Raw genomic sequence first — 71,445 nt, forward strand, 5'->3', positions numbered from 1 at the left:
GCACAGAGGAGCTGGTTTAATTTTGTAGCATTTGTGTTGCCTGGGCTGTCTGTGGAATCTCTTCTTTGAGTCTGTCTATCCTTTTGCTTTCATCTAGAACTACTTTTTTTCTTGTAACTTGTTGCTAAATGATCACAATGTTCTACTTGACACATTATATATTTTTACACATTATATAGTATTACACATTTACGCATTTGCGTTTTTTGTAATTGCAAACTGCAGCTCTCAGAATATTAGTTCCTAATATTTCCGTGAAAACTCACATATCAAGAGCATGACAGCATCACAGCATGGACTGTCAGCCTTCATTACAGCTGAGTGATACTGCTGATTCTCAGCCATTGTAAGTGTGCTTTAATTCAAAGTTAAACTCCTTTTTTATGTGATGTTTCCTTAATTTTTCCAAGGTAAACATAGTCTACCTGCATAATATTGCATTGGCTGTAGTGCATTCACTGACCAGCACTGCTTTTCATAAAATCAGGTGTGCCTGTACCTTCAAGTTTGGTTTATTCGTCACATACATAGTCATACACAGTATAACTCGCAGTGAAATGGTGGAGAGTGCTCTGTCCAAACTGAGGAAAAGAAAACAGGGGTGCATAGAGAAATATAGATATTCTCTATATGTGAAATATATATATGCAAGATAAATATATATATTCTATGTATGTACAAAATATATTAACAATGTATGTACAATATATGTATATTATGATTATATACACAATGTACAATGTATATGGTTGGGTATATATGTACACAATCTACAGAATGTACAGATCCATTTCGTATAATAACATATCTACAGTTGTTGTGTAACAAGGTAATTGAATATAAATATATACAGATATACAGTTATGTTACATGGTGGTAGTGGTCCCCACAGTTTATCAGTTTCCCTGATTCAGGGCCCGAATGGCCTGTGGGAAGAAGCTCCTTTTCAGGCTCTCTGTCTTGGTCTTCAGGGAGCGAAAGCGCCTCCCTGACCTCAACAGAGAGAAGAGTCTATTGTTGGGATGGGTGGGGTCCTTCACAATTCTCCTGGCCTTGGTCTGGCACCGCTTGTAGTAGATGATCTGCAGGTCAGGAAGTTCCGTGTGAGTGATGCGCTCTGCTGAACGCACTACCCTTTGGAGTGCTTGTCTGTCCTGCTTGGTGCTATTCCCAAACCAGACTGTGATGTTCCCCGTGAGGATGCTCTCGATAGTGCAGGTGTAGAAGTTCCGCAGTACTTTGGAGGGCAGTCTGAAGTCTCTTAGGCGTCTGAGGTGGTAAAGACGCTGACGAGCCTTCTTTGCCAGGGAGTTGGTATGGCGGGACCAGGACAGGTCCTGCAAGATCTGAACATCAAGGTACCTGAAACTATCTACTCTCTCCACCGTGGTTCCAATGATCCTCACAGGTTGGTAGTGCCGCTCCTGCTTCTTGCTGCAATCCACGATCAGCTCCTTTGTCTTACTGACGTTTAGGAGGAGATTATTTACCTTAGCTGTATTATTAAATATTCCCTTATATTCATACATATGTATGGAAATGTGTGTATACATTTGTGTGTAAACTCTATGTACATGTAAGACAGATGTGACAATTCTGAAACCTCTCAAAATATAACCACCCATAATATGATAAATAGGAATTTATGATACATGAATGAAAGCACAGAAAGTGCTTTGAAAGTTAAGAGTCAGATTATGGAATGCAATGTACAGCTTCACTTGCACTAAAACGTAACCTCAAAGGTTTATAGGAATCGAGGGTTCAGTGAGTTGATGGTGCCCAATTAGCTAGGAAGGCCAAGCTTTATTGTCATGACTTCTGACCTAAATGATCCCTCTGCTTGTCTGTAAGACGTATTGGCTCCAAAATACCCATTGAGTTTTGCCTCATCTCATTATCTAGAGTGGTAGCAGAATGGCAGTGTTTTAGCAGGAGCTACCCACACTCACAAGCACAACTCTGTTAAGCTGGATCATTGACAGGACCTGTATTAGTATGAGGTCATGTGTGATGCTGGGGTACGGTTAAGCATTGGTTGGGATTTTGCCAAAACACTTTATCACAGGTTCGTAATTAGGCAAAACATGGCAGAAGCTGTTATCTTCCCTGTTAGGGGAAATAATAGGCTTTTCACCAGCTAGTGTTGTTAACATTACAGTAATTTTTATATACTGCCAAAATTCTCCACTTAGTTACAGTGTAAGATCTTATTTTAGGATCTTTTGATTTTAAAATCTAACGCATACATTCTAGAAAACACTGAGTTTAATTAGTTAAGGGTTTACAATTGTGTTATTAAGGTAACGACTTTGAATCGTGGCATGCCATCTTGTCATTTCGCCATGCGATTCTACTTTTATCCAGGGATATTTATGTGATCCTGGCATGTTTGTGACTAATATGCACACCGTATCTGTAACCCAAAGGGTATTTCCCTTCAAACATGTCATATATTTATTTCCTTCACAGGAGTGACTGTGATGGAGTCACGTCCAGGTGCATTCCTGTTTAGCGAACATCACGGGACATGGATGCTCACATATGCCATATATACCTCGCAGACACAGGCCTGACACCTCGAGGTGCTGACTAAAAGAAGGAAGCAAGACAGCAGTCATTTTTATTAAGCGCATAAGATCATGCATTACTTAAAATGTGAAATGAATTAGTACAGTATAATAATGGAATTTGAGAGAGAATGTATTTGGCAACGGACATTTTATTGTAGCGCCAACACAGAAGATGAACCAGAGGATGGCATGTGTGTGTGTGATGGGGGTCTGTGTCTGGGTGTGTTTCTTAGATTTTGCAAAATGACCTTGAGTATGTGAAACGTGGTATATGCATCTAAGACATATAACAAGCAGAAAAGAAAAGAATTCTAATGGAGAAAAGGGGGGTTGGGGGGGTGAATACATTTACATTTACATTTACAGCATTTAGCAGACGCTCTTATCCAGAGCGACTTACAAAAGTGCTTTGTCATTTACTCATAGAATATATCCAAGTACAGTACAGTAGGTTAGAATTAAACATACCAATGAACTAGAATACTGTAGAATACAGGGATGAATGCTGATACCTAGAAGAGCAAAATACATAAGGTCTATCTTAAACAATAATAAGTGCTATAAACAATAAGTGCTAGAGTTTGAATAAAACACATCACAATGAAGTAAAATATCCATAACACTAAAAATTAGAAAAGAGGCAAAACCAACTGAACAGATCCAAAGTTGACTGCTGAACAACTACATTTCAAGTAAATAAATCTGTGGAGAGGCCCATGGCATTATGGAAGTCCTTGAGATGCTAATCTTTGCTCCCATATGGGCCACTGGACAACACAATATAATGAAAAGTATAATATAAAAAGTATAACAAGTTACACACATGTATTTGCATAGACTTACAATTAGATATAGGCAATAACAAAATTCAAGACCTCCAGTTTCAAAATAATTTTCAGTAATTTAAAAGTATATAACTATACATACTGTATAATACCATAATATAAAGTTGCAGGCCACTGTGGGACTTTTGTTGGTTTGAGAGAGGAATGCTACAGTGTTCTTGATGCACAGTTATTTGATTTTGCATTTTCTGTGCAAACAATGAGTTTTGGGTGTATTAAAGAAGCCTGTTATGAAAGAATGTCAGCAGTGCATTATTTTAACAGTTGTAATACACATACTACCTGGTGCTTAGTAGCCTATACAGCTACATGGGCCTTATAAATTTAATATAACGAGATAATTCGGGAAACTATGCAAAGTTTTTATTATACAAACTCAGACGTATTACATAAACAATTGTTTTTCCTACATTTACTGGTAGGTTTGGTAGAGTTGTGCTGGAGATTCCCGACAACAAATCGACGTTCCTGTAACTTGATACGTGACATCATAGCTTGGGGTTGGACAAGCTGAAACGTTCCGCAGTAAACTCGTGAAAAGCAGCCTACCTTTTTTAAGTTTGAAAACTGGGAGGCTTCCTCAAAACGTTACTACATAAAGCAGCTGTGTAGTAATCCAGTTTCAAGTCGACATCGAACATTTCCAGTGTGCGTATTTTAGGATTTCCCGAATCTCAGTGTAAGGTGGACCTACCTCTTAACAATTTTACAGTTCGTGGCTTTCGTTTTGGAGTTTCCACTAACTCGAAGATTATGTGTTTAGTTCGTGTTTATGTTTCAGGTTTAGGACACATTAGCATTTTTATTCTTAACGCTTGAAAACTTCCATTCGACGTTGCTCACTTTCACTTTCTTTTGATACAGGCTTAAGGGTGAACTTTTCTTTTTGAGAAGTAAAGACGAACAGTCTGTTTGCTCGTGTTGAAACTTAGTGCTTTTTTCACACATTCGGAGTTTTTTGTTTGTTTGTTTGTTTGTTTAGACGTGCTGTTTAGACCTGCTGCTTTCATCGACTCACCGTCTTTTGCCCAGATGTGATTCACTAACCTCGTGACTGTATTCGCAGGATGCATGTGTGTGGGGGAGTGTTCTTGCTTATGTTGGGCTCTGCAGTAACCCACACCCTGGATTCTGCGTCTCTGGACTCGGCATGGGAAAGCTGGAAAACCACTCACATGAGAGAATACAATGGCCAGGTAACTGACTCCTTATTGTGCACCTTATTACCCACAGGGGAAACTCAAGATTACAAACGTGTGCATAGCAGAAGTATGTGATAATCATGGGACAGTTAATTTATTATCATATGCATTTATTTAATACAAAATATCAGTCAGTCCAATACTAATGTGAAATGCGAGTCTTAATGTGAGTCCAGTCCCAATGGCAGTGATTGTGGTTGAAGAATTCAAGTGCTTATGTGCCAAAGTCTTCTTAACTAGTATTGTGCTTCCTCAATTTATTGTTATTATTAGCATTCGACAAAAGAGTCTGTAAGCAAGCACATCGTGCTTGTATGAGTTGAGTAATAGTCAAGTTGTTAAGAGCACTGTCTAGGCCATGGGAAATGTTGGTGACCGTTCTAAATGCAATCAAATAAAGAGCTGAAGAGCTGATACCTCAGCTATTGCATAATCTCTTATTTTCTGTAACTGGAGATCCTTCTTCACTGTATTCAAAGTAATTTAAATTAAGAATATTAGCTGAGTCAGTTACTTGAGGTCAAAGTCTTTACTTCTTTTTTTGTTTGTTTGTTTGTTTGTTAAATTAGCCAACTTTAATAATAATGTATTGCTGGTAATCAGAATGATGACTGTGTCCAACCATTGGAAAATGGAAAGAACATTTAAATTTTTTTCATCAAAGCAAAAGCAACTGATAATGTGAAGGCTTACAAAGCTCACTACGTTGCTAAGGGGTTTTGTTTTGGAGAAAGTGATTTATTAAAAATGAACAATATTCAAATGTAAACGGTGGTCATTTTCAGAAGCCCCTTCTCCATGGTGTGTAAACTTGCAGTTGCAGAGATTTGCAGTCTCTGCTTTTCTTACCATAACATTAGTTTGAAGGTAGCAGTGCCAAGGTGTCTTGTAACACCACCACTGTGCCAGCATGTAATAAAGTTGTCTGGTCAGAAATGCTAGAGTGGCTAATGAGACCCAATAGTTAGCATAGAGTATTAAGTACATGAAATCCACAGAATGTTTGATATGTACTGTATGTATAATGTATTTAGTAAATGTAACATTTATAGAAATAAAATTTATTATATAATCTAAATATATAATATAAAATGTATAATATAAAATTTGCTCTAACACATTTCACATCTCTGTATATGCAAATGGCAGGGTGAGGATGCCGTTCGCCGCACTATCTGGGAGAAGAATATGCAGATCATTGAGAGCCATAATCAGGAATATGAGCTAGGCATTCACACTTATGAGTTAGGCATGAATCAATTTGGAGACATGGTAAGTATTTCTTAGCACAGCCAATCTCACCAAGTCAAAGTTAAGTAAAATAGACTTCTAATATGCCAGCTGGTGGAGAACTCTGCTGAAAGTTGGATTTTATTTTCCTATTGAAGGTAAAGATAGGACTGTAATGAGATCTGCAGGTGTGCTTGGTCTAATGGTGCCAGAATTCATGAACTGATCCTCTGGATGGTCTGATTAATCTTGACCAAGTTTATTTTCATGTACTATATAGTTGTTGGTTATCAGTTCACTCATTGCTTCATTGTTCTCTGTTTGTTCTTTTTCTGTTTTCCAGTCAACCAGAAATTGAAAGTATTTTGTTTGTTTGCCTATGCACTGCTAAAAGTGCACATGGAAATTTTAGATTTAAGTCATATAGCAAATTATAAATTCCCCACTTTAACTACATGTTACACAGTAACAAAAACAAGATCATATGAAAAATCTGAAAAACTAATCAGTTGATGTAAACCTGTTGCTTTTTTAGCTGATGCTGTTTGCTTACACACATGAATGCCATTATAAAGGAAGCTAAATTTCAGCTAAAAGCTGTACACATTTTGAAAATGTATGACTTTAGTCAAACTATTATTCATGTAAAGAGCAGAAAAATCTTTAAATAGAGTTGACAAAAGGGTAACTTCAACAACAGCCAATATAAATAAGACAATATAAACAAATGCTTTATGTATTTAAAGACAGTGGCTTTAGAGAAAGGTTTACCATTACAATAAGGTTAAGTGTGGAGTTACAGCTAGGATTAGTGTAAAAATTTGTCTATACTCTGGATGGTCTTTAGTCCTGCATCTCTCGCTGGTAGACCGTGGAGGAGATGGCTGAGAAATTGATGGGACTACAGATGCCTATGGAAAATGATCCCATGAACACTTATGTTCCTGGCTCACTGGAGAAGCTACCTAAATCTATTGATTACCGCAAACTTGGCTATGTTACCCCTGTAAGGAACCAGGTGAGAATTTACATTCATCTCTAATGTTCAATAAGAAATGCTTTGTGCAAATATTCAGACAGTTTTAATAATTTTGGCTTTTAGCAGTGAAATCTTACTTTTTACAGAAAGCAGTAAACACAGAAATAATCTGGCATAGGCAGCAGTTTGACAAGGACTCGCTTGTGCTTTTGAGAGGCTGAGACCTTCTGTCTTGTGTTTAAGGGCTCATGTGGTTCCTGCTGGGCCTTCAGCTCTGTTGGTGCTTTAGAGGGTCAGCTGATGAAGACCACAGGTCAACTGGTAGAGCTCAGTCCTCAGAACCTGGTGGACTGTGTGACTGAAAACGACGGCTGTGGTGGTGGATACATGACAAACGCTTTTAACTACGTCAGGAACAACAGAGGCATTGACTCTGAGGAATCTTATCCATATGTGGGAATGGTAAGCCTCTTCACTGCATGTGATAATAACTTCAATATAACTTCTTTTGTGTGGCATTATCAGTAGTGAGGTTCTGTCACTTACTACTACCCTTTATATTATTTTGTAATTATTTTTATAAAATATGTTTGGAAAACCCCCAAAAAACTTGTAATTTAGCTTGGTATGCTGTGATTTCATTTTCCTGATGTCCATCAAATGAATGTTAGGTGCTGTTTTATGTTTTCTATTGGCCAGTCCGTCATGTATTTTTTACATCCTTCTAAACACTGCCCCCTGTAGGACCAACAGTGTGCTTACAATAAATCTGGGAAAGCAGCAGAGTGCCGGGGTTTTAAGGAAGTACAAAAAGGCAGCGAGAAAGCGCTAATGTCTGCCATAGCTAAAGTCGGCCCAGTTTCTGTAGGCATTGATGCCATGCAGTCAACTTTCCAGTTTTACAAGAGTGGTGAGTTGCAATGATGGGATTTAGCAATCCTCCTGTAAGTCTAATTAAATTTGAAAAAACCTCACTTCGCTCTGAGCTGTGTATAATTAGATTTCTGCTCATTTTACCAGGTGTTTACTATGACCCCAACTGCGACAAGGAAAACATCAACCATGCAGTGCTTGCAGTGGGCTATGGTGTCACACCTAAGGGAAAAAAGTACTGGATTGTCAAAAACAGGTACGTTACTTAAAATGGGTGCTAAAATGGGGGTACTTGCTTTATTTTTGTTGTGCTATTTTGTAGATACTGTGATTTGCTGTTAATACTCCTCTTCTGTTCTGTTCTAATATACCTCCCATCGCCCTTTCACATCTCATGAAGCTGGGGTGAGGAGTGGGGAAAGAAGGGTTACGTCTTGATGGCTCGTAACCGTAACAACGCATGTGGTATTGCCAACCTTGCCAGTTTCCCAGTCATGTGAGACTCATGTGAGACTTTATGATAACATCATTCTTGTTAAAAGGAACATGAGAAACACAAGAACCAAAACCACACTAACACTAAAACTTGAGGGATAGGATAACCTTTCTTGCTTTACAACAGTTTCTGGTTATGAGTACATAAGATTACATTCAATTAAAATAATATTTGTTAAATTCCCTGATCAATTAATAAAAGTAAAAATATAAACTCTGTGTCTGGCGTGGACTGTGTACCTATTTACATTTAAATGCTTACTGCAATATGTAAATGTTGACATTGTTTTACTCTTGGCTGTATAATTATGTACACTTCTCTGTGCATAAATACATTCCTCTGGTAGGAATTTAACATGTAAGATTTTGTCATGTTAAGGAAATAAAACGTTTTGACAAAATAAAGCTAAATATGTGCATTTTTAGTACTTTGCCAGCACAGTATGTTAAACATGTTCCACATACATTTACTTATCATAGCTGGAAAACAGCTTAACCTTTTGGAAATCTGAGATGACAAAAAACATACTTTATTTTCTCATACATATAGTTATGCTGAAAGACCAAACTCACCAATTCACTCTTAATATTCTTGGATCTGCAGTGTGATGCTAACCTTTATCACAAGTTAACCTTTTGATAACTGAAGTAATTAAATTTATAAATTGAACATATAAAATAATTACTATATTGTCTTTAACTAGTAAAAGTGGTAATCTAGTAAAAGGTCTTTACAACCTATATGTCCATTCTGGGCCCATTATTTGGCAATAAAATTATACAGCTATTAAACACATGTTAGGAGCAAGTCAATTTAACTTAAAGCCATTAAAATATTAAAAAAAAATATTATATAATACATCAGGATATCACTTTTCGATAAATAACCAAAATGAATTATACTCTCTCAAGTTCATAAATTCACTGAACTAATTTAAATTCACTGGCCAGTTTAAATTTGCTTAGTTAACTGCAATGCTTATACACTAAGAATGGCTGCTCCACACAGCATGATACATTTTGTAGTATAATAGGAAATAATAGATAGACTCTGTTTTCCATAATGAGTATTAGAATGTATTCCGTGTAATTTCCAGACTACACTGTGAACAGCATTTTGATGTATTTTATTATCAGCATTTGATGAGAATTCAATTCTCAGTATCTACAGTGAAATGACTGGAGTGAACACATCACTAAAATGCTCTTGCCAAATGTATTTAAGGAACTTGTGATAATTAAAATGTGCTTGGCTTACAAAATTTGACAAAAAGAGAAGAAAACTGGAAAAGATGTAGCAGGATAGCATTTAATAGAACAAACAGTCCAAAAAAGACTCTATGCCCAGTCTTGAAAATAAATAAATATTATTTACCATGATGTTCTCTGTCTTGCAATTTCAGTGGTTGCATTGCATTTGCCTTGTCTTACTCATTTGTTTGCCTTATTTTCTCTTTGTCTTGGTAGTCCCATTGTTTCCCACTGTGGACTCTACCAACTGTTCTTAGAGAACTGGTCAGTGTTCTCAAGACCTTTTCTATTTTTGGGCAAAGCCATACATGCTTACTGGAGGACTGTCTACGTTTTCTTGGCCTACTTTTTACATTAACATATATTTCTCAGTGGCACATGTAGGCCATCATATCTTGTACTTTTAAACATCATTCTAAACAAGACAACAATGTCTTGACCTTAGGTCTAGATATTGACCTGTAAGATCAACCTTATTTCCCAACATATGATCCAAGGCCAATATTTAAAGTAGTTTTGTAGAGAGATGGATAATAACAGATTCTCAAACTGATTTGTGTTTATATATACACAACACAAAGATATAAACATGGCCTTTACTGTTGATACACAGATCAGGCCACAATAGATTACAGAGTTAAGGAGGCAGGTTACAATCACATAATCTCATCCTAGCAATCAATTCACACATAATTCTTTTCATACATTAGAAAAGGTCATGAAAACCTTTTCCATACTAATATCTAAAAGACATAGCCAAAATGATTACACTGAAATTTAGAAATAATCTCTCATTATTCTCCAATCATTTACAAAAATAATAAATTCCAGGCATTTTACTTCATGGTGAAAGTGTGGTAATCTATCCTTTTAAAATTAAACTTCTATAGAGTAGACATTAGATGGTGTCATCTTTGTTAAATTAAAGTGAAACAACTATTTAAGGAACAAACACACATTCACACATAATTCTAAACATATATTCACACATAAGTATGCATGCATGGTAGCACAAACACACTACAGTCATATGGAACATTATCAATGCCAAATAAAAAGCAATGCATAACATACATGATTGTTTTGCTTTTTTCACACATTAAAATACAACAGTGAAGACATTGTTTTTTGTAAATGTATTTATTAAAAATATATAAATATAACTTCATTCATTCATCTGTAAATCTTTTGACAGATACTGTGTTGGTGACACTGTAATAATCTGTAGCAAAAATACAGTCCTCTGTAGGGCTAAGGCCCTTCCCTATTTTATATGACTGCAAGTGTGGACATGCTTTAAAGAACCAAAGAATGACCATCTAGCTCAACATTAAAAAGAACATGTTGCAGAACAATGGTATGAAAAAAGCTGAATAAACCAAAGTTAAACTGTATTACCCTGAAGAAAACTAGACCCATATCAAGAGGAATACTGCGACATTCTTATAAGTAATATTAATAAAATGTGTTTAACATTGTGATGATTTCAATGTTTTGATTGTTTAGCTGTAATTGACAGTGGATTTAAGAGTACGAATCAATTTTGTGAAGTTAACAGAGAACAGAGTCTCCACATCAACACCACCATAAAAAGTGCTCATTCCAGGCATAGGACCTCATTTAAAAAATATAAGGTTTAAATTTTAGTTTAGATTGAAATGTGCTTTTCAGTTCATTATTAACCAGATCACAATTACAAAGTACACTGCAACATGTTGATAAATAATGCTGGGAAAATGTTGCTGCAGCCACTCTAGAGTGGAAAAACTCCAGAATGTTTCCCTGAACCACATTCCATAAACAGTGAGACTTCGTCGTACAGGTTACAGTATAAAACAGAATACTCTCATTTCACTCTCATCAACAGCTGAACATTTTCCCAAGAAAATGATGAATCAGCCTATTCCAAAATGACCGCTGTCATGCTCACTCAAAATGACAACATTTTGACAATATTTTCATCATTATGAAAACAGTCAAAATGACTGTTTAGTATAAAACAGTTAGTGCATTAGTTAAAAAATCTCATGCTCAGTTTGCAACACTTGCCAAGATTTTTACAAAAGATTTGTTTGATATTAATTACTGAATTGGTTCCTCTTTTTTATTAGGCATGTGATTCATCATCCAGAGTTTAGATGACTCGAGTTTTAATCAAGCGCATGATCTGTAGACTATATCTTACACAATGATCGCGTGATCTGTATTTCCTACACGGAAATGCAATGGTTCATTTAATGTGTCATGTATGTACTAGAAGACAGATATACAAAATATACTACAAATAAATGGTCTGGCTAGAAATCAGAAAAATCATGTTAGTAACAAGTAAGACTATCACTGTGAAATAATGGATTCTTCATAAATCTTTTTTAAATGTTGCAAATGTTACAGGAAAGTAACTGATCTTTAACATACCTTTCATCAAGGTTTCTTTTTCAGACCTAAGAATATCCCTTTGCCTTTCCTTTATCCCTTTATGAGAGTTTTATTGATTAAAAGCTTGTCATAATGGTTTTAGGGTGCATTAGAGAGAAGATGTAAAGGAGTTATATAGATACTTCGTTATGAAATATTTTGTCTATATGGAACGAAAAACCTCCAACCAATTCCTTTCCTCCATTATCGGTTTTTTTTTTGTTTTTTTTTTTGTTTTTTTCATTTTGTTATAGTAATGCATTCCGTGTTTTGCAGTGGATTCTCAGACTCCTGAAGGATGAGCTTTAGGATGGTGTTCGCATTCACACTGGACTGGACTAGGCACCTCCAACTGTCTACACTTCACAGGGTGAAATAAGAATCGAAAGTGAATAAGGTGCGGCACTGTGCTACACCAAAAAGCCGATAGTCTCTGGCTAAGAACGGATGACGCGTGTCTATGCCCGTAATTAAAAGTCACTTCCCTGAGAATCCTGAGGCCGCAGTCTTACACAAATTGAAACGTACAGATTATTATTAATAATTCTTATTTGACTGATCATATCTGAATATATAGATATGGGACTACAATGCCAAATACATTAGCCCGCATAAAAACAGGAACTGGAAAGACTAATTTGACACGTGATAAAGCGCCTTTAAAACCCGAGAACACTATTCCGTTGTCAGTCTACTACCCACCGTTTTGAAGCGTTTTCCAGTCCTTTAGGGTAAGCAGAGCGAATTTAAACAAACAAAAACGTCGTTGTAACTGAAATATAGTATATGTTTTCCTGTTTAGCCACGTTACATTATTTAGCTAGTGAATGTTTACTTTTGGTCCAGGTTAACCCAGTTTTAGGCGGTGTAATTTCTCAGTATTTAAAGCATTCCCTTTTTAACCGCCTCTTTAGGTAGGCGACAATTGGTGCGAACTGTTTGTTTTATGACGGACTGAATGGTTTAAAAGATAACTGTCTGTTATGTTAGAAGAGTATGTTTATGAGTCAAACTGTAATGGCACGTATCGTTGTCTACAGCAGACTTGTTTCGCTATGTATAGCCTATCCTTTACTACAACAAAAGAATCCAAAATGCGTAGTCAATCATTCCCGATAATTGACATTTTATATAGACCTAACTTATGCTGTAGTCTGTTCAAGAAGTCACGATTCACCTGGCCTCAAAATGACAACATTTTGACAATATTTTCATCATTATGAAAACAGTCAAAATGACTGTTTAGTATAAAACAGTTAGTGCATTAGTTAAAAAATCTCATGCTCAGTTTGCAACACTTGCCAAGATTTTTACAAAAGATTTGTTTGATATTAATTACTGAATTGGTTCCTCTTTTTTATTAGGCATGTGATTCATCATCCAGAGTTTAGATGACTCGAGTTTTAATCAAGCGCATGATCTGTAGACTATATCTTACACAATGATCGCGTGATCTGTATTTCCTACACGGAAATGCAATGGTTCATTTAATGTGTCATGTATGTACTAGAAGACAGATATACAAAATATACTACAAATAAATGGTCTGGCTAGAAATCAGAAAAATCATGTTAGTAACAAGTAAGACTATCACTGTGAAATAATGGATTCTTCATAAATCTTTTTTAAATGTTGCAAATGTTACAGGAAAGTAACTGATCTTTAACATACCTTTCATCAAGGTTTCTTTTTCAGACCTAAGAATATCCCTTTGCCTTTCCTTTATCCCTTTATGAGAGTTTTATTGATTAAAAGCTTGTCATAATGGTTTTAGGGTGCATTAGAGAGAAGATGTAAAGGAGTTATATAGATACTTCGTTATGAAATATTTTGTCTATATGGAACGAAAAACCTCCAACCAATTCCTTTCCTCCATTATCGGTTTTTTTTTGTTTTTTTTTTTGTTTTTTTCATTTTGTTATAGTAATGCATTCCGTGTTTTGCAGTGGATTCTCAGACTCCTGAAGGATGAGCTTTAGGATGGTGTTCGCATTCACACTGGACTGGACTAGGCACCTCCAACTGTCTACACTTCACAGGGTGAAATAAGAATCGAAAGTGAATAAGGTGCGGCACTGTGCTACACCAAAAAGCCGATAGTCTCTGGCTAAGAACGGATGACGCGTGTCTATGCCCGTAATTAAAAGTCACTTCCCTGAGAATCCTGAGGCCGCAGTCTTACACAAATTGAAACGTACAGATTATTATTAATAATTCTTATTTGACTGATCATATCTGAATATATAGATATGGGACTACAATGCCAAATACATTAGCCCGCATAAAAACAGGAACTGGAAAGACTAATTTGACACGTGATAAAGCGCCTTTAAAACCCGAGAACACTATTCCGTTGTCAGTCTACTACCCACCGTTTTGAAGCGTTTTCCAGTCCTTTAGGGTAAGCAGAGCGAATTTAAACAAACAAAAACGTCGTTGTAACTGAAATATAGTATATGTTTTCCTGTTTAGCCACGTTACATTATTTAGCTAGTGAATGTTTACTTTTGGTCCAGGTTAACCCAGTTTTAGGCGGTGTAATTTCTCAGTATTTAAAGCATTCCCTTTTTAACCGCCTCTTTAGGTAGGCGACAATTGGTGCGAACTGTTTGTTTTATGACGGACTGAATGGTTTAAAAGATAACTGTCTGTTATGTTAGAAGAGTATGTTTATGAGTCAAACTGTAATGGCACGTATCGTTGTCTACAGCAGACTTGTTTCGCTATGTATAGCCTATCCTTTACTACAACAAAAGAATCCAAAATGCGTAGTCAATCATTCCCGATAATTGACATTTTATATAGACCTAACTTATGCTGTAGTCTGTTCAAGAAGTCACGATTCACCTATATATGTCTTGGGTTTTCCAACATACATCATGGTTTACATCTTTAGTATTTGGCTCATACAGCATTGTCTTGACTTCCATCCTTGAAGTCTTCTGAGAACTGGTCATGTGACATTACTGGCTTGGTTAGGTTAATTTCGCTATGTGTTTGAATTCTGTTGTGCTTGTACATGGCTTGTTGTAGGCAAAACAGGTTGGCATTCTACCCACCATAACTGAGCTGCACATGTAACCTGAGACATCTTTCAAGTAAATATAGGCATAAAGCTCAGTTTTCTACTTAGTAGATGTTTTTCATTTCTTTGGGTGGATTGTGCTTAATGACTAGTAATATGAGCAGGTATTGATTAATGTCTTCTTTGATTTTGAGTAGGTAAAGATGCTGAGCAGTTTGCTTTTCACAGTGCTGTTTGGCTCAGTAGTGGCCCTTTATGACCCAAACCTGGACATGCACTGGGAGTTATGGAAGAAGAAACATCATAAGATTTACATGAGTGAGGTGAGAGCTAAAATTGTTTAGTACTTCTTCTGTAAATATTTTTTCAAACAAATTATTTTTGTGTATATTCATTATTTGTAGGTAAAATGTTTGGGAATTTTTTTTTTTTTAGGAAAGTCATACATGCTGTATATCTACATTTACATGCTATCCAAAGGCTGGCTTCTGTTCTTTATGATGAATCTGGACTATGTGCTGATCTAGGAGAACCTCCCTTCCTACCCCAGCTTCATATATGGTTCCTAATTCTATCCTGTATAATATGAAGCCTCTAGGGGTATTGGTTGGGTATTTATTGATTGGGTATTGATTGGCCCAGCGCTAAAAGAAAAAAAAGGGTTCCTAATCCCAGAAAAGAAAATCTCCAGAATTAGAAATGGCATTTTACTTGCATGGTGTTGCCTGCCTGCTTTGTTTCCCTGTGCAGAGCATCCCCAGACATAGGAGTAGGTAGGAAAGGGACAATTAGTCAAGACGTGCTGGTGTTACACCATGGCAGGTGTAATAGTTAGAGCTGGCCAATAGAATGACATTTTCTTAAACCAACTTCTCCATTTGGAATTTCGGAAATATCGCAAAGGTTATACAGTTGCAGCCTGTATTTGTGGCTTGCTAGAAGTATGGAGGGAAGTGAAGTTAGCAAGAACCACTAGCCTGTTAATAATAGGTACCCTGTCAATAATGGGTGTAATTATGCTAAACAATCATTTCTGAATGTGCAGAAAGTGTCAGTGACTTGTTAATATGTGCTGGCAGCTAGAGGAGTCAGGCCGGCGGCAGATTTGGGAGGGGAACCTACGGCGGATTACTGTTCACAACCTGGAGACCTCTATGGGCATGCACACCTTTGACATTGGTATGAACCATATGGGAGATATGGTAAGATTTTCTCAGTTGTAAACGCTATGACAACTTAGATAAGCCAACTGAGCCTACAAGCAAATGTGCAATATGAAATGAAGGCAATATGAAAATGAAATAAAGGCTGTGGGTTTTTCTCACCATAAAATGTACATTTGCTTCCACTGAATGTCAGACCCCAGAGGAGATCCTGCAGAAGCTTGCTGGGACTCGGGTTCCCGCTGAACTGAAGAGACCATCCACATTTGTGGCCTCTGCTGGTGTCACAGTACCAGATTCAGTAGACTGGAGGTCAAGTGGCTATGTGACTGATGTGAAAAACCAGGTAATGGCTCATCTAGCAATGGGCTAATATCCAGGCCGCACACATTCTAGATGAGCACAAGGACCTTTGGTCATAATTATTTGGTGACTGACTAATAACAGGACTACTTGGAAATATCTGTATTAGTGTTTCTCACTAATTAAAGAACAGAACTACTTAATGTACGGGTATATATCTTACTGGGAGAAAACAGTAATCAAAGTTAACCAAAGTTAAACTATATCAAGGTAGTGCAACACATATGAAACATTTTGTGTTTAGGCCAGGTGGGGGTGCTATAGCATCATTAGTGCCTATGTTTCTGAATTAAATCTTCCATATTTCACTCAGTATTGGAATTCAAACGTACTCTGCAAAATCTGTTTGCATTCTGTGTGCAGATTCCAACTCTTGTCTCATAAACTAACAACTAGATTGTTGGATTTATGTAACAAAAGTACAATAATCTATGTGTAACATTGGAACATTTTGTGGATGAAATTTAAGACTGAAACTCCCTCTTCCTTTAAAACTCATCAGTTTCAGTTCGTTATGTTGTTTCTTCATCTCTTGTGCTGGGCTCTTTGGCTGTGTGTTTCCCTTATTACTTCACTAGCTTCCTCTTCCTTTACAATTAACCAGCATGGCTCTGAACTGTTAAATCAGATGTTAAATGTACATGAGAAATGACAGAAGTGGGTTGAGAAATTCCAGTTACACTGTTCCTTTCTCTCAAATGGGCATGGATATGCGTGTATGTGGATGGGGTTTTTTGTTGTTTTTTAAAATAATAATAATAATAAATAGCTCCTAAACCATAGTAATAAGAGCATAGTTAATATCAGTGTGTTGATATGAAGTTTGTTAATTTCATTTGGACACAATATTTTTCTTTTCAGAACTTGGTGTAATTCATGATTGGACTGCAACATGCTATCTTGTGCCATGCTGGTTTACTGGAAAACAAGAACTTGGGCTTGTGCATTTACGGTAGTTGGTTTTCCTTCTCACAGGGCTCATGTGGTTCATGCTGGGCATTTAGTGCTGCTGGGGCCCTGGAGGGCCAGCTGAAGAAGACCACAGGGCAGCTGTTGTCCCTCAGCCCCCAGAATCTTGTGGACTGCTCTTCCAAGTATGGAAACAAAGGTTGCAATGGAGGTTTCATGTCTGAAGCCTTTCAGTACATTATTGACAATGGCGGTATAGATTCTGATGCAGCCTACCCTTATACTGCAGTGGTGAGTTGACTGACGCTGCACTTCTAATTTTATTTTCATAACAAGATTAAAAAATTGTCTGGTAACTGCTGCTTGCTCCCTGCATACGTCTGAAAATGGAATGTCTGATTTTTCAGAAATGGTCAAAACCATTATATGATGCTGGTTTTGCTCTAATTTGCCCTTTTGTGCTGATATGGTGCTGTGTCCTCAATTGCATTCCAGCAAGGAGATTGCAAATATGACCCGACCAAGCAAGCTGCCAACTGCTCCAGTTACACATTTCTCCCCTATGGGGATGAAGAGGCCTTAAAGCAAGCAGTAGCCACCATTGGCCCCATTGCTGTGGCTATTGATGCCACTCATCCACTATTTATCATGTATCGCAGTGGTAAGTGTTTACTTCTAAGAAGGCTACAAATAGATTGTCTGAAAACAATGTGTAACTGATGTGTTTGTTTTTTAAATTATCTATATATGCATTAATAACCTTAAATCAAATTGAAGTCCAGATTACATTAGAATGAACATTTATAGTTATATTACTGCTGAGGGTAGTATATGCAGAATATATATGTTCTTTCATGACTTGGGCAGTATATTTGACAAATGTATAGATTTTGAAGTGTTTATTTTGACATTGACTATATGTATCCTACAGGAGTGTATAATGACCGAAGTTGCAGCCAGCACGTAAACCATGCAGTGCTGGTTGTAGGATATGGCACACTGAATGGACAGGACTACTGGCTAGTGAAAAACAGGTAGGAGCCCCACTCTCTTCATGACAAAGTAAAACTCATGGGCCAAAATAATAAAACCCAAATTACACCAGCTAATCTTTTCAAAGCTATTCTTAATGTTGGTTTGAGCTCTATACCAACTACAACCCTTGAACTGAAGATGCTTTTCAGTGCTGGAAAATCTTTTAATGTTTGGCCTAAATTAATAAAAGTATTTATTTCAAAGAACATTTCATGATGCACCTCAAAAGTGTAAACATAATGGGGCAGTTTGCCAGATGCAGAATAAGCCTAAAGGTAGATAAAGAATTTCCAGTGGAGATTTTCAATATGTACTGCAGTTTAGTCTAGGACTAGGCTTAATCCATGTTTAGGAAACAATCCCTTAGTTTCTGCAATAATGTGTACATTTTGTGTGTTATACTGTTTGAATGTTGTTCCTTGACTCTCACAGCTGGGGCACTACGTTTGGAGATGGAGGCTACATCCGCATAGCCCGCAATCAAGGAAATATGTGTGGTATTGCATCTTATGGCTGCTACCCCATCATGTAAACAGTGAAGTTAAATGCTTGCCTTAAAAATTGTGTGTGCGTGCGTGCGTGCGTGCGTGCGTGCGTGCGTGCGTGTGTGTGTGTGTGTGTGTGTATATATATATATATATATATATATATATATATAGAGAGAGAGAGAGAGAGAGAGAGAGAGAGAGTTTGTTAGGTTTTTTTTACTTGTTTTAAATCATATATAAGGTAATTGTTTAAACATGATTATTTTTTAGAAAAAATAAATAAAAGCTTTTTGTTTTTAGATTGTATCTTTATTACTAAAGGTTTTCATTACAAAAGTACAGAGAATGAAAATGGTGTGAAAAAATGACTGAGTCAAATAAATTTACAAGTGACTTTTTATTCAGTGCAACATCACAACAGACAATTTCACATGAGGTATCAAAGGATTTTCAAAATTGGTACACAACATCCAGTTATGATTGACATGTAGACTGTCGTGATTCAAAACCTTTGGTTGGTTAGCCACATTCATAGGTTAACATGAGGAGAGAATGGCACAATAACATGTCCAACATAAAAAAAAAAGACACAAACAGTATGTTTGGTAATGGTTTTAAAGCTTTTTGCTACCTGTGACTTTTACGAGTTTCAGTGATAACAATACTAAACACCATTTTTACCATGTAATAACAGGCCAATTTTAAAAATTTTTCTAAAGTGTCTTGATTTTTTGCTCTACTATCTGTTTATATTTTAAAGATTCTCAATCAATGTAACTTGTAAAAATTAGTTCTATTCTCTATTGTAAATGAACTGTGAACACCCAGGAGGCATTTTACTGTTGTTTAATTGAATAAAGCTGAGCTTGGCTCTTAAAAGCCAAATGTCCACTCCTGCTTTGTGATTGGTTACACGTTCATTTGTGGGAAGAATATGTAGTCTGAAGTTCAGCATGACCACCCTCTCTTGCTCCGATTGTCCCATTTGGTGTCTGCACTGATGTTGGGGGGCGTCCCCTTTTTAAATTTCCCTGTTCATTAGCACACATACAATCTAATACTCTTTCCTCCTGTAGGCATGTTTTCTCTGTCTGTAGGTAAAAATGTGATTAGTGGTTACAGATTGATTCCAGCACGTTTGGTTAGAAAAGATGAGACACAGACTCTCCCTGAATGCATGGGATCTTTGGTAAAATTACATATCAGCTACACCACACACAATTGAGGTAGATGAATTCTTCATAGTAGTGAAAGGGTAGAATTGTTGCTTGGTGGGATGGAAATTTTCAGCAGTTCTCCGCATTTACACACTGACAGCAGTGGCTAGAAGAGATGGATAAACCACTGTTCAAGAGGTAAATGATGCTTATTTTCCATCCAGTGGTGTATGCACATATTGGTAAAAAGACGATTGAGAGACATTAACAATAGTACTATGTATACATGTACATGCCTCACACAAAGCTGTCCAGCTTTACAGGCCATTTCCTAGAACTCCTAGCCATCACTCAGTGTGGAGTTGTGCTTGGCCTATCCCCAGCCTTCAGAAACTCAAGGACAACAACATCTTCACCCACTAGGGGGTCCCAAAGACTAACATACTCTTAAAACACACCTTACAGTTTTAAGGCTGTTTTAGCATAGAGATGCAAAATGCAAAACTTTACCCAACATTGTAATCTGAAAGAACTCCGAAATCTGAAAGCTAATCACTCCCTATTTCAAACATGAGGAGTCCCTCTCTTACAAACAATGAATATTAACCCATGCCCTGATGCAGACACCCTTTCCCCTGGTCACAGCATGCTTACAGTTGTTATTTATTAAAGTTTAATTCTCACTCTCCGACACTCCCTCCCCACTCACCTCCCTTGGTTTGGTAATGCAGCCCTTCTCTGATCTGCCCTCCTCTTTGAATGCCCTAAGCCCATGGGTCCGGCTGAGTGAGCGGTGGGCTCCGGCCCCAACCTCCAACAGGACGCAGATAAAAAGGGCCTCTTTCATGTCAGCAAAAGTCGATGGCCTCTTTCATGGTCCCTCTTTCAAGTGCGTGCTGTGAAGGGGCCTCTCACTTCACGCCTGCCGAAGGTTAAAGACGGGATGACATATGCAAGTGCGGCCTGAACGACACGGCCGCTGGCTCTCCGGCCTGCACTGCGCAGCGCAGCTTGACAAACACACAGCTGCTGCATGTGTGTAAAACACAGTCCACCACCACAGAAAAAAAGGGGATCAAATAGGACCTGTGTGACAGTTTGAATAAGGAGAAAGCGCTAAAATTGTTTGGTATTTCAGCAGTGCATTTGCACATAGGCAAAAACCTTCCTAGCTAGAATGAGCAACCCGTTGTACATAATACTGTTCTGGAATTCTAGACCTCTAGCCAGATTTGTTCTGTGTGGCTGAGGAGCTCTGGCTTTAGGCATGCACTGCATGTGAATCTTTTCAAGTCGATGGCTAGAACACCAGCCTGGTTATGAATGATGAATGACAGGTGCTGTTACATTCAGGGAGGAAAAAACTTCATCTTTGGCATCATGATGGGACTCCCATCAGAGACAAACAACACATAATGAAATAAATACTCACAATACTTAGCAAATAAATAACTATAAGTGAGGAAATAAATACATAAATAATAGTAAAAACATATAAGAGTTCATGTCAGATTTAAGCTCAAGTCACAAACAAGATCCAAAGTCTTTTTTCTTTGGAGACTGATAAATGTGAAACTTCTCAAGGTTGAACAACCAACAGCCTGTGATCCAACAGGATTTGTGTGCTTGAATTTTGTACAAAACCACGATCTAGGGGCAAGCTTTCTTCCAGCTTGACCAAGTAACATCTTGCAATAGTTCTACAAGAGTTTTTTTCTACTGGTCATTTTCAAATCAGTGAAGGGAAGTACTTATAAGTGGCATTCGCTGCACGTCTGCAGAGGATTCATCATCTTTGTACTTTGCCTGTATTTCTCTTCAGCAGCTCCCAGGAGGTGCACCAATCAATCAATCAGTTCTTTTGAGGGTTCTCTTTAAAAAGCATCCTCTGCCTTTCCTCCCCCTGCAGATCTGTTTCCGTCCCCATAGGACTTGGCTGCATTGTTTGGTTTTGGAGGATGCTGCTCCATTTTGCTCATGGGCTCTGGCTCCAAACAGAACCCTGGGTAGTGAGATCCGAGGGCAAGCCACAGCTTTTGTTCGAATGGGCAGGACGTTCATTTATCCATGATGAAATACACCCTTAAAGGTTAAATTTCATATGCCTTTTTTGTTCAATTATTTCTCAAAAAAGAGAGAAAATCATTATTAATCATTCTTCTGTTATTTCTCTTTGGTCATAACGGTCTTTATATGTTTCAAAGGGAACTAAAAACTGCTCAAACAATTTGGGAAAAAGTTGTAAATCAAATGTGTGAGTCATTTATGCCTTGATTTGTGAAATACTGATCATTTTTATTTCTGCAATAAACAGAAGTGGTGAAACCAAGTAGGAATACTTAATCAACCACTGCAGCATGGTCAGTTCAGCACTTTCACTGAAATAAAGTCTGAAATGATTTTTACCACTAAGAAACTCATTGGCCACTACTCCAAATTAAAACTAAAACATCAGTTAAACACCAAGAACTACATTAAAATGCTATCTGTAGTGTTTTATCTTTGGTTTAAGTTATTCTTTGACTCCTGTGTTAAATCACCTCACATAAAAAAATTCCTCCATTGGCAACAGATAGCCTATAGCTTGCCCATGCTGCACCTTTTGCCGTCATGCTGTGGTGCAGGAGACAGCAGGGGAGGAGGTGCTGGACCCTGAGGAGCCGGTGGAGGATGGGCGTCCCTCTTCGCTCCAGCGATTGAGGTTCCTGCGGCGGGCGTTCATGAAGAAGTTGCTGACGGTGGAGAGCTCGAGCCCCAGCTGCTGTGCGATGGTGACCTGCAGCTCTTTGGCTGGTCGCTGGTTCTCCCGGAAGATGGCCATGAGCGTGCGCCGCTGCAGGTCGGTGAAGACGAGGCGAGTGCGCTTCGGTCCCTGGTTTCTCTCCTGCTTTGACTGCTCTTGCTCTTTGCGCTTACATGCTGAGGAGAGAGCGTCGGTCACAACAGACATGGAGAAGCCTCTTAGTCAACACTGTTAACTGCATGTCTTCACCACCCAATGCGTGCGGCACAGGCAGAATCAGACTTCTAACATTAATTTTAGTTCAAGAAAAAAATTAATAAACAGAAGAATTGTTGGAATTGTGTAAGATTGTTACTGGCCTAATTTTTACATTATTAGGGGAATATCTTAATTCTGCAAACATCTGTTTAAGTGGTAAAATATTATACTGGGGTACAATACTGTATTAATGTACTTAGCAAATTGCCAAAATAATTTTCCACAATAATATCTAACTGTAAGGTGCAGTAGAACAAAGCATCCCCAACAGAAGTAATTATGCTGCAGAAATACTGCAGCCAAACTATGCATCTGCTGCAACAGAAACACACTTCAACTGTAAAATGGTTAAATGTAATTATGCATGTTCTCATTCTGTGTATTTCATGTCTTTTGGCTAGAGCTGTGACATCTGTTTACAGTAATACTTTGTAAATGTGTAATGTGAACATTATCTTTTTGTCTTTATTCCTGTATCAAGTTAACATTTTTATGTTCATAATATTAACCAAACGTAAAAATAATGCTCTCTAGGTTATCATAAACTAAGACATAAACTATCGTAAACTAATTATAATAAAATTGATTGTCATAAAGTTGTGTTGTTAAATTATTATAAAAATATATATGCAATCTACATATATACAAACTATATATATATATATATATATATATATATATATATATATATATATATATATATATATATATATATATATATATATATATATGTGTGTGTGTGTGTGTGTATATGTGTGTGTGTGTGTGTGCTTGCGCGTGTTTGTGTGTGTGTGTGTGTGCTTGGGCGTGTTTGTGTGTGTGTGTGTGTGTGTGTGTACTCATACAGACTCAACAAATTTTTAATAAATGTACTGGTGCTAATATACATGCAGCAGTGTGTTTTACATGTCCATAAGTTCAGGAGCACCACCAGGTATTTCATTCCCATCCTCCCCACCTAAACTTGCACCTGCATTCGTAATGCCAACCATTAACTGAATGCTTCCTTATGCTGTAATTATGTTTAAAAGGAGGGGAATTACCATGCTATAAATCCAACACTTCACTCCTCTTTCACAGACATAAACATCCCCCATAGAGCTCCTATGATCATGTGAGCCTACCTTAATCATGATGTATGCCTCTTGTCTCATGTTGCTAAAACGTGATCGAAAGCACCCCCATTCCTCATCAACTCCCCCAACCCTCACTTCACTACCCCCTCTCAGCATCCCCCACTCCTGACCTGCCCCCTGCTGATTTCTTGGGCCACGGGCTGATAGAAATTATTGATTAAATCTGTGCTGCTCAGACTCCTCGACCTACGGAGGCTGGTTAACCCCTTCAGCGCTGGGCCAGGCCCCGGCTTCAATTGAACAAATACACATTTTTATTTTAGGGCTAAAAAAAAATCATGCTTCTGACTCTTGTGTGTTTAGATTGCAGGCAGGCCTCTGCACATGCTTGCTTGTTTCACCTTTCAGCATTATGGCTAAATGGCTCTCAAACTTGCTGGTGGTGCAGGCAGAAACACTGAGAAAGCCACTTAAGCCTATTTTATCTCACTTATTCATTTAGACTTTAAGACAAGGGCTTCAGGCTCCAGTGCTTGTGTGTGAAATCTCTGCACTGCCAGAGAGCTGAGGGATAGAGTAATGATCTCCATCCTGCTCTGTGAATCTTTCTCTCTCCCCTTCACTTTCTGCCATAGCCAGAGTGCATCCTGCACACACCCTCACTTAGAAGCAACTCACATAATAAGATCATACAAAAGATAGATAAAGAGATTGGCTGACAGTAATACTGCATTTTTACCAAATAACTAAATATAAAGATAACTGATTAATGAAATAGGTTGATATAGTATTAATATACAAAAAGCATAGAACTTTTTTTTTTATCATAATTTTTACATTGCAGCTAAATCAATACCAATACTGCAGCTGCTCTATGAAATGCATCATGCATCATATGTCTGTAAGACAAAATAAACCCAAGTGCATCAAAACACTTAATTTAAAACACCTAATAACAACTAATAAAACAACATATAATATTAGGAAGACTCTGAGACTATAATATCAATATTTGAAAGATTTAAAAAGCTTTTTAATCAAACAGTTATTGTAAGAGTTAAAGAATGTAGACAATAGTATGTGAATGTTGCATTTCAAATTTGAAAAGGAGTAATCTGGAGTATACCTGTTGGAGTACATCAGTGCAGAGGTAATGCACAAGTAATGTTACTTCTAGACCTCAGTTTAGAAACCAGGCTGGGATTTTTGTCTGCCAGTTAAAGTATTTGACAAACAAAGTCTAAATATTCATATTGAAAATATGTAGAGGACTGTGTTACCTAATGCTCAACACTAGAATGCTTTTCAGTTAGATTTTGCTGCATTAAGCTGAATCATGGTTCTGCTGGTCCATGTGCAACATGAACTCCTGCTATGTGAAAGGAGGCGTGGGGCTTTGTGCATTCTAATTCTAGCCTGCGCTTGCTTGCTCGAAGGAGCTGTGAGCTGGAGGTCTGCACTCGGCTTTCCCAAGGAAATCAATACCAGCTGATAATTAAACAAAAGGCTTGGCAAGAAAAGCCAAACCTCATGGAAAGTAGGTTACACAGGGAGGCACAGAGGTGTCCAACCTGTGCCTTTGCCAGGGCTAAAGACAGTATCTGCGTGGCTGTGTGTGCATGTTGGACGGACAGACTGAGGGAATGCATGATTCATCAGACGATGTTATGAAGGAAAGTTAATGTGATTGGTGTATTAATCCAAAACTGCTGGATATGACAATACAGCATTATTTGAAGAGGAGATATGAATGATGCATGTCATAAATCTAAAATGAAAAAACTGAATGAAAAATGAAAATGAAATCCAACTGAGACATTGTTTGGATGGTTGGGGGGGCAGTGTTTGTGCTCAACTTTAAATAATCATATGCCTCTCTAGGCTAGACCATAAACTAAGCCATAGCGATAGCTACCAAGCTACATCACATTAGTCGATTCAGGAACTGGCACAAAAACAGCAAGATTCGGTACCATGCTGACAAACAGGGCATTGATTGATTTTGTGTATTTCGGGCTTGGAACACTCCTATGACTGAGAGCACAATGGTCACCAATCAATATCTGTGGTGGTAATGCAAGCAGAATAATTCATTCTGAAGCACATTTCAAGCTTTGGTGATTGATCGCTGGGGATTCGGGCAGGCTTTGGCAAGGCGGCAATCGCGCTCGCTTCCAAGCCCAGTCTTCTATGGCTAGCTACTGTAGAGTGGCGTCCGACATTTTGAGAGCCCCCCCCCCCCCAATGCGACCTTCACCCATGCTCATGTTACGGTTTTTCTGTGAAGCTCTTTGTGTGCCATGGGCATCAGCTGGATGTTTCAGCTCTGGCCATGTCACAACATTGCAACACTACAACAAGCACCAGCTTTCCAAGCAAATCTCTGATGAATATTAGATGGCAGCCAACAAAGGGTATCATTGCTCAGTATCTTCTGCAAACTGAGCTCAGTACAATCAAAATGACCCCAGACTGGAGGGTTTCTGTTTCTTTCTTTTTCTTTTTTCTTTTGAGTATATTTGAAATGTAAGATTCAAATGTTTTTTTGCTGGGATGTGACATAGCAAGATGGTTAGCTATTACTGATAGCTATTGAAATTTAAAACAGAGTACTAGATAGAGATTCACTTGTTTATTCACAATAGAGATTCACTTGTTTATGCTTAAACAGTTGTATCTATTTAGAGCCACTGGATTTCCAGTGACAGATGATACAAAAAATGCATAAAGAATGAACAAAACTAAAGTCATCGTTGAGTTTTACAATACACAGATGCTTGGTGTATTGTTGCACGATATAGGCATTAGTCTGCTCTGTCTGGCTGAGAGGCATAGGCATAAAGCAAATAAGCACGCTTAGGTGTTCTACCTTCAAGTCGCAGTGAAGCCATCCTCTGAAATTCCGGCTCTTGTAACCAGCGGGACATCCTCTTGAAGGTCTCACGGCCAGACTTGAGCTTGCCCCAGGGCTTAGGGTTTCTAAGCAGGTCTGACAGGGTGCCCTGAGACCTGCACAGCACCCTTTCAGCGAAGATGGCCTGCGGGATGCTGTACCTCTTCAGCTCAGTGATGATCCGTTGGGCCACATCTTTGGTGTTGATCTCCTCACCAGCGCTGCCACTCTGGGAGCCAGCTAGCATGCCCTCCCTGGTCAGACTGGAACTGGAGGAGGAGGATGAGGAGGGGGAAGAGCCAGGAAGTTCCCCCAGCTTTGAGGCCTGTTGGCTGGGGTGGTGGTGCTGATAGGTCTGGGTGTAAATGTGGGGGTGGTAGGTGGACGCATGCTGGTGGGTGTCCATCTTGTTTAGCTGGTGAGTGACCCCATGGTCACCCCCCAGAGAGGGCGGTGACATTTCCCTTCCAAAGTCTGTTGCTGTTCGGCAGAATATGTTACCCCCATTGCTGCCCATATGGACCTCATGGCTGCCTGCTAGCATCTGGCCACTGTGTCCATTCTGGCTCCCCAAAGAGCCATAGCCATGCATGGCTGTCTCCAGGCCTGAGCTGGCCAGCGGTGGTGACAGACTCTGTGCCATACCCAAGTCTTTGCCATAGGGATTATAGAAGTTTCCTCCAAGGCCCCTATCCTCACGCATGAGCGTAAAGCTACCGATAACATTGCTGACTGGTAAACAGGGATGGTGGTGGTGATGATGATGAAACTTGTCATCAAATGGCTGGAGGGGTGTCAGAGTGGTGTAGGTGCTGCCACAGCTCGTCGGTGTGTCCCTGCCGTACCCCAGCGGGGGCATGCCGTGGTCGTATCCAGGACTCCTGTGCTCATGTTCCAGGCCCATGGGTGGGCTTCCCAGAGGGGGACGTGGGAAAGCAGCAGAGAGGTCTCGGGAGTGCAACATCGCTCGACTATCCTGACTGTGTGCAAGCTCCACATGGCTGTGAACTGACATCTCTCCCATATTTCCATCCATTTTTAAAATAAATATATGTGAAGGAGCTCCCTTATATAGTCAGCAATTTTATCGTTAAATGTTTCTTTAATATCTTCAATAATGAAACGTGAATGTAAAACAGACTTAGTGGGTCTCTAATAGTCTGTTAGTATTTCAGTGTTGATTTCAGTCCAGTTTCAAGCGGAAATATAATAAGTCTTTCCCTATCATTTTATGCGTTCCATAAATGCACCTGCTTTTTGTGCTTGCCCGTCTTGCCCTTGACCGTGAGAAACCTGTATAAGAGACATAGTAGGCTATGATCACTTGGATTGGTTATTGATCATTTATTCATGAAAACTCGTCGCATATTGATCAGCTCTAGATTTCAAAAATCTCTGGCAAGCACCGAGAAGTTTCACATGGTTGCCCAACAATTTGTATAATTTGCAATGGCTAGTCAGAGCTAATAATTCTAAACGGCTTTTCAAGAGGCTGTTCATTAAACTGCCACAAGCATTCTTTTCGGAAGTTCTAAATATTAACTGAATGTAATTTCCAATTTACAGACATTTAACATGCTTACCTCAGCGCAGCGCAGGCGAGTCTGAACAAGATGACGGACGTACAACCACCGCGGAACGAAAATAACAAATAAGATCCTGAAAATATGAAAGTAAATATTTTCCAAGATGCAGAGATTACGATTCCATAATCCAAAATCACAGAGCAAGCGATTAGGTTTAAGAGACACTTTTGTGTATTATCAGCATATTTCTCTGTTCGAAAATTGTGATGTCTCCTCTCTTCGCGGCGATTCCGAGCAGGTTACTTTCACAGAATCGTTGAGGATGCAGCATAAACGAGACGTAAGGAGACTACTATTCTTCTGACTCTTTTCGGTTCTTCGCTCTGTTATTCGCAGTGAAAACGTTAGCTTCAGTCTAACGCCTAACTACCCAGCTTCCTTTCTGTCATTATCTCCGTGGTTCCCCGTGCCTTTTCCTCCGTCTCTCCATCGATCTCAGCCTAGATTTTTTTCTCCCTCTCCCCTCCCCGCGCGCTCCCACTCATCCCCTCTCAGAGCGTCACGCACTTAAAAATCTGACAGATGTGGGATGAATTTCTAACTCGAATTAACCCTTTCGACACTGTAACTACAGTCAACGTATTTTTGGTGAAGCACTGAGATGTGGCTTAAAGTGTTCCATCTAACAAACTCTATTGCGTAGAGGCCACGTTCTTTTTAAACTAACATTATCCATTTACCTCTAGAAATGAAATCACTTTAACGCGAAGACAAACGTCTTCTTATACCATTAATTCAAAGTAGCCTAACATTAAAATCATTCTATAATGCATATGCCTCCTCGTCATTTATTTCTTCCTGTTCCGCCTCCTCATCTTTTATCTTTCTTCTTCTTCTTCTTCTTCAAATTGTGTTCCTGGTAGTACACTACAAACAATAATAAACACTAGATAATTTATGTGGGTGCCGTAGTTTATCTATTTTAAAGTGTAACAGTTAATCCACATGTTTATGTGGCCACATTATAAAACACATATTTTAATTATTTATTTACATGTATTAAAACCTATTTTATGAACTGCAATAATAAAGACTGTTAGCCTGCAATTTTCGTGTGACAGCAGCAGTTTTCTGTGGAACATATAGGCTAGAATTCCAAGTGTGATGGTTCTATGTTAAATAATTTCTGCATGACCTCGAATCTCAGTAAAGTTACAATACTCAAATAAATAATTTATATATCTTCGTTGCGTAATGTTATAAAGTCATTGTTAGCTGTCGCATCACGGGCCAGTGGGATCACTAACATCAGATAACGTTCATCAGTCTCAGAGCTGAACAAGAACGAGAGCTCTTTCATTTAAATGCGCGTTCGAGACCTTCTGTCTTAAACAACGCAATCTAACAAACAACAAAATTACACCTCTGCCATTTCTCCATTAACACTCGTCGTCTTGTGTGCGTATGTGAATTGGGAATTGGCATGGAGAGGAGGTGGTAGATACGTGGAATACTAATCATGCCTAACTGTCCGTTTAATTTTCAGAGATGAGCAATTCTGGAGCTTGAAAAATTCCAAGTGCGATGTGGGACCGCTGCCCTCCCTCAGCAGATGCTACGCTATCGATCTGCACGCCGCGCAGGGCTGTAAAGAGGGAGGCTGCACGGAAAGCGAGTAGCTGGAGGTAAAATGGTCAGTGCTTACTGCAAAAAAAGGTCTTGCAGAGAGGTCGAGGTGAAAGTTCACCCACTATGGCTAAAGAGCTGGAGAGCAGACAAAACACTCAAATGAGAATACCCTGACTAACATTAGATGATAACCCTTATGATTGTTCAAAATATCCGACTCTGCAAATACTACAATGGTTTTTGAAAAAAAATCGGTTACATCTCAAATATGTCTAGAGTGCTTAAGAAAACACTCGTTTACCGGCACATACTGCCTTTGCTGTTTTGTTATTAAAGTCAATTGATCACTCTGTTATAGGACTAACTGCACCCTTATAAAAAACAAATGTGAACAGATAACAACTGTTTGAAATGTAGTATTGCAACACTTCTATCAGCATTTAAAATTTAAATAAAACATATTTTATTTAAAATATTTTGTAATTCTGCAGAATGTTGCTTATACATTCAATTTAGTATCGTGACAAAAATATATTGTGCCTATATTTCAGAAGTAACATCCATCTGTCAGTATCATGTCAGTATGTCACAGCAAAAACGACAATAATACTACTACTACTACTACTACTAATAATAATAATAATGTTTGTTTTTTTTAAATAACAATTTTTGTCTGTAATGCAATTATAGGGTACAGAATCAGATTTAATTCAACAATTGGAAAAAAATACAGCAGCTGTTGACTTCAAATCAAATGTAATCATCATTGCATATTTCACGATCTTTATGCGTATTTAATCGTGCAACCAATGCAAAAAACATAACGCCAAGACAAGAAATGTCTTCGTGTAAGCCCAGGTAATATTTCACACACTTTCAAATGTCCTATGCTTCAATAATTGCGCTGAATGTACATCACTGATCGAATACTGTTCACAGCCAAACCGATTAAATCAAAGCAATGGAGTTGTTAAATTATTTAAAATAGTCAGTCTAAAAATCAGAGCATATAACATGGTCCCCCATGTTTCTGTGTAAAGTTATAAATCGCTTGTGCTATAATTCTTTAGATTAATATTTTCGTGTAAACCTTGATCCAAATGAAGCGTACCAGTCAACGAGGCATCCATATTTATGTCTCTGCTTTATTACTGCGACCTGTAGCTTGTTGTATGCGTTGATACCCCTCGCCAGCTTCCTTCGAAGCTCTGGGCAACTGAGGTACATCTGTGTTTCTGTGAGGGAGCCTACCGCATAAAATATCCGATATCATTATATAACCAATGCATTTCTGTCGTGAAATCGAACAAGAGTTTAAAATTTAACTTTGTGTAAAACCTAAATACCCTCCTGGAATATTGAAAACAGCACTCATATGCACTCATATATAATAATAAATAATTGCACAGACGTATACTAAAGGGATATTTCTGATATCCAACGAATTGCTGATTAATTGCGAATCATAAAATTAGCAATAACCTTTAAAAAAAGGTTCCTGGCAGAAGAATCATTGAAAACAAAACTGTATTGGTTTATCACGATTCGTAGGTCTATTTAATAAACAAACAAATAAATGCTCAATTTATTATTCTCAAACTTCGGCTATATTTGCATAACTCATCTCTAAGTTAAAAAATCTAAGATACAGAATGACAGAGTATTTTTCATCGGTATAAGCTTATCCACACCAAACATTTATGACAGGTGTAGCTTTCACGTCAAAGAAAGCAAAACTGAGCTAACAGCTTCAGTGGACTCATTAGGGATAGTCTATTACAATGTAGACTATACAGAAGATAACCTAAAATATGTGTGCGCCAATTTTCCTTTTTTATGTTCTGTTTACAGAAGTTACAAACAGTTTTCAGAACAGGGCCTTATTTCACGAAAAAGCCTAAGTACAAATACCAATATATGGTTTTACATATAATAGTTGATATACCCGAACGTCTTGATAAGCGCAAATACAGATGCCTTTTGTTCGTCGTATTCTAAATTAGTTTGGCCTTATTTTTTCATAGCTACAGCGAATTTATTGAATTCACGAAATTGCAAGGCTATCATTAAATGAACCACTCTTTGTACTTAGAAAATATTAATGCAAATTAGCCTGATCCCTTTAAATGCAGTACTGCTTTTGCAGTCTTTTGTAGATGTGCTACTGAAATGTAGACAGAGATTCCACTTGAAATGTTTGCTATAATCCATTGTTGTTTTATCAGTTTAATAACGCTTTAAGTTCAAACTAAAATTTACTAAGTTGAATAGCCTCAGTGTGATTTGGTTTCGTACATTTAAGAAAGGCTTATGACCCCTTTTTGGTCAGTGGTTTGGCAAAGATTAAATAATGATACAGATTATAACAGATTATAATAGTCTATAACATATTCCATTTAAAGGAGGTTGTTAATAAATAAGTATCAGAGTAAATATAAAACAGGCTAAATTTATTTTTACTTGTGCACATAGCTTTTACGTAGCCTGAAATTGTAAAAAAGAAATCGATCCAGGTCTGAAGTCAATAATTCAATTAACATGATCTAGCCTTTCAAACAACAGGACTATTAAAAATATATTGTAAATATGTCAGGTCAGGCACACTATGAAAATGAAACCGGTTTTGATAAGGAAATTTTTACTAGCTATCCAGTAAAATTAAAAATGTTTAAAGGCGTGTGCTGTAACCTGTAATACACATGTGTGAAATACTCTGAAGTTTCATTTCCGGAGCACGGGACTGAGTTTTCATCATAATTTTTATTTCGGACAGGCCTACTCTTGTTCCTGTAGCTAATATTATGTTAATTTGACAGTCCTACTCTTGTTCCTGTTGCTAATATTATGCTAATTCGTCAGAAGTTTGTATAATAGGCTACACTTGACATGGACGTATATGGCTAATCAGTTTCAGAGGTTTAAAAAGCATCGTGTTGTTTTTTCCTTCCTTATTCCTTCTTTGTTTTCGCGATCTGTATTTTGATAGGCAAATTACAGTCTCATCAAATTTCAAGACAGTTTGTTTTTTTCATCTATTTTTCCTTACGAAATGTAAGTTAATAAGCCAAATGTCTCATTTGTTTAGGGGTCGCTAAGGAGAAAGTAATTAAAAGAAAATCTCTTCGACTATTGAATATTAATGTAAAATAGGCTAAAGATGAAGTTTATTGCGCAGAAGGCTGAGGAGGTCTTTGGACCCTAATTATGTTCCCTTTAAACGTGCATAACTGTGATATATTTTAGTGTTTATTAACTGGGGCCGTTTTACGCCTTCCCCGCGAACAGGATCGTGATATTTGACATGCTTGGTATGAATTTATTTTAGACAAATTCCTACTGCTCTAGAATAGAATGAGAACCCAAAGTAAGCCATCACCTTCCAAATCTGGCCCTTCTGATATTCATGTCCATGGCTAAGATATTTTGCAAGAATACATTGTCATAATATGAAATAGTGCACTATCATAAGAACAGCGTGCTATGTTAGAGTGTAAAAGTAAGCATTAAACGTTGTGTAGGGCTACATTACTGGACTTACTTAAGGCCTCAGCGCAGGTCCAAGCTTAGAATTTTTCAGTTACGAACATCCACTCTAGCCCCCATCTTCACTTCGACGTTAAGAGAAATGAATAGCCTATTCTATAATTTTACATTCCTGGACTAAATTAGGTTTTCAGATAAACTTAACATCTAACGCTCACACATCTGCGAGACCGTAGATTACATTAATTAAAGGAAATAATGTAGGCGTACGCTACACATTATTAACACACGGGATGCTATTGCAAATCTATCGAACCTTGAATTACGTATTCCGTGACCTGCTATATATTAGCAAACGTTGTTACATAAAATGTAGCATGTTAATTTATCAGTGCCATGTATTTGTATTGCCATGCAAACTATCTATAAAATGCTTGTAAGGCCAAATCAGGCCTATACCAGAAGGAAAGATAAGATGGATGCTTCTAATGAAAATGTTTCAAGCCTGTACATCTTAATAATAACAATAATAGATTACTGTTCATCCAAGAAACCTAACTTTTCTGCATATGGAGCACATAGGTGGCAACATTGAGATTTTGGATCTAGTTTTTGTATCTCCAAGGTCAGTATTTAAAATCAACCACATGCGTCTGATCAATATGAGTCCTTTCACAGTCGAGAAACAATAGCAACCATAGGCTGAAGTCTTTAATAGCTTTTACAGTCGCATAGATAGTCCCTAATCCTACCCTGACAACAGTGACACCACTTTCTCATGTATACCCACACTGTACTGCCCAACACACCAATAAGATATATAAGAGCAATGAGAAAGCATTATCTATTATATTATTCCAATGATAAAATCTCCCACACTGTAACATTACAAATACACATTGATTACTGACATGCAATATCGGAAAACAAATGTTAATTCTTAGGTCTGCCTGTATATGGATACATACTATTTTTTCATGCAAGATGTGTGCATGTATGTGTATGTGTGCATGTGTGTGCATATGTGTCTGTTCCGCAGGAATGGATGCAGTATGACAGCGGCTCCTTGGCTGGGTGGGAGAGGAAGTCGCAGTGCAGTCAGATTGCATCTCCCTTTTTGCTCCACTCCTGTCCAGGGTTCAGGGCAGGATTTGAATCCATTTCCTGCAATGCTCTCCCTTTTCCTTTCTCCACCGGTTAGTGTGCTCCAAATCCCTGGTATTCTTCTCTTCATCTTGGTCCTGTACCCAGAGCTTCTTCTTTGCCATGGTGCAGTCCTCTCCCTGCCTTGCTGCTGTGTGTGTGTCTCCACTCTCTTTTTCTCCTCTGCTCTTTTTAATCAGCATGTTAATAAGAAAGGTAACTAATCAATACATTCAATGGCCTGGCCCTGCGATTGATACCATCTCTCCCTCCCATCACACTCTCTCTCTCTCTCTCTCTCTCTCTCTCTCTCTCTCTCTCTCTCTCTCTCTCTCTCACACACACACACACACACACACACACACACACACACACACACACACACACACACACACACACACCAGCATAATCTTGAGGAGGAACATCAAGTAATTGAAACAAATGATTGTACCCTAACCATTTTTCATCAGGCCAGTCCTACATAAGACTCTAATTTCCTCATCACTTCACCTGTTTTTCAGCCCACATATCTGACAGACTGTTTCCTTCCATATGGTATTTCTCCACATGAACTGATGTATCAAATTTTGTGATAATCCTCCAAGTACGGAAATGTTCTTAATAAAATAAAAACATTATTTAAGAGGGCAGAAATTCTGTCTTCACTATTTCAAAAAAGCTGAGGGCTCAATGCACAAAGCTAACTTTTTTTTTTAACCTAAAAGACTGAACGATCCAACTCCTTTATACCCCCATGATAAAAATATCTCTGAGAGCTGAAAGAGTGTGTGTGTGTTCTCCACCCCAGGGTAAGGTCTCCCACAACAAATGGCCTTGCATCAAGCAGGTTGGCTAGAGAGTTATGGCAAAGGATGAAGAGAATTCCCTCAGAAGAAAGTGTCAAGAAAAAAAAACCTAAAAAAACTCCAAAAACAACAAAAAACAAACAAACAAAAATCCACACAGACAAACACAAAGTGGCCCTTATCGCTGACATCAGAAAGCTACTGTTCAGAGGCCAGCCTTGTCTGTGCCTTGGGGTAGGATCTTTGCTGTGCAAGGATGGCACAGGTTGTGATCCTAGCCACATCTTCCACCTTCACTGGCTGAAGAAACATTATTTTGTTTTTGCTGGCACTGACATACCACAGAAAACAATGTTCTCCCTCTCTTTTGTACTGTCTAAAATTGCTAGGTTCTCATTTTAAAATACCATACATGTACATGTAAGAACAGTACTAGGTAGATGTGATCTACCAGTTGTGGTTTTAGGAATGTGTATTGTAGTTATATTGCAATTGTAAAAGTATATACTAATCTTTGTTTTTTATGGTGACAGAAATTAATGAAGCAGGAATATCAGCTATGAGAGACCATATAGGCTTAGCTTTGCCTGTTGGTTGGAAGTATGTTCAACAATAAAAACCTATGAAGATTTTAGTATGTTATGAGAAGTTTCATAACTACAATCCCAAAACATTAAGACATGTGTTTTTCTTCATATTATGGTCCTTTGTGACATTTTAGCTTGTGCCTGCTAGTGTTCATGGGGTTTGGACTGACCACTGCCTCCCTGACCCTCCTTTAGGCTACCACCCCCATCACTCAGACCTTCATCAATGATGCTGCAGTCACCTAGCAACTGTAGTCTAAGGTCAGGGGTCAAAAACCAGGGGCTACTGCAAATATTATACACATGTACATGTATATGCATATACACACACACACACATGCAGATCCTACAACAAACACAAAACATATAATTTATTGTTTGCATAAGAGCACATAATTAGACCTTAATGTCCCAGATTTTTTTTTTATTTGCAGCCATAGTCTATTGTTTTTTGCTGCTATTTACTTATTATAACCTCCATAACCAGAGTGAAGAGAGTGCCAGAGGGTGAAAGAGTGAAAAGAGCGAAATAACCCATTCCAAACATTATAAATATATATAAACATCCTGTCAACATTCATGTTTGCCACAGAACATTCACATTTCTTGACTTGGAAAAATCGCAGTGAAACATGGATGACCATTCCCCTCTTCTGTCATACAATCAGGCTGCGGTCAGTGACCTCCAGCCTCAACTGACCATGCGAAGTGGATCCCATCCCTTTAAACAGTCAGGGCCAGAAGGACGGCTGGAGATGGGGGGTGGGATTGGTGGGGGTTAGGGAGGGGCAGCACTGACACTAATCTGGGCCTTGATCAGGCCTAGGAGCACTCTGAATGGAGGGATGAACAAGAAAGGATGAGTGAATGAAGATCCTCCTCTCCTCCATCTGTGCTGGTGTGTTTGGTCTGGTTGGCATTGTGTGATATGTAATGAAATGTACTATGCGCCACTTAGTTTTTCTGTATTTATGTACAGCAAACCTAATTATTAAATTTATGAATTATTTTATTAGGAGAATTATATTTAACCTGTCAATCTTTTTACAGGCTTTAGTTACCTGGTAAAATGCAACAGACACAGTGCAGTGTAACAAAGCATAAGAGAGACAAGCCTTATTGTAAGACAAGCCAAAACAGCTTTGTGGCTTTGCGAGGTGCCACATGGCTGATCCTAAAGCCAGTTGTGTTGCCACTGTGGCGTTCAAACCCTGGGCAACTGTCACTCTGTTCCACACACTAAAAGTAGGAGGTGGCTCACCCTTCCCCCACCCACTCAACACAGATGGCTGGTCAGCACGTGCCTGGAGGAGGGCAGAACAGTGACCTCCCAGCTGGACATTGTGGACAGGTCAGTGATACTGAATCCCCTATTTCAGACCAGCTGCCACTGGGGCTGGACTAATGGAGCCCCTGCTAACACACACACGCTTAAAGATACACAAACATGCACACAAAGGCCTAGCCCTCAGGCCCCCATAATACTGACCAGTGAAAGGCACGTGGTGGGGGTAGGTAGGGGGTGGGGCAGCTGGACATTTGCCTTCCAGGATAGGGTGACTGTGTGCACTAATGTGTGTGTGTTTGGAGAAGGGTTTGGGGGTGGGACGGATGGCTAATAGCCACAAAGGTGACACACAAGGGCAAGTCAGAGCCATGAGAGGCCTTTTAACAATTCATCTGACAGCGGTTCACTTCAAAGAACAGGTTGGCCATGTGGTTTTAAGGCCAAACTTTTTCTTGCTGTTTTTTGGAGGGGGTCGGTCGGGCCATTTTACTCTTCGTCCCTTCTGACACTACTGTAAAGAAAGCACCTGCTGTTATAAATAGATTCATATAAAAAGGCATTGGTTACTCAAAGAGTAATCTGAAAAGACCAAAAATGTTGCTTTGACATACATGAGTTGTGGCACAACAGTGAGGAAATTTAACTTAAATGAGTGAAGGCCGTAAACCATGTAAGTGACTGTTTGGCTTTGTGTTTGGTGATGCTGAATATGTCCATGGGTAATGTTTAAATGTATATTTGTGTTGGCCTTGGATCCACTGGGGTATGCTATGTGGTAGGTTTTAGAGTGATGTATTGACTGTGTTGTTTTGCTGTCTGGTGAGCAGCGTAGTGGTACACTGCAGCAGGGTGAGTACAGCTCCAGTGAGCTGCAGCTCCAGACTGCCCAGTGTGGAAGAAGGTCCTGGGCCATGCCGAGCAAAGCAGTCAATAAATCAATAGGACATGTGCACGCGCACGCGCACACACATACACACACACACACGCGTCACTGCAGGCCTGAGAGGCCATATGAAACTACCATTGATCGGAGGGGGTTGGGCGTAGACAGATTTTTGGTGTGTGTATTTGTGAGAGAGAACCTACAGGGCCCAACTCCATCCTGAATGAAGTGGTAGCAGGGCAAAGTGACCTGACACAGCCCTCCAACACACATACACACTTCAACTGTGCGCATACTGCAGAGAGAGACATGCAGCTGTCAATACTGCTCAGTCACAGCTCACAGGCTCAGCAGACTAAAGCTGCTGTTGTGGGTGTCTTCCTGTGTCTTCCTCCCTCCCTCCATCTCCTTCTCTCCACCTCACTCCCTCTCCCTGCTGCTGTGCCTAGAATCGTCCAGTACCTATTAATAGAGCTGTGCCAGAGCTTCTCAGGCATCAGTGGTTTTAATACTGACAAATGCTGTTTCAAGCTCTCTCAGTGAAAAGACATAGTGAATTTCTTTAGAGCATCATGTATGTTAAACTTTGTCCTCAGTGCCATTTGTGTTTTTACCAGTTTATCATCCCTATTAAATAGTATCACTTACATTTACACTCAGTAACATAAGAGGGGGCACACTCTGTTATGACTAAACAGCTTAGTGCCACTTGCTCTCTTATGACCCCATCTTGTGCTAACAGGCCCAGTTCTACTCATGTTTACTTGACCTGCAAATTGGGGTCAATTCAAAGTAAAGACCTATGAGCTTGGGTAAGGACCCCACTTTTAAATTCACAAAAAAACAAAACAAATACATATGGCAGAGAACAGGGTCTGCAAAAACAAAAATAAGAATCCACTATATGGGCAGGATCAGGGTAAAAAGTGCAATTCATCTTTAACTCCATATTTCCTTCCCTTGCAAGAGTAATGCAATATGAAATGTCACAGTGGATATCTGATAATGTGGTCTAAATATCATATTCATTCATTTGTCCCACTGTTCTGAGACCTGCACAAAAAAGCAGCAAGCGGGAGACAGGTGTAAATAAACGGTGGGGCTCTGTCCTCGTTCAGAGTTGCCATGGCAACGGCTGATAGAGTATCCTATCGATCGCAGTGTCCAGTCGGAATTGCGCAGCCCCTGAACCCGGGTTTTTTCTCCGCCGTGATGGGCGTGGATCAATAGGCTGATATTGTATGCTTCTTTTGCCTTGTGTCTCCCACCACCTCAATAACAGTGAGAATGATAGTGAGAAGGAAAAGGAAGCAGAAAGAAACAATGGTTAAATGTCAGATGAATCTTTCCATGTAAAGAGAAAAATCTAGGGGAAAAAAAGTCACTTTATGAATTCAGAGGCCACCTTTTCAAACTGGATTGCGATCTTTTCAAAAAAGAGATTTATCCCATTCATAAGTGATATGCTATTTTAGAGCTCAGAAGGATTCTTGATTTCACACGCCAGTCGTATAATAGGCTATAGTGCACTCACTTCCAGTGATACTCCATTTCCCAGACATGGCCTGTCACATTTATTCCAAATACCGCCTACCATTACCCCCACATATGCAAACAGCCAGACAGCATTTAGCTAAAGCGAAACCATTTACTCTCTGTCCACCTTTTTGGTTGTCATACAAATAAGCACAACCATGAGCACAAGCTGAGGTGATGTTGTAGAGAGGGTGAGAGAAGCATGAAGGAGGACCTCAGGGAGCTCGTTTAAATCTGGCCTGAGGGATCCCCCCAGCTAGGGGTCACGGTTGGAGTCACAAGGCGCAGGATTTAAAGGTGGGCCTCCTTAAGGTGCTTCTGTCGCCCGGAGGCACAGCCATCACAATTCCTGCAGTGCTGGAAATGAAAGCAAGGGCAGGACTAAGGCTCTTTCCTTGCTTATGGCCACTGCTCAGAAAAATTACCCAAATGATTGAGATGTCGGTTACATCTTTCTTTTTACCCCCTTGTTCAACAATAAAGCAGTGTACATTCATAATGCTATATGAAGTAGTGTCTTCTATGTACTTTCCTCACAGTTCATAAGGCGGAACATTTTACCAAGCTATAACCCACAATTTCATCGATAATACTAGATAACTGTAATTGCATCATAATTATGTCAAAAAGTAGTTGTGACAGTTGCCTGGCACCTGATTTTTTCCATTTTTTGGCTGACAATATGCCACATATCCAAATCTAAAATTTCACCATATTCAGCAGTTTACTGTCTGCACACAACAGAGGGCTTAGTGCACAAACTGATTGACAAGAATCAGACTTTAATAATTGCTTACATCATGGTCTTAAATAAAGTGTGGTTCTTTCTGGGTGGCACTTGGATATGTAGCATAAGAGGCAGGAGGACTCCCTCAGCTGAGAGAATGAGGGCTCCAGTCCTCACCCTCTAGGGGCTCAGCTCCTTCTCTGTTCCGTCCTCTCTGAAACAGGGCTGTGCCTGGAATTGGCGCTTAGCCTGCGGTGCTGCGTTTGGTGCAGTGGTGGAAATGTAAATGGGCGGCGTGTTTCTGAGTGCATGGTGGGGAGGGAATGTGAGGGGGAGCAGAGTGGCTGCCCTCGCATCCCAGCGAGATGAAAACCTATCCGCCCGGAGAGACGCAGCGGCTGCTGGGGCAGAAGTCAGCCGCGCTGGGGCCCAGCATGTGGGAGAGAGGAATCAAGGCAGAAAGTTTTCTCTGCCTCCAGCACTCTCCATGTGTTGTCAAAGCAAGAACCTAGCCTGAACTTGGCTGCACACTCCATGAAACTTTCTAAAGCAGATATGTACACTGCATCCTAATTTGAGTTGTGCCTTTTAGCACTCCTAATGTAAGCTGTTCATGGTAATATGCCTGTAAGCAGACATACTCATGGCTACCCTTTTCTATAATAAAAAGAAAAATAATATGAATTATGATATGCAATACATGTATGAAAGAATATTTTCTGTGCAAAAAAAAAAAAAGAAAAATTAAACTAATTAAAAGTATAGTTTGCAGTTTACTTAATTGTCAATATAATAACATTTAGGCTAATGGGTAAGGGATCAAGACAGAAAGTACAGAAATGTGGAGGGCATATGTATAATATCCAAAGATGTACATTTAACCCCGATAATGGTCTAAGAATAACTGCACTTGTCAGTCCTTGATACAATTAGACAGTATATTTTGCAGAAACATCTACAATGTGGCAGTCATTCAGAAAGCACACGTTTTAGGATTTTTCAGTATCCTTGTTCCATTAAAACCTTCAGGCTCATTAGGGTTTCACCCAGTTTTCCTAAAAAAAAGAAATTACTGCTGACGCATGTGTCTTGCATTTTCTATAGTGGTTAAGGTTTTACTCATAGAAGTTAATACTGATTTTGGACTACAACTTCAGCTTCTGAAGCCTTCTGCCCAGCAGCAGCATTCATACAGCAGTCAATAGTTGTTCATCATCTACAAAATTAACGATTTCAGTCTGTCAATATAAAATCCAGGGCCGAAATTAGTTAGTGCCAATTCTGTGGCTGTAGTTCAAGGTCACTCACACACACTCACACACCTCCATCCCCCTACGTCAGGACTGATGCTTCTCTGGGTACGGGCACATACATCCAGTCCAAGGTCACATATACACACATGAACCACTCAGTAAGAGGGACAGATGAGAGATCACAGACACTCAGAGACCAAGACATTTTGCCACTAAGTTAGAGTCCTTATTAACGGTTGCAAATGAGAGAATCTCCTTGCACACACCAATACCTCAGAATTAGGCAATGCATTTGTAATGGGCAATGTATAAACAATAAACATATAAATAAAATGGCAAGAAAGCTAGTTTTGTTTTTGTCTGACAATAAACAAATAAACTTTATAGCGGCACATAGGCTAATATTCGGATTTTAAATGCATCAAACCAGAGGGGAAAAATGCTGTTATTTGATTACCATTTATTAATTAATATTAACTAACTATATATTTGAAAAGAAGCCTAAGGAAAAGCACACAGTGATCAGGCCTTCTGAAGTAATTTTCAAAACCGAATGTCTCCCATCTTTCCACATTTACTCCACAATTGTCAGTTTGAATTAAAAACCTACATTCATCAGCTAGTCACACGTTTAACATCCTCCATTACTCTTTACTAAGATGAGCATATCATCTAGACCCTGAAGGAGAACCCATGGTCTCTTCTCTGATGGACGCCTGCTGAGGGGATGAGGGTTAGCTAGGCTGCTAGCACTGAAGAATCACTAATAAGCGGCAAAACATTTGCTGCCCTTCTGGCAAGGTCAGGGGATCAGGGTCCCCTGCTAAATGTCCAAAGCTCCTATGCTCTCCTGGGGCATAAGCCCTGAGGGGTAATAACACTCTGCCTCCCCCTTATGGCCTGACAGCAGCTCAGATCTCTAAACAGGCTGAAGGGCCCCTGCTATATCTAACAACTCTAAGGCTGATGCCACAGCAAACAGTTCTACAGTCAATGCAGACAGACCTCTACAACATCCAGGATTAAAAAGCACCCATTTTCATTTATCAAGAGGCTACTTAACTGATGATAAAATATTAACTGAATTTAATGATATATACATTTTCAGGGAAAATGGCTGTACTTTGACATATTCTGAAAGCTTAATTGTGCTGCTTCTAACCTTAAACAGTTATAAAAAAAAATAATACAGAACTGCCTGTCTACAAAGCTATCACATCCTATTTTCATAGGCTCTGTATTTAGTTTGGGCAGAGCCATTATACAGGCTCTGTATATTACAGGGAACGCCGTCTTTACAAATCTCTAATTCTTTGTAACTTAAATAGTTCTCAAATGGCTACTGAAACTAAGTGGCACCACACTAAGGGAACACAATGTTTCCAACATGTGAGTTTATAGATTATTTAATGAACTTTGCTTCACATCCTCACTGTGTGTGTCTGTACACATGATTAATTTGTGCTAGTATTGATCTGTGGTAGACAGGAAAAACGTGTCTGGACATATCCAATCAAATACAGAACAAAGAAATTATTGTTATTTTAAAAATAACTTTACTAAGGTGACAAATGTAGTATAAAAGACTACATATATTTTATGCTTGCACATGTTGTCATCCACAAAAATGAAATACTCTTAAAATACCTTGCTTCTGCTATGTCACCATTATCTGAATATTAGAGTGATGCGGATCAGAGTTACTGAGTTGTTGGGAACCTTATCAAAGTCTGCAGTATATCTAGTTTAGTCTTTGCCCTAATCCAATAAAGGAATAAAGTTACTGCTGCCATCTAGCGGCCTAACAGTAGGTTTCCCTAATGTGTGATACCATAAGAACCTAAAATTGCACAATGTGAACTAAACAATAATCCTTTATTTCCAAAAAGCTGAACTTGATAAATTAAAGCAGTTACAAATAAAACAGTGTATGTTTGATATTGGTGTAGTTAATAATTACCCAAATACTTGTTAAAGAAACAGTATTATACAAATATTAGCAATATATTTGCTCGAAAAAGAAGTTCAAATCAACTTAGTTAACCTGTATAAATAGACATTTCTAGTCATACATCACATCATAAGCTACTACACTTATTCATGCCAATACATTGCTTTGTGGTTCACTAAAATCTCTTAAAACAAAAAGCTTCTGCAGAGTATAAGCATTTTGAACATCTTGTTTTCCATCTTGTCATACATATACTGCTACACTACACAGAAGAGTGTCAGTTGCTTTCTTTAGGCACACTGAACTTGCGCCTCTTTGAAGCAGGAGGTTGAGGGTCTTGACTGAGAGGAAATTCAAACTGAGATATCTACACAAGACATAGCAGAGCTTTGTTAGATGATCACAAGCAGGTGAAATAGGTAATGCAACTGCTGTGCAATAGCCACAATCTATAGATCTGATTATACTGGCACCAAAACAGTAAGCGTAATGCAGGAAAGCCATATAAAGCCTAGCTTGTCTAATATACTTATTACAGCTTGACTTTAAAGAGCAATGACCTAAACTTCTTTCATCACAAGTTGCTCCAACTGGCCCGTCTGCGTTTCCTTAATAAAGTCTACTTCTACACACCTGTTCTTTTGCTACAATTCACAACTGCTTGGCTTCGCTGACACCATACTTAAGCTTACCGGTTTCTTGTTTGTAGGTGGAGCCACTGCAACAGCATTTCTGTCCTATAAACCCAAAGCAAACAAACTCTTTAACATCTGCATTTGACAATCAAATAAAGGATAACATACATAAATATAAAGTGTTGGGGCAGTGCTGTTGAAAAGTAACCCAGTGTTAGAACAGTTCTGTTCCTTAAGAAATTTCAATATGGTGTAATATTAAAGGGGGAAGTCATTTACTGAGGACTTGAGCAGCCGTCCACTTCTAGTCTTCATGGCAGCCACCTCAAGATCAGCAGTCTTCTTTACAAGACTATCTAACTGTATTACACAACAGATCATTCAGAAAACTTTCAGAGTTCTCTTGAAAAATTGCTTATTCCTAGAAATAAACTGTCATGGCATACTGGCATTTTTCCATATTATTTTTAATTTAATACATTATTTATTTTTCCAGGGTAATTTCCCTATTCAGTTTTCCCATTACTATTAACAAATGTGTTAATTATAGGCAATACTTTTCACAGGGACTTTTGCCCATCATATCAACCACACCTACAATAACTCCAGCCGCAAATACTGAGCACATCTGTTTGTAATCATTGCTGTCACTAAGTCTTGCCATAGCACTGTTACCTTTTTATGATTCCCTTGACTGTTGTACCTGTTTTGCAACTATAGTTTTGATCTCAATTCAGTACTGTTTACCATTTTAATTAACCTCCTCAAACACTGGCACCCACAACCTCAATCTCCATGGTCTGTGGCTTTTACTGCCTGCTTGAGTTTGTCCATCCCTGTTGTTGGAAGCATGATCTGCTTCACAGAGCTCCCAAGGCCTCACTGGCAATATTAAGTGTACATTTAAATGTTCTTATTCTACCTCTAAGAAGAACAAGCAAGGGAGTTATGGAGACTTTGTGGGAGACAGCATAATGGAATAACATCAAAAGACTCATTATTCTGATAGTAAGAAAATGCAACTCTCCTGATAGATTTACCTGGAACTGTGAATTCTCCTGCATCTCCTCTTTGCTCAAGTCTGTGCAAATGTCAAAACGGACATCCAAATAAATGGACAGCGATAAAACTATAGTTTAGTTTTTGGTCTATTATGCTTTTATTTATTGTAAACACTTTTGTTTTGACCAATAACATTCCATCTACATTCATAAATAAATCATGAATTATTTCAAATATTTTTGTAAAGGAAATATGGAGAATATGGTCATGTTTTTCTGTTAGACTGCTTCCCATTTTCTAACTGTTCTAAACTAGTTTTGTGTACTTTGCTTTGTTATGGGTTTCAGGATTATGACTAATCTCAGTACATTGGGCAGTGGTAGCTCAATGATTAAGGTACTTCACTTGTAATTGGAAGGTTGCTGGTTCAAGCCCCACCACTGTCAAGTTGCCACTGTTGGGCCCCTGAGCAAGGCCCTTAACCCTCAATTGCTCAAGTTGTACTCAGTCATAATTGTAAGTTGCTTTGGATAAAAGTGTCAGCTAAATGCCATAAATGTAAATGTAATATATTGCACCATCTGAAAGAAAACAGGTAAAATAATATTCTAGGAGAGGTAAGAAGAAATAATTAAATGACACACTGATGACACCATAACCATAATTGAAAATTGTGCAGGACCTTTAAAAACAACTGAAATAACTCACCTGGGTTTTCAATACCAGTATCAATAACAACATCTTTGGTTGAAAACTCCTGTTTATATAAAAGATATAAGCCAGAAATTCAGTAGTCTGGTTGAATTCAAATTTATAAAATCTAGAGTTAGTAACTTATATGATGAAAAAACTCACCGGCAGAATTTCAGACACAGACACAAATTCTTTTTCATTAATTTTTAAAGCCCATCTGTCCCTAGCACATACTGGCTCATCATCATCTACCTGTAGACAGATCCACACATAAATGACATTAATTTTGATTTAATTTTAAGCAAAGTCCAACATTTTAATTAAGTTCCTTTCCTTTTGACTGGACCACAGATTTGAACTGTATAACTTCAGACACCACACTCCACCCATTTCATAACCATTCAATTCCATGTTTAACTTTATGAACCACAAAACACCACCTGTTCAAGTCTTTCTCTCTCAGTGGTAACATCCACTTTAAGTGTGTGAAAAGGCGTAACAACTTCTCCCATGGTGAGATTCACTGGCTCTTTCTCAAATACCAGCATGTTGCTGTCACCCTCCTTAAAGCCTGGTGGCTGATAGTCTTGTGGAGTCACTGCCACATAAGTCAGCAGGTAAACAGATAACGTTTCACTCCCTGACTTTAGTTAAATACTAGGACTCCTAAAAACAAATATGCTAAGATGCTGGGGAGAATATGAACCTATGAATTCAAAAGAAAATTGAAATGAGAACGGATTTAACACATTTATCTAGATTTTTCTCTCTACTTAGCATTTTCACTGACCAAAACCAGAAATACCTTCATCGCAGTAGGACAGCTTCATGTTGAGGCAGACACTGTCAGGAAGTGGGCCAAGGTTCTGCATTAGTGTGTATAGTTTACGCACCAGCAGAATACTGGCTTTCTTTATGTCATTGCTGTCCATCTTGGTCACATGCTTCTGGTTCTTGCTGGCAATATCAGACACAATGCTTTCAATAAATAACACTTACTGCAATCAGAACTGACCTACATTTGTAAATTATCTAAAAGATCACCTTTCAAAATTCAGCTGAGGCCCTTTTGCAGTATACTGAATTCTGAACTGGTAGCATTCTGTTATTTTCTACAGGGTGGAGCACAAGAGACAAAGCATCTCAATCTACAGGTGATGAAAATGATCACTTATCACTGGGAATTGTTACTTATCTGTATTTAACAAATGGTATAAATATCAATGGCCTCCATCCATAACTTCATACAACTAAACATTTTTGAAAGAAATAAAGCTTATTTACCTCTGGGTATTCAGGATCAGAGTAGATCTGGAAAAACACATGCAAGGCACTGTAATTGCATGTAATATTGCATGCAAGTCTAATATAACACTGTAATGTGTAATATTAAACTGGAAAATGTTATAATATGCTTTTGAGAGCATTAAATCATTTGAGAATTTATTCAAGCAAATGTACTCACAGATAATAAAACCATACGGAGCTGATAAAAACAAAACATAAGCACATAAGTTGAGTTGAATGGCAAATTATATATATATATATATATATTTATTTATTTTTAATAAATCTCCAATACATAAAAAGTAATTAGTGACTTACATATCTCTTTTGTAGAGCATCAAAGCATCCTTGCAACCTGTTATTGTGTGGGAGACAAAATTTAAATCCTCAGTTACACTGTTCTCCTACAATCCTGTTCTGCTTTAATCTGTTGACACAACTACCACATATTTTCTTTGTTTTAGTGCTGTAACATCGTAACTTTGAGAGCATTTAACTGTTTTTATATCTATACTTTTCAGTCTCTGGCAAGTTTCCAAATACTGACCACTGTACAATCTGGCTAGCTCCAGGGCAAGATCGTTCTTCTCGAAGAATCATCACTTTTTGTTCTGTTAAAGAAACAGAAGAACATATGTTAATGTGAAATAATCATTTGATTATTATGAAATTATATTGAATTGTTAATTAAGAAATATTAAACTGATTGAAGTCAGCTGTTACCCTCAACGTATTTACTCCCATAAGCTTTTTCTGGGAAAAGGCCTCGAAGATAAGTGATGCTGGAGACAGCAATTGCCAGTAATTTCTTAACAACTACCAGTGATTGCTGCTCAGTGGCAACTGCGCGTGGCAGCATCTGTACAGAACCCTAAAAACCACACATACATAAACACCAAAAACGTTCGCAACGAAATAGCTATTAGGATTCGACAAATACCACTGCCAGTTATGTAATCATGTAGCGTTAACTAGCTAGCTATAAAAGTCAAAAAGTCTTTTATTTTTACGTTGGCCCAGTAAATTAACACTAGCTAATGGCAAATACGGTCTAGCTGCAAAGCTAACTAATCTTACCTGTTTCACCCGCAGTCGTTGCTCACAAGCCATAGTGATGTGGGGTTTCTTACCGTTAGCTTGATATTAGGACTCCGACTACCTTTTTAACTTCTACTGAAAAAGTAGTACATGCGAAAATGTATTCAGTATTCCTGTGTAAAATGTCTAAAACACTACTTCACTAACTAAACACTAGTCTACAAAGATCTTGCCCTGTGAGGTAACATTAGCTAGCTAGCTACTAAAAACATCTAGCCTAGTTAAGCTAACAATAGCAAGATAACCTGCTCGCCAACATCAAGGTTTACCAACTTTCCCTCAGATACAGTATATAGCTAGCTAGCGAGCTAACGTTATATATTCCGTTTCTTTATCCAAGGAATAACGGGGTCAAATTAAAACAGGATTATAGAAAAACTATATAATTGAGGATTCTTCTTCATACTACATGATTAAAGTTTAAATTGATTTTAAACGGCCATCTCAATAAGATTTATGTAGATAGATCGTTATGGTGAAACACTAACAAGCTAGCCGTGTGAATTCTTATATAACCTAACTAGAATTAGCTAGCTAAAATGTTATATATTTCTTCTTTTTGTTCTGCCAAACATTTTCGCCTTACCAATGAGTAAAATTTATGGGTACTTAAGCTATTAGTTATTTATGTTTTTCGAGATTCCTGTCAAGTTTTCAGTTTGTGACGATGACAAGTCCTACATGCAATAGCATGTGCGTTACGCTGACGTTTATACACACACACACACACACACACACACACACACCTGGTAGGTAACTGCAACATATAGCATTGGTTGTGGAAATATTTATTTTTCACAGATAAAAAAAAAAAAACAGTACCCGAAATATTTTTGCTTTGGTTTGACACCGTTAAGAAGTGGTCGACAAGTGGTACTTGTCATTTGAATTGATAAGCCTAGACTTACCTAAGACCAAGAAGGTGTTATCCTTTTTAATTATAGAGACCGTTGTAAATGCTAATTTTGTGATGTAATGACATTTTTATTACCAATATACATTACACATTTACAATTTACAGACCAGCATCTGCTTTTTTTGCTGTGTGTGCCTTCAGTTTTGATTGATGAAAATCAACACTGTATCCAATGTAGTTTGAAAGTCCAAATATATAGAGAGTTTGTTTGTTTGTTTGTTTGTTTGTTTTTTTTGGGGGGGGGGGGGGTGCTAAGCGACATATTCCAATATTGCGAACTAATGTGCTTGGGGCCCAAAATTTGCTTCTCTGCCACTGCTTCATTCAAAGAAACTGCACAGCTTTGATACATACAACTTGTGCTGTCAGCTGCTTAGAGACAATCATATGCTCATATTCTAAAGCAGTTCCTTGAGGACATAATGAAACTACAGAAATATTGTCTTGGTTAATCGAAACAGCCACCTTTCTTACCTCCCTGCAGTTGTAACAATATCCTAGCCTTGTAGGATTCAGCTGTTCTTGTAACAGTGGTCATGTCTGCTATTTTTGCATGACCACCTTCAGTTACAATAAGAACATCAGCAGTCCACAACTGTCACTTAACAGTACTTAAGGAGATTGAGGAAATTACTTAAGAAGACTTAGGGAATGGTCAGTGAATGTCCTTTCTGTGCCTAGAGTAACCTGTTGACATGAAAGCATTTCACCCAGCATGATTTTTATAAGTTGTTCCACTTATCCTCAGTTAAGTTTTTTTTGTTCTATTTCCATCTGGACAGAACAACAGGGGCAAAAAGTCACAAAAACATGAATACTACTACTAAGCTACTACTACCAGTAATACAAATAAATATAGCTGCAGGAAGCTCACTGTCAGTAAAGTTAAATCAATAAACATTTTTAAAACTCAAACCCTAAGTACAAAAGTTGAATTTTCATCCTGTAGAGTGTTCCTAGTTAAGCCCATGTACACATCAATAACTCACTAAGACTCACAAATGAAAACTTTTTTTGGACTTGCTTTGGAATTTATTTTCATCATACATTTCTCAATGAAGCTTAGCATATGGACGACTTGGCATAGCGACTTCCAAACAGAAAAAAGTAACCACAATAGATAGACAGGTTTACATCAATGTCTGGAGAAGGACCAATAACAGCCGCTCTGAACATCCTGAAACCATGTATGAAGACAATGGATTGTCTACCTCACTCTGGAATACCATGGTAGGGATGGCCATCACTAGTTCTTGTATAAGCACAATGAAATCAGAGATCAGGTATTTTGAACCTATATACATCATGATAGTGTAGCAAACATAAATACAGCGTTTAGATACAAGGATCATTTTGCATTTCTTTTACTCACATCATTCAACCCCCCAAAAATCAACTCTGCATTTTCTCTGCAACACAGAGACAGCTGCAGAGCTCTAACACTGTTGGCAGCATCTACCAAAACTTTAATAATTCAATCTGCTCTGCTATTAAAATGTGAAGTCATGTTTACATTCATATCTTCTCCATACCTTTCATGAATCTCAAAGAGAAGTGGTAAGTTATTTAAGCACCATATAATGAGAGTACACTATCAAGAGATTCCAACAGTCCAACAAAATATAAAACAATAAAACGTGGGCTTGGACTGACAATTACCTCAAAACACCACAGTAGAATCAATTTTGGTCTGTTCTTATAATCTGACAAACTGTTGAAATTTTATGGAAAATAACTGTTAAGAGTATACATTTTGGCATGTGGCAGTATTTCTGACCATAAAATGACTAAAATACTGCAGTAGATTGACTCGTGTATGATTAAAGTAGCCTATACTTCATTTTGCACATGAGTATATTCTACATTGTGTCTGACACGCTGTAATCAAATAGGCTACTAATGAATGTCGACCTTATTATCAAAATTGGTCTTCTGCATTTGAGATGTATTACCATGCGGAACGCTCATCTTTTTTTTTAGCACTATGTTTACAATTACCGGTTGGTATGAAGTAGTCGCGCACATACATTTAACGCGGTTGGCCGCAGTCAGCATATATCGTGGGCGGGTGGAGCAGATTGGAAACACTACAATCTTCTCTCACAAACCCATATTTTCTTTCCCTAGAAGTTGACGCCAATGTCGTCAGATAACCAGGATACCGACACGTTATCGGGAGAGTGCGGTGAGACGCAGGTAGACGATTTATATAGTTTTGTTTTTTAATTTATAAGGCTACGCCTTATTAGTGTTTGTAACGTTAGCTTAGCTAGCTAACCTAGCAAATCGCCACTATAGGATAGCTAAGATAGCTTGCTACACTGGCTGAAACATTAAATCTCATGATATAAGGAGAACTATAAAGCTTACTGATCTTCCAAAATAGGATTTGGTTGGGTGTCATATGTTTGGGTTTGATAAAGTGACAATAAGCCCTCAATTAGGGCTGCTCCAGGTTCATGAGTTGAGTTCACATGTCAACAGTGCCATAACTGGTTCATTCTCATGCTGCATTGCGAGTTTCCGCTTTACTCACAACACCAACCAGATCACTCAGGGAAGACCATTTCCGTCAATACTAATAAAAATATGATTGTAGCTTTTAAAGTGCACGTTATTTTCTAACCAGTTAATAAGCATCTTATGTTCTTGATGGGCTACATTTAACTTAACAAGGAATCGTACGACAACCTAAATCCAGCTATTTTAGCTAACCTAGCTAGCAAGCAATGGCTCTCATAGCTGACCTAATCTAAGATAGCTAGGCAACTGCTGGGGTTGTTATAACTTCTCGAAGTGTCCCTTTAGTCTGCGTTTTTGCTGCATTAGTAACCGATATTTGAATATAGGTGGCCTGCAGGGCCGTAACTAGCCACGAGGACACCGAGGTCTGGACTTTGGTAGTTTCGAAATATTTTTTAAATATGAAATTGATTGTGAAAACCGCGGTTTTCTGACAACGTTATGGCGGAGTATAACCTACAATAATTCAGCGCCAGACTACTCAGTAAACAGCGACACGATTGGCTCTCAGATGACCTCAGATCAGCTGTGAGTGGTCATGAATTTGTCTCTGATATTTGGTTGCTCAACGAGAGCTTGCCTAATGGTGTACATTTTCCTCTCAAAAAAGTCTATTAAGCCAGAAGCTTAACCGTAAGAGACGTCAGGTAGCGTTAATACCCGTAAGCATAAATGTGTAGTTTGTGTTGGTGCTTTTGTTAATCAACAGGCTTAAACATCCATCTTAAGTTTCAAAATAATTGTTTCTTTACGGATTTTTTGAGACCTGACGAGTAAACATGCAGAGAGGGAGAGAGACAGAGTTTGACTCTTGTCTCACTCGGCCTCTATTTCCGTTTGGTATAAACTAAAATAAGATTATTAACAGCAAAACCAATCTGCAGACATTTTTTTAATTGCAGGTTTTCAGATAAAAATACTTTAGTAAATAAATTAAAAACTGAAGTTTAGTACATAATTATTAGTGAATTAAAACATAAGTAAAGGAAAATCAAAGCAATTCAATTTGAGTCAAAGCTCTTTTGTGAAAGGAATAACCCATTTCCTCTTTAAATAGTTTTAAATGTTATTTAAACAGGAAATGAGTATCCCTGCATAATTTTGTTTTCCATGTTTAAAGGTTGATGTAGTAAAAGTGAAGAATTGAATCTTCATTATGGACATTAAGGTAAAACTATAAAGCAGCACTGAAGTAGTGAAAAACATGAAGGTATTTAGAATGAGCAGTTCCAGGCCTCAATCAATGCAGTTTTTAACTTTATGTAAAGAAAGTCACATTGCTACAGTATGTACCTCATTATGATCCTGGTGTTGGTCCTGGTTGCCAATATAGTGGTAATGTCAGTTTTACATTCATGATTATCATTGATTATGGAGACATGTGCAAGCATTTTGAAACCTGAAGTGTTAGGTAAGTTAAGACTAGATTTGAATTTGACTGGAACATTGTGTAGCTTTGCAAAAACATGTGAAAACAAGTTGGTGTTCAGCATACTCTGTCAGAATCATCTGGGCATGGATCCAAGTGTATGACTGCACTGAACCTTATCCCCGCATTTCCTTAGAGTATGGAATCGCTATTGCTTTCTACTGCAGTTTTTTGCCAAACCAAGAATATACAGATGTAAATATATAAGAGGAGCCTTAAGGGGTTTGTATGTTTTAATCTGCTTAATTTTGTTGTTGTTGTTGTAGGACTCGGTCTTGGTAGGACAAAAACATAGCAGGGTGTAGCATATCAGTTCAGTTATTATCATTCAGTTGAATGCTTTGTGACCTGTTTAGTGTGCTGTGTTCTTTGTTTAGTCTTACAGCCTTCATCTGATATCAAGCCTATCAACCCATGCATTAATCATGTAATGAATTGTTTGCCTACCACAGGTTTATTAAAGCTGTTTACTGGGTTTGCTAAGCTGATTGTTTTCATTTGGTTTTTGAGTCAGTGAAAAAGTGACTTTAATAGAGTGGATTATGTTCATTATTGAAATGGGGCTTGGGGTATCTGAGTTAATAAGGATATTCTTGCATGCATAGTTGCTGTTGCATGTGGAAATATAACATGTACAGTCATGGCCCTGTGGCACACTGGTACAGTGATGTCTGTCAAGTTATTCAAGGTATGTACTAATACTGTGCAGATTGAACATTTCTTCTCATTGCAAAGGATCTTGTCTTGCCACCAATCCCAATCTTAATCAGAATAATTCATGTTTATAATACAAAGTTTTTATTTTATAGATTTTGAACATGTCATAGGCTAGAACATTCCTTTGCCTTCTTTGCACTTATTGGCTCTGGCAGTGTGAATGTTAATTCTATGGTCCTTCATAAGCATCTAAAAATGGTAAAATAGCAAATGATCTTGTTTGCATTAAACTCTACTTCAAAACCCTTGAGTTTTTCTAGAGCAATCTAAATGTTAGATGTGTTGTTTGTTTGTGATGTGTTTTTACTCAAATCCCCCTTATTTTATTTCTTCAGTCATCATTTACACTAAACTAAAACTCAGAAGCACTATCCAGGAATAAGAAATGTCATGTACTGTAGAGGCCACCTGTCTCTTGAATATAATCACATTTTTAGACTTGTTTTGATCTTAGCACAAACACTGTTGTTGGTGTTTTAATTGATCTTTTATTTGAGTTTATTACAACTCACCACATCTTTAGCAAGTTGCCTAATAAGAAGACATGTGGAGTCTGGTTCAAAGAACAAGTGCATCATAGGTTTTCATACAGGTTTGGTATTCACAATGTGTTCATATTCCTTGATGGTGAGAGTGCCCGTGCGTGACTTGACGTTTTCTTCTTGTTTCATCCATCATACACCATTAACCACATTTCTTTCTCCAGGAATCTCCAGACGCCAACTCAAATCCTGTGAGGACAGAAGAGGCTAAACTAAAAGCAAAGTACCCTAACTTAAGCCAAAAGCCAGGAGGATCAGAGTTTCTGATGAAAAGACTCCAGAAAGGAGTAGGTGGCTGTATTAAGATAGATGTTTCCCATTGTGCATGTCTTTGCTTCTTAAATGAGGCTTCACTTTTATAAAGCTGAATTGATCAGCATTCTCTTTTTTTAACCTTTTTCAGCAAAAGTACTTTGATTCAGGTGATTACAACATGGCCAAGGCAAAGATGAAGAACAAGCAGTTGCCAGCAGCAGCTGGTCCAGAAAAGAACATCGTCACCGGAGATCACATTCCAACTCCGCAAGATTTGCCACAAAGAAAGTCCTCCTTAGTCACAAGCAAACTGGTTGGGTAATCGGTACCTCGGGTCCTGGGTGACCCTGCTCCGTATTTTCTCTCCTCAGCTTCCAAGCTCCACCAGGGTTAGTTGCACACTATTTGCTTCATTTTGGGGGTAGTAAGGCTCATTTTAAACTTCTTTCATCTCAACAGCTCTAGTCTCATCCACCATGCTCAGCAAATCCACCCCCACCCACCTGACCCAACTCCACACATTTGGCTAGGAAGCAGTCAGTTCAGGGAAGGGCCAGTTGAGGTCAGAGGCCTCTCTGGACTGTAATGCACTTTACGATCTATATACCCTCTACATGAATGAGATCAAGGTCTTGTTTGAAACTGTGGAGGCTACAGAAATGGAAATAGATGCCTAATTGATACACCAATGTCATCAACAGGTTCATAGAGATTATTCTCTTTGGCATTTTAACCTAGCAAATCAAGATTGTTTAATAAAAGCTTATAGATGTTTTAGTTAACTACTTTTGGCAGTAGATGCATGTTTGCCACCTTGGTCATTGTTCATCTCAATCTGATTTAATTTTATATATATATATATATATATATATATATATATATATATATATATATATATATATATATATATATATATATATAAAAATATGTGCATTGAAGTTACTAAGATGAATCTGTGCATCAACAGGCTAATGTTAGTATGAGAGTAGACCAAAATATATATTTATGTGCCATGATAATCAAAAGTGCTTAAATTAAAGAACTGACTAAGCACAAACTATATTCCTGAAATTTCAGGGCAACTTATTTCGCGTAATTTATCAAAACCATGCAGCCTTGTACTGAGTATATGGAATAGCTCAGGCTCAATAGGTTTGAGCACTGATATATTAATAATCATAAATGAGATTGTAAATTAACTATTTTTTCTGTTTTATTATACAGGTCAGGAATTAACAATCATTCAGTCTGTGATCATGAAGCGGTTATACTAAAAATGTTAATGTGTTGGGTAAGGAAACCAAGAGAACAGACAGGCAGGTTGAGAAACTAATTTTGACTTATATTGTACCTTTTGAATAATTTCAATGAATGAGTGCATTCACTTTAAAAAGATTACATAAAACTTATTGTCCTACTGTTTACATGTCCAGGTTCCCAATGGGAAGTCACTCAAGTCAGATGAGTAGGGTGGCTTTTTAGGTGCAACTGAGCTTTTGTGCCATGTGACAAAATCATTGTTTCAGACCTTGGTTAAACAAGCCATCTGTGTTATATAAATCAAAACTAGGCGCTACAACATTAAGTATTTTGAATGATTTCCCAAGTATAAACTTTGAACAGGAATTGGAATAGATTGGATATATCATCAAAATACCTTCAAAAGAATGGATTATAATGTAAAATAAATATTAAGATGAGCATTGCATTATCTCATTCACAGTCTGCAAAATGAGTCGGATTCTTTGTGAAAGGGTTATGCATCTCGCATCCACAGGAAAGATGAATGTTTTAATTATTTCTTGGAAGGTTGTAAACAATTTATGTGGAAACTTGCAGAATGAAAGGTATGCATTTTGCATGTCATTGTTCAGTTTTAAATGTTGTGTTTTATTTTGAATATGTTAAGTGTAAACATAACCTCTTTTAGCTGCTCCCAAATTGTAAATAGAGTGCATTTTTAATTTGTATTTTTCATTCATATCTTGATGTCTTTGACATTTTACAAAAGTTCTTTATTTCCATAATTAACTAGCTGTGGTCATTTTCTACAATATTTCTTTTGCAATATCGCCTTTTCGTTAATATTGTATGTATAGGAACCACAAATTTTTCTCATTGAAATCCTATACAACAAGCTGAGTTAACTATTGCAAAGCATGTTCTTGAGTAAAGGGTATTAAATTCACCAAAAGATGTATATTACAATGAACTTCTGTATTTTTCACTGAAATTTGAAAAACTGCTTTAGAAACAAGAAGCCCAACAAGCCATACAGGTGATTAGAACTGTTTAATAATGTGTGAAACAATCCAACTCAGTGTATCTTTTAATGTGAACTGCCCTTATACTGCTTGGAAATTATGGAGTACCAGTATTGATGTCAACTTTATGGATCAGTGTATTCAGTGCTTTTATGAAGACAGTTATGCATGCATCATACCCCTCTGTATTTATGATTTATGAAGACTACATATTACAGCTATGGGTTTGTTGTTGATGATAGGAATGTATATGTCCAAATAGCAAAAAAAAAAGTGTCAAAGACTACAGTGATGTTAAAATGGTCATGAAAGACTGGCTGGTGGAAGAAGAGCTGAACATTTTTGTCTGACTCTGAAATAAAGTTTTACATTGACATGATGTGGACAGAAGTCTTGTTTATCTTGTTTGAGATACGTGCTCTGTAGGAGAGAACTGGATGACGAATGTGTATATAAACAGCTCTATACTTGGCATGAGGGGGCGCAATTGTAAAGGCTGTATCTTAGTGATGCATTTGACGTCAATCCCAAACAGGTAAACAAATATGGAAAGTAAACATCCATGGAATTGGAAGTAAATTGTTTAGTAGTTTATTAATTTGCATCATATTGTAAACGGCTGTTGTAAAAAGTGTTACATAAATAAATTTGTATCCATGACGACATAACGTTAGCACGATGTCTCAACATAAATCTGCGATCGGATCGCTGAGAAATAAACCTTAAAAATATAGTAGGGATTAACTATATTATAAAGAAACAATGTTGAGTTTTTGTTCGTTTTTAATAGCTTGCTTTGTTTCTTTATTAACGTCAGTGTCTTAGGTTCCGTGCTTTTGTTTAAAAAAAAATCTAACATTGCAAAACTCGGAAGCGTTTCGGGTACAAATGGTTCAGTCCAATAGTTGTGAGGAATGTGAAATACGTTGCCTACGTGCCTTCTTAAAGGCGGGGCGACAGTTCCTTCCCCTTGAAAATATCTGTAAAATATCACGTAACACTTCCGCTTCGATCTTTGAACGTCTGGGGATTGTAGCTAGGTAGATTTTCTTAGTTTTCTTGCGGGAAAATGTAACGTTAGTATTTTTCTTGATGTTTTGAGGTTTAAGGTAAAGACTTTTAAGTAGGGAAAACGGACGAGATGATTAATCCACAAGATATGTGTTACAGCAAGGAGAGCTCCGGACCAGGAATGAGACCCGTGCTATCTTTAGGAATCACCTCTGACAAAAGGGTCATTGGCGAAGGCTCGTTACCAAATTCCCCCGAGTCAGACTGCGAGGAGTTGAGCGTAGTTCGCTTCACGGAGGGCAGAACTCTGGAGAACGACACGCGAGAAATCATTAACGATTCGCTTCTCGAGCTTACAGGCCGTTCTAATTACTACAGTCGTCATAGGAAGGTCGTAGGAACAATGAAGCGCGTTGTAAACAGCCTGGTGGAGAAGCATGAACTTGCTTATAAAGGTAAAGTCGATGGTGTTGATAATGTTTCGGGACTTGTGTGCTCAAGTTATTTGACATGAAACGCCCCCAGTCAAAAAGTGCAGCTTTATTTAAACCATGCTTTAAACACGCCGGATGTTAATTTCATTGTTACTAATTTAGGTCGCTTTAGCATATTTGCTCTAACAGTTGTAGAATAAGATGCCCTTTACTGTTGCCAATTACTAAATGTAGCTAACTAGCTAATACAAAAGAGCTAGTGTATTTAGATTTAAACTCTCGTATCCGTGTTTGGGTGCTGTCAGCCACTAATGTTAATGAATTTAAATCTATTTAATTAAATCGAATTAATGAAGCATTTAAATTTGTTATTTCTGTGTGTGGATTATATGGAAAAATGTACTATTCCTTAGGTATGATTGTGAAACTGAATTTGGAGGAGAGAGGCGAAGATATGCGTGTGATTACGACAGTAGCTAAGGAGATGTTCAGTGATGGCAAAACCAACTGGGGCCGCATTGCCAGTTTGCTGGCCTTTGGGTCCATGGTGTGCAAATATCATAATGAGAAGGGCCAAGGCCACCGTGTGCGTCTGGTGGGAGAAGAAATCTCCTCTTATCTCCTTTCTGACAAAAGGGACTGGCTATTGAAAAATAAAGCATGGGTGAGCTGACATTTAATACTTTTAAGTATTCATTGTTATATACATTTTTAAACTCTAACTGCATATGGAATAGAGGCAGAAGCTATAGTTTGTCATTGACTTGTCTATGTACACTTTAAAGGGTTAAACATTTTTGTGGATACGGTACTTTGACTGAATGTAACCTTCCTGTCCTATGAGACTGAGAAACTACACAGACTGAATTAGAATGCCTCTGTGTTTCCTGAGTTTTTTGTTGTTATTTTGTGAAGTAGGAATAATGTTAACTTGTTTTTTTTTCCCTATTCAGGATGGTTTTGTGGATTTTTTTCACGTTTCGGATCCTGAGTCGAAACTGAGGAATGCGTTAATGACCATTGCTACTGTGGCAGGGATTGGGGCTGGAATTGCCTTTTTTAGAAGATAAGTTCCATTGGACCTTCTAAATAACTTCGTATATCTCTAAAAAGGAATAAAGGACCTTAAGGAATCCACGCAGTAAAAACTGGAGCACATCTCAAGGGGAAGTTATTTTTGGTTACCTATATTGTGTGGCCACAGGTAACCCATTCTAAGGTTGCTTTTGCTTTTGTCAGAGTCTGGAATTTATTTTTTTATTCAAATGTTTACTGGAAACTGATAGAAAATACCTTCATGATTCACAAAACTGATTCTGGAGCTGATTGATACCTGGACTTTAAAATGAAGCTCAAACATCTTTTATACTAGTTAGTTATTAAATGATCAGTTATTTATTCATAAGAATAATAGATAGTGACTGCTGTAGAAAGCTCTCATACATGAATCTTGGTCTTAAAGTAGTGAAAGCAAGATTGAACTCTTTGCATACATTTTCAGCTTCAGCATAAGAACTATTTATGTAAGGCTTATCTTTCTATAAGACCTGATTTTTTTTTTCCATGTAGAACGCTGTGATTTCTCATACATGACTCCTAATCTAAAAGCAGTAAAGACAAATACATAAATTACTAAAAGGGCTAATACACAACCAGATGTTTATAGTTTGTAGGAAAGACTAATCTTTCAATGTACCACTACACTGTATTTTTTTTATTAAATTGGATTTTTTCCTTTTTCTTCTCCTAAGTTTTGATGTCTGTTGAGCCGTGTGCCCACTGAAAGGTTTTGGGATACGATGTTACTTTAGTAAAAATTTATACTTCATTGCATCAGATGCTGTGTACTGAACATTCAGACATCCTTCAGGTTTTCTGTTATCAGTGACTCTGCATAGACTATAAAATTGGTTCCCAGCTGACAAAATGGGGGAAAATAAGAGGCTTCATCTATTGATTCTATATGTTGGGCAAACCATATAAAAGCTTGCCCAAAAGCATCTGGTCTAGATAGAGGTTATAATTAGAGTTGACTATAGGTCCTTTATCCAGTTAATGTTTGTTACTTTGTTTGTCACATGTTGGTTCCACCCAAGGGATGCAAAGATATTACTTCCTAGCAAATATAAATGGTGTGGATTTAGGACCCTTCCTACCTGCCAGCCTCCTCCAGTTGCTACAAGCTCTAACCATGGGGATTGTCATGGCCTTGCCCCTCGGCTGCCCACATATATGGAAGAGGACAATGTGTACCAGGAAATAAAAAACAAAACAAACAAAAAAAAAAACGATGCAGTAATGCCAAAAATGTCCGTTGAATTCCACAGTGGGTAATGAGGTATTTCCTTTATTGTTTCTGGTAATGGGGAAATTTATGATCTTAGAAAGCTTAAGAACCTTTATAGTTTTCTACAGCCAAAATGGAGAAACCTCTGTTATGGGTAACCTCATATACCACTCTAACAGAGATGCTTGACTTAAAAACCACAAGCTTTTCATGAGAGAAAGATGGTATAATGTGAACATGCTAGTTTTAAAGACCAAGTCAGTATTAGCAGGACACCCACACCACTGTTGGAGATGATGTGAAATTGAGGATGTAGGCCATTCACTCATATCAATGAGACCAGAAATACAAATTACTGAAAGAAACCAGAATAATGTTTGAAATTATTTTTTACAAAAGCTTGGAACAGTAAACACATTACAGTGATATACCTAGGCTGTTTACCAGAGGAATTAACAAGAAATTACACATTCTGAAAATGGTTTCAGTGTGATTCTCTTATCAAACAGCAGTAGTTTGGAAGATAAATGAGGGTGGAAAAAAATGTCTATTCTCATTAAAAAAGAAATGTCAGAAAAAGTAGAGGAAGTTGCTTTGTTTATGGGCTATTAATAATAAACTTACATAATTTACTTAACAAAATGTACATTATTTTCTAAACTGCTAGATGGGCATCTATGTGTGACAAGTGACCATTATTAGCTAATATACATAGAGATGTGAAAGGTGTGTGTGTGTGTGTGTGTGTGTGTGTGTGTGTGTGTGTGTGTGTGTGTGTGTATATAAAACAAATGGAGTTATTTTGAAAGTTGATGGTTTGATGATTGCTTTTTTTCAAAATATTAAAAACTTATTTTTAAAAAATCAATGCTGATGAATTGGCCTGAGCAGTGTATGATTTAAATGTCTTATATAAACTGCTGGATGAATACCTATCTATAATACTGGCAAATGGCTATAATTAGTCAATAAACAAATCTAAAGGAAAAATTACATATTTAATATGCATATTTTTTTAATAACAAAAGGGATAGTACATTTTTGTATGTCATTTTTTTGTTTTCTAAGTGTTAAAATCATAAAATACAACTAAAATAAGTTTTTAAGGCTGATGATAAAAAAAAAACCTTTTGCATATGTATATTACAATATGCATGGTAAAAGGTCATCATAACATCACAATAGCTCCTTAATGATAGGAATATATTCCATGTGTGGGTGGTGAAACCTGGCCCTTGTTTTTAAGGATATACCATAGGCCTATCATCTTATCAGTTTCACATAAAAAGCCACATGCTCAGACAACCCAAGAAAACAGATATTCAGAATATTTATGCAGTGAACCAATTAATGATAGAGATTAAATATGTTGATTTGATATTCTGATTTATTAGGCAATACCTATAAAAGAAAGGTTTCTTTTTAATTTAGTTGTTAACCTATCATCAATTGAATAGACAGCTAAATAAACTTGCCAAAAAAGTCACTACTTTTAAATTCAAGGAGCCAATTTATAGCTAAATTACAGGTCAGTCTAGATGTAATGTTTCAGTCTGGACGTAAGGTTGGACATGGAAAAATTGTTTATAGAGTCATAGCTCAGTTCTCCCACTGGTGGACTAGTACCACTCTGAGACCTCAGAGTGTTGTGTCAGTGCTTTTGTTTGTTCAGCTGCGATCTGTCTCTGGTTACCTGTCCTTCCTTAGGGCCTAATGGGGATTACCCGAAAATGGCACACTGTATCATACCTGCTGCCTGGATCAGCACCTGCTGTGGTTACCTGAGCCAAATAACACAGGTGGTAACTAATTACACTATCCTAAATGACACTGTATAACAAAGTTCTGTAGACATTTCTGAAATATTTGCATTTAGAATGCTCAGGTTTTTAATCCAATCCCACATATTCATAATTTGGGGAGCCCCATTTTGGAGAGAATTCTCAAATTTGGCTTAAAGCAGATACATCATAAATGGATGGAATAACTATAAAATATATTTCCTGAAAAAGTCCACTGCACAAGGTAACTGAATTGATCAAATGCTCTCTCTATTTCCAGCTTGTGTTTGCTTACCACTAAGAGTTTGACAAAAATTCAACTGAAGACAATGTGGTTTGTGTCTGGTTTATGTACATTTTATCCATTTTATTGTATTTGTGTGCTGAAACATTTTAATGATATTACAAACAGCACGGCTGATATTCTCATATTGCTCCTGCTTATCTGACTAAGATGTCTGAATTGTAGCATCTGTAGTCTATGTACAGTTGAAACAAAATGCTTTTCAAAACTAAACTTTTTGCACAAAAATATATTCACTCTTCACAGATGTTAAGTGCATTTCAGAAAGGCATATCAAATAGATTTTAGTGAGTAGGAAACAATGTGTAAAGCCCTCTAAAAGCTAATTTAATTCCAAATGTACAGTCATGGCCAAAAGCTTTGAGACCATCACAAAATTTGGTTTTCAAAACATTTGCTGCTTCAGTTTTTATGGTGGCAATTTGCATTAACTCTAGATTGTGAAGAGTGATCAGATGAATTGCAATTAATTGCAAGGTCATTCCTTGCCATGAAAATTAACATAATCACAAAAATTACTGTGTTCCAGCCACTGCATTTCAGCCCTGCCACAAAATGGCCTGCTAACATAATTTCAGTGATATTCTCATTAGCTCAGGAGAAAGTATAAATGAGGACAAGGCAGCTGATATCACTCTGTCATGCTAATTAGAAGAGCAGACTGGTTGCTTTAAAAGGGTGGTGGCGCTTGGAAGTTTTCTTCTGTTAACCATGGTTACTGCCAAGGAAACACGTGCAGTCATTGTATAGCATCAAAAGGGCTTCACAGACAAGGACATTGCTGCTTGTAACATAGCACCTAAATCAATCATTTAGCGATTCATCAAGAGCTTCACGGAGAGAGGTTCAATTGCAGTGAAGAAGGCTTCAGGGCACCCAAGAATGTCAAGCATGTACCAGGACCATCTCCTAAAGAGGATGCAGCTACATGATTGGGTCACCAACAGTGCAGACCTTGCTCAGAAATGGCAGAAGGCAGGTGTGAGTGCATTTGAAAAGGTGAACACACAAAAAAAAGTTTAGCACTACCATGAGTCCCGTCATGCCAACAGTGAGGCATCCTGAGACCATTCATTTGTGGGTTTGCTCAAATTTTTGCATAAGAACACTGCCATGAATAAGGAATGGTATCAAAACATCCTCCAATAGCAACTTCTCCCAACGATCCTGGAGCTATTTGGCCAACAATGCTTTTTCAGCATGACGAAGCACCATCACAAGGCAAAAGTGATAACCAAGCGGCTTGGTGAACAAAACAATTACATTTTGGGTCCATGCCCAGGAAACTCCCCAGATCTCAATCCCATTGAGATCCTGTGGTCAGTCCTCAAAAAGAGGGTGAACAAACAAAAACACAGAAACTGTGATCAACTCCAAGCACTAAATAGGCAAGAATGGGTTGCCATCAGGCAAGATTTTGCCCAGAAGTTGAAAACCTTTGGCCATGACTGTAGTTCATAACATTTGGTTTTGTGTTGCTTAATTTGCTTTGCATAATAAGTAAAGACTCTTCTTATTTTCAATAAGATAGGCTAACTAGCTATTAGTATAACCATATTTACATTACATTTACTGCATTTAGCAGATGCTCTTATCCAGAGCGACTTACAAAAGTGCTTTGTCATTTACTCATAGAATATGTCATAGCTAGTACCATATAGCTTAAAACCAATTATTTGCTGCACAACCACAAGCCACTCAATACAACTGCATTCAAATTTGTATAAACTAATTTTCTATGTAAACTGCCTGTGTGTTCTGTGCCTGTGGGATGTGCATTTCTGTTTCTGTTCTATAAAACGGTAATCATCTGTTAACAATACATAGCATCACTTCACTTACCTCCTGACCATTAGACAACACTTTAGCCTGGTTATTGGCCAATGTTGAGGCTTCTGAGGAGGAGTAGGAGCCAAGAAGAGAGGAACAACATCTCTTTAGAGCCTGCCCCAGTCTTTGCTGTATTATAGCCTTCCAGGGGGAAGATTAGTAGACATTGTTGAGAGTCCTGACAACAGCAACAACAACATAATAATCAGAAGAAGTTATATTTATAAACTGCCTTTCACAAACCCAAAGACATTACATCAGAGGTGGAAACAAACAGGAAAAAAACAAAGAACAGCATAAAGAGCAGTCACAGACAGATTGCAGCAGAGCATTTCAGAGTTCGGGAGCAGTAGCATTAACCAATCTGCCATATATTTACATTTACACCATTTGGCAGATTGACTGGCAGAAGTGCTTTATTCAATATCCTTCAAAAAAATCTTTGCACAAAAGTTTATTCCACCCCCTTGACACAACTTGTAGAAAAGTCTTAATACTTGTTTTCCTTAATTCTTAAGGGATGGTGGGTGAAGCTGAGCTGTACTTCAGGCTGAAATGATACTTTTGAGCTCAAGGGCTGGTACACTTTCACCTTTGCAGGCAAGTGTAAGTGTTATAAATGCAATTATAGGAAGCCAGTGAAAGAACGCAGTAGTAATGTGGGAGAACTAGCAGAGATTGAATGTAGCTGCATTTTGGATCAGTTGAAAGGACCTAACAGTGTACACGAGACCAACTGGGAGTGAGTTGCAGTAGTCCAATTTTGACTAGAGGGACTAAACAAGAAGCTGTGTTTACTTTCTGGAGAGAAATGGCTCTGTCCATCCTTATGTTTGTGTAATAGTGACTGTATGAATGTAACAATACAGTTTGGTAGGTATGAATAGGGCCATGAAAAAGAGAAGTTTATACAGAATATATGGTAATCAAAAAACCTGATATAAAATAAAGATAATGTGTGTAGATTGTTTGGTAGAAATATGATTCTGGCTGCTCGGTTTTGAATGTATTGAAGGCATTTGAGCAGACCAATGATGAAAATGTTGCAGCAATCAATGCAAGAGATGATGAACATTTTTTTTTGTCACCACCAAGGTAACTATGATCACTACAAAGATGTCCCTGGGTACTATATAAGTCACTAGAACTAACATACCAGCCCAAAGGCTCATTTGAAAGAACTGGGTCATTCTATGACTTTAGGGGGCTACATTGTTAAGATAGCTGCCAGAGCCACAGCTCTAATGAACTATGAAGGAAGCAGCTTTAAAAATAGCTCTGTAAAGGTGTTGGTATAGACATACTAGTGAGCCATGACCAACAACCATATTTCAGAACTGCAACTGCATCAAATTCATGTGACTAATGAGCATGGCTATGAACTATCTTATTTTATTAAATAAATATTAAACAAAGTGTAGCCAAATAGTATCTTTATTTTTAAAACCAATTCAAGGGATAACTGTGTGCGTGTTTGTGTTTGTTTGTGTATATATAGCCCCAACCCTCATCGGAGGACTTTTAAAACTTTGTTATTTATTTATTTATTTATTTTCACTGTGTCCAACTATAAGGGGGGTATAAAACATATAGAAAGTCATAAATAATGTGGGGTAAATAGGAGAGCGAGTGTTTGTAGTCTTCATTCTGACATCAGATGGAATTATTATTTAACCTCAAGTTATACAGATCTATGTCAACAATTACAGCATACTATACTATTCTACACTAATAACATGTTTCTTAAGTCTAAGTAATGGTTAAATGCTGTCATCAAAGTGTGAGATTAGACATGATGATAGACTACATGCACTAGGTCTTGTGACTTCATTTATTGCTAAAGTCTCCATACAATGTCTTAGACACAAACTGCATCTGTACTTTAGGTGCCTAGGTTGTTAAATTCTGTACTGTCTAGAGATGCAGTTAACAAAATATTTTAAAGGTTTAATTGTTCTAGGTTTATACGTTGTAGCTTTGGAATTATTTGCTTTTGATTGATAGGACAATAGCAGCATTCTGTATCATTGTGCATGTCCCCAGATTATGTTCCCTGTAATTAAGTGCTGCTTATTAGTTGTTTTTTTGTGTGTGAATGGGTTTGTGGTTGTGTGTAACTGGAAGGTGACATTTCCTCAGTCAAAATAGAGACTGTCTTCTTCAGACACAAAGAGTCAATGATGATAAGTTACAGACAAGCAATAGGAAGCTGGAGTTTGACAGTGCAATTGTAAATTGTATTAGGGTGACCACAATTTGGTTTATAAAAATGTGTGTGTGTGTGTGAAGGGGGGTGGATGGGGGGGGGGGGGGGGGGGGGGGGGGGTTGAATAAATTAATAAATGATAGTTGCCATATAAATCCAATACTTCACTGGACAATGTTCTGGTGAGTTTAGAGAGGAAAATGCCATTTTAATAAGGCAGATGAACAAACCACATGTGGGAATGTAGTCAAATACAGGTTTCCACACAAACTTTGGACACTTCAAATCTATAATTCTGTCAAATTTGTTTTTACTTTTTTTTTTTATTAGGCCTTGTTAAGGCACCATACAAAAAATCATATAGAAAGTAAACTTCATGTATGCTCTCTGGTCACACACTTCTGTGAAGCAGCTACATGCACACACTGTGAAGCAGTTTAACCAATGGTTGTGTATAGGATGTGTACATGATTGACTAATTGTGTGTGAGATAGCAGGACCTATAAAGAATGGTTATAGTAATTCAAAGAGCCACACAGGGTATGGTGACTAGAACGCAAAGGCCAACATGAAAGGAAAGTCAAATCCTGGATATTTTATTCATTTTAGAAAGCTCAGTCAGAGAACATATAGTCCTTAATTGTATAAAGAAAGGTCTGATCTATGCACTACTTCATATATAGACATTTTGACCTTAGTAAAACCCCAAACTCCATAATCAGCATAAAAAACACAAAGGAGTAATACTGTCAGACAAACTATTTTTATTAGGTACAATGCATGGTGTTGGATGCGGGACAGGACATACAGTACAAAGCAAAGTATTGTAAATCGGATAAATCTGATTGTCTTATCTCCAAATTTTATTGACTAAAAACTTGTAATTAAAAGTGCATTTTCAGACAGTGCAACCTCTGTTTGCATACATATGGTTTGCCAGATTGTGAGAACACATAGATTAGAATAACATAGAACAGCTGTTGGGAACACCTGATTTGGACAGTGTAATGGTTTGGCGCAAGACATTTGACATCTTATCCTTTGTATATTTACAGTTATGGCGCTCAGTTAAAGCAATACTTGCAATGTTAGCATTGCTCATAATAATCAACTCTAGTAGAGACCTGCTAATGTTAGGAGTCATGCTAATGGGTCCAAACTGGAAATCCTCCACCTCAATTTTCTGGATTGGGTGGAATATTTATTTTAGGGCTTTTATATAATGTATGGAGTGAGTGTGAAGTGTGAGTAATCACTGGTCACCGACCTATACACAGATAATGTTAATCTCACTAACCAATAAGAATGCTTAAGGATGGAGTGATAGTAATATTAACAATATTTATGGCTTTAGTTCATTTCAGGACACACTTATCCTATGAATGTTGCTTAGATATGGCATTTTTCCAGAAATGGACAATAAATCAGTGTATTGATCTACCTGGCTAGCTAGTTGTCTATGTAAATAAGGTTAGTTTTTTCTAAATTGATTTTGCTAATTCATCCTTGCTTTGGAACGTCCATATTAATTTTAAAGTTATTTTAGCAAGTGTCCTTAAAACTGACTTAAACATTATTTCTTTTCAACTTTGTTTTACACACAGATAGAGGAACTTTAGAATTATGTAAATTGAAGTTGCAAACCATTAATTATATTTGCTAATAACAACACAATGCATAAGTATAAACCTCTAGGAAACCTCCGGCACAGACCAATAAAGCAAGATTGCCAAAAGGAATGTGGTTTTATCAAACGCAGTGAGATAGACTTCTATAACAGAATTTGTTTTTTAAGAGAATTTGTTTTTTCATTATTCTAGTTAATAAGACCAGATACAAGTGATTGTATTTTTGTACTTGTTGAATATGTTACATTAATGCTGATTGAGGGTAAAATGTAGCAATGGATCTCAAAGCATTCCTCCATGTCTCAGAGTCCTTTATCCTTATGGTTTTGATTATTGTATGAAGGCTTGATTCTGTGAACAGTGACCTTGTTTGAAATTTGAGGAAAGCTTTGGATTATGGAGTCTCGACAGATGCTGGAAATTTCGCTTATCAACAAGTTTTAGCTTTTGTGTTTTGTCTTTTGATGAAGATGAAATTTTACCATTGAAGATTAACTAACATTTTGTGTAAGCTGTTTCATAAATCACAATGACATCTTTCTGTCATTTTTTCCCTCATATTTTCCAAGAAGTATTTCAAGAGGCACTAAACATGCTAAGTTCTTTTCTTACACTGAAATTTACTGTAATGGAGAGAGGGAATTTCAGTGAAGTTTCCATTATTAAGGAGAAACAACCAAGAGCTAAATTTCATGTGAAGGCCAAACCAACATCCACTTCTTTCATGGAACAGAGATGGACACAAACAAAACATTCTTCAACATGGAACATTGACTGACACACCCAATCTTAAGGATGTTATTTCCTTTTAAATAAGTGTACATCAGGTTGGGAGTTTATGATGGTCATACCCATGCTTTTATTGAGGAACTGTAATCGGAAGCTTTTGAATCTTCCGCCCTACAGCTGCAGACACCGGGAAAGTACATTGTGTTTGGCCTTTGGTGGGGATTTATAACACACTAGTGCCTGTTGACGCATGCACAGACAAGACACACCCACACATTTTTTTTTCTGTTGTTCTGTGTGGGTGAAGAGGCATGCTGATGGTATGTGGACAGTACGTTTGGAACTTTACTACAAAGGTTTGATGATGTGTTCAGTGCTGTAGCTGTAGGCACAAACCTTAGGACTAACTTTGTTAGTTCACATATTTGCTGATTTTATTTCAAGCACATACTTGATCCACCTTGTTGACTAAGCATTAAGCCCCGAAACACAGTACAGGTCCTAGATGTTTGGCATAGGCTACCATCATAATTGTTTGTGGAACTAGTCTGTAAAGGTCATTAGGTGTTTGATGTGTTTAGATGGTAACTGGCTTTCAAACTTCTTAAATGGCCAGAATCACACAGTGACTGACAATGTCTAAAACCAGGAAAACAAATTTTACTGGGTGACAAAGTAGATGTACTAGTTGTCCTTTAGTGACATTCATTTTGGTCTTAACAATATTGTGGTGCAGTTACACATATGACAAATTTATACATTGTATTCCCACCTGTGGCTTTTTATGATGCTATATGGTTATATCTGTGCAGGTCATAAGACAAGATGATTTCTTTACAGCTCTCCTCCCATGTGCAGCCTGCCAGTACTCTGTAAATGAGATTCACTTGTGAAAATTTTCAGAGACTCATTAAACAACAGGTGAACAAGAACTGCAGTATTAATAAGTCAAAACAGTTTATTCCTTATTCCACGTGCTTGATGTTTGCTGTCAGGTAACACTGTTCACTGGTATGATGCAACTGCTTTGATCACACAGTACCACAATCATGTGAATGCAAGTTGACAAATTCATTACTGTCTAATGTCTATAATGTCAGCTATTGAATACATGACAGGGCTTGTGTTTGTACAATGTGGAGATATAAGCTTTTTGGCTGGCTTGTTCTGAGTCTGGCTCTCAGGGTGTGATGTTACTTGCCCTGATGGTGTCTGCTTATTCCCAATGGTTCTCATAAATAGGTGTCATCTTTCTTGTGATCATTTCCCATAAATACATTATAAGAACCTGTTTCAGTAAATCAACATAAACAAGAAAATGCAAACGAAGTCATCCTAATCTCTTTTTTCTCTCATGTCAGGGTATTTTCTGGCAATAAAGTTTCTTTGTCATAAATGCAGGGACTTTCTCCCCGTAGTTTCACTTTAACAAGCTATTTAGTTTTTAGTTTTTAGTGACTGGCAACCCAGTAGGCTTGACAATATTGACAGACGTTTTGGATCTGATAATATTTGCATCAGTGTAATTATGTAAAGGTTTTCTCTCATAGTTGTAACCATTAGAATATTAAAGACAACACAATAGCACAATACCATATTTATGACTAAACAGGAATTCTTTGATGAAAAAATGCACAAGTATTTAGTTCTCCCACCATATTATTTGAGTTGTGTTACTGGGCCAATTACCCTGAAGAAGATAAAAAGAACTACAAACTTATTAGTCATGACTGACTCACTGTACCACAGTACTTAAGATTATGGTGTCTAACCTACAATAAAATGAACAGCAAAAGTAAACAGTACAAATAATCATGGGTGAATGAACAGGAACTCACAATGACTATATAGAAATGGTTTTTACTAGTATTGCCAAGTTTTTGTGTTGGCAATTTGCATTAACTCTAGATTGTGAAGAGTGAAGAGTGAATTCAGATGAATTGCAATTAATTGCAAAGTCATTCCTTGCCATGAAAATTAACTTACTGCATTGCAGCCACTGCATTTCAGCCTTGCCACAAAATGGGCTGCTAACAGCATTTCAGTGATATTCTCATTAGCTCAGGAGAAAGTGTTAATGAGGACA

General features: G+C 37.7%; 6 protein-coding genes across 7 annotated transcripts; 4 read left to right on the forward strand and 2 right to left on the reverse strand.

The window, feature by feature from the left end:
* The first annotated feature begins 3,939 nt into the window (after positions 1–3,939).
* Positions 3,940–8,608, forward strand: ctsk (cathepsin K). 2 transcript variants are annotated; one of them, XM_027006685.2, is made up of 8 exons: positions 3,940–4,066; positions 4,485–4,614; positions 5,770–5,892; positions 6,719–6,868; positions 7,073–7,291; positions 7,574–7,739; positions 7,850–7,958; positions 8,103–8,608. In XM_027006685.2, the coding sequence occupies exons 2-8, from the start codon at positions 4,486–4,488 to the stop codon at positions 8,200–8,202; spliced, it is 996 nt and encodes a 331-aa protein (XP_026862486.1). In that variant the 5' UTR covers positions 3,940–4,066; position 4,485; the 3' UTR covers positions 8,203–8,608. The 2 variants fall into 2 exon arrangements, with proteins under 2 accessions (XP_026862486.1, XP_026862485.1); XM_027006684.2 differs by having other exon boundaries at positions 3,941–4,097.
* A 5,562-nt stretch (positions 8,609–14,170) lies between these two features.
* ctss2.1 (cathepsin S, ortholog2, tandem duplicate 1) lies at positions 14,171–18,972 on the forward strand. Its single transcript, XM_027006682.2, has 8 exons — positions 14,171–14,267; positions 15,089–15,214; positions 15,971–16,093; positions 16,251–16,400; positions 17,393–17,617; positions 17,822–17,987; positions 18,258–18,360; positions 18,794–18,972. Exons 2-8 carry the CDS (start codon positions 15,095–15,097, stop codon positions 18,891–18,893), a joined length of 987 nt encoding a protein of 328 aa, XP_026862483.1. The 5' UTR covers positions 14,171–14,267; positions 15,089–15,094; the 3' UTR covers positions 18,894–18,972.
* Positions 18,973–22,614: 3,642 nt separating this feature from the next.
* onecutl (one cut domain, family member, like) lies at positions 22,615–28,012 on the reverse strand. The gene is made up of 2 exons (XM_027006681.2): positions 26,953–28,012; positions 22,615–22,925 (listed from the first exon to the last, which is right to left on the reverse strand). Exons 1-2 carry the CDS (start codon positions 28,010–28,012, stop codon positions 22,615–22,617), a joined length of 1,371 nt encoding a protein of 456 aa, XP_026862482.1.
* Positions 28,013–43,932: 15,920 nt separating this feature from the next.
* Positions 43,933–48,515, reverse strand: hormad1 (HORMA domain containing 1). The gene is made up of 14 exons (XM_027006740.2): positions 48,483–48,515; positions 48,129–48,276; positions 47,953–48,016; positions 47,724–47,760; positions 47,584–47,604; positions 47,403–47,429; positions 47,163–47,230; positions 46,924–47,075; positions 46,559–46,716; positions 46,294–46,370; positions 46,134–46,189; positions 45,464–45,504; positions 44,703–44,783; positions 43,933–44,155 (listed from the first exon to the last, which is right to left on the reverse strand). Exons 1-14 carry the CDS (start codon positions 48,513–48,515, stop codon positions 44,066–44,068), a joined length of 1,053 nt encoding a protein of 350 aa, XP_026862541.2. The 3' UTR covers positions 43,933–44,065.
* Positions 48,516–51,453: 2,938 nt separating this feature from the next.
* Positions 51,454–55,733, forward strand: ensab (endosulfine alpha b). The gene is made up of 3 exons (XM_027006652.2): positions 51,454–51,615; positions 54,795–54,917; positions 55,034–55,733. Exons 1-3 carry the CDS (start codon positions 51,559–51,561, stop codon positions 55,205–55,207), a joined length of 354 nt encoding a protein of 117 aa, XP_026862453.1. The 5' UTR covers positions 51,454–51,558; the 3' UTR covers positions 55,208–55,733.
* A 2,385-nt stretch (positions 55,734–58,118) lies between these two features.
* On the forward strand, positions 58,119–60,534 carry mcl1b (MCL1 apoptosis regulator, BCL2 family member b). The gene is made up of 3 exons (XM_027006651.2): positions 58,119–58,615; positions 59,008–59,258; positions 59,548–60,534. The coding sequence occupies exons 1-3, from the start codon at positions 58,291–58,293 to the stop codon at positions 59,662–59,664; spliced, it is 693 nt and encodes a 230-aa protein (XP_026862452.1). The 5' UTR covers positions 58,119–58,290; the 3' UTR covers positions 59,665–60,534.
* Positions 60,535–71,445: the final 10,911 nt, after the last annotated feature.

The sequence above is a fragment of the Electrophorus electricus genome, chromosome 10 (genome assembly GCF_013358815.1).
Source record: "Electrophorus electricus isolate fEleEle1 chromosome 10, fEleEle1.pri, whole genome shotgun sequence".
NCBI lineage: Eukaryota > Metazoa > Chordata > Actinopteri > Gymnotiformes > Gymnotidae > Electrophorus > Electrophorus electricus.

Bases quoted from the DNA above. Each gene is read 5' to 3' on its own strand.
- ctsk (XM_027006685.2), top strand. From the start codon at position 4,486: ATGCATGTGTGTGGGGGAGTGTTCTTGCTTATGTTGGGCTCTGCAGTA. The intron at 5,893-6,718 runs GTAAGTATTTCT...TCTCGCTGGTAG, and splicing joins TGAATCAATTTGGAGACATG to ACCGTGGAGGAGATGGCTGA. The intron at 7,959-8,102 runs GTACGTTACTTA...CATCTCATGAAG, and splicing joins TACTGGATTGTCAAAAACAG to CTGGGGTGAGGAGTGGGGAA.
- ctss2.1 (XM_027006682.2), top strand. From the start codon at position 15,095: ATGCTGAGCAGTTTGCTTTTCACAGTGCTGTTTGGCTCAGTAGTGGCC. The intron at 17,618-17,821 runs GTGAGTTGACTG...ATTGCATTCCAG, and splicing joins CCTACCCTTATACTGCAGTG to CAAGGAGATTGCAAATATGA. The intron at 17,988-18,257 runs GTAAGTGTTTAC...TGTATCCTACAG, and splicing joins ATTTATCATGTATCGCAGTG to GAGTGTATAATGACCGAAGT.
- onecutl (XM_027006681.2), bottom strand. From the start codon at position 28,012: ATGGATGGAAATATGGGAGAGATGTCAGTTCACAGCCATGTGGAGCTT. The intron at 22,926-26,952 runs GTAGAACACCTA...CTCTCTCCTCAG, and splicing joins GGCTTCACTGCGACTTGAAG to CATGTAAGCGCAAAGAGCAA.
- hormad1 (XM_027006740.2), bottom strand. From the start codon at position 48,515: ATGGCTTGTGAGCAACGACTGCGGGTGAAACAG. The intron at 47,076-47,162 runs GTGATCTTTTAG...TGATATTGCCAG, and splicing joins CCTCAGCTGAATTTTGAAAG to CAAGAACCAGAAGCATGTGA. The intron at 45,505-46,133 runs GTGAGTTATTTC...ACATTTGCACAG, and splicing joins TACTGGTATTGAAAACCCAG to ACTTGAGCAAAGAGGAGATG.
- ensab (XM_027006652.2), top strand. From the start codon at position 51,559: ATGTCGTCAGATAACCAGGATACCGACACGTTATCGGGAGAGTGCGGT. The intron at 51,616-54,794 runs GTAGACGATTTA...TTCTTTCTCCAG, and splicing joins GAGAGTGCGGTGAGACGCAG to GAATCTCCAGACGCCAACTC. The intron at 54,918-55,033 runs GTAGGTGGCTGT...AACCTTTTTCAG, and splicing joins TGAAAAGACTCCAGAAAGGA to CAAAAGTACTTTGATTCAGG.
- mcl1b (XM_027006651.2), top strand. From the start codon at position 58,291: ATGATTAATCCACAAGATATGTGTTACAGCAAGGAGAGCTCCGGACCA. The intron at 58,616-59,007 runs GTAAAGTCGATG...ACTATTCCTTAG, and splicing joins GCATGAACTTGCTTATAAAG to GTATGATTGTGAAACTGAAT. The intron at 59,259-59,547 runs GTGAGCTGACAT...TTCCCTATTCAG, and splicing joins TATTGAAAAATAAAGCATGG to GATGGTTTTGTGGATTTTTT.